The sequence below is a fragment of the Arachis stenosperma genome, chromosome 3 (genome assembly GCF_014773155.1).
Source record: "Arachis stenosperma cultivar V10309 chromosome 3, arast.V10309.gnm1.PFL2, whole genome shotgun sequence".
Classification (NCBI taxonomy): domain Eukaryota; kingdom Viridiplantae; phylum Streptophyta; class Magnoliopsida; order Fabales; family Fabaceae; genus Arachis; species Arachis stenosperma.
This window is the reverse complement of record NC_080379.1, coordinates 7,842,852-7,914,940: the sequence shown is the minus strand read 5'-3', so window position 1 is coordinate 7,914,940 and position 72,089 is coordinate 7,842,852. Positions and strand designations below refer to the sequence as shown.

General features: G+C 34.4%; 2 protein-coding genes and 1 pseudogene across 2 annotated transcripts; 2 read left to right on the top strand and 1 right to left on the bottom strand.

Annotated features, from left to right (window-relative positions):
- Positions 1–45,065: 45,065 nt before the first annotated feature.
- Positions 45,066–49,907, top strand: LOC130966988 (lysine histidine transporter-like 8). The gene is made up of 5 exons (XM_057891809.1): positions 45,066–45,626; positions 46,656–46,789; positions 48,139–48,572; positions 49,152–49,283; positions 49,392–49,907. Exons 1-5 carry the CDS (start codon positions 45,262–45,264, stop codon positions 49,875–49,877), a joined length of 1,551 nt encoding a protein of 516 aa, XP_057747792.1. The 5' UTR covers positions 45,066–45,261; the 3' UTR covers positions 49,878–49,907.
- A 16,814-nt stretch (positions 49,908–66,721) lies between these two features.
- On the bottom strand, positions 66,722–69,698 carry LOC130965441 (uncharacterized). The gene is made up of 6 exons (XM_057890203.1): positions 69,689–69,698; positions 68,917–69,043; positions 68,687–68,706; positions 68,145–68,270; positions 67,375–67,501; positions 66,722–66,728 (listed from the first exon to the last, which is right to left on the bottom strand). The coding sequence occupies exons 1-6, from the start codon at positions 69,696–69,698 to the stop codon at positions 66,722–66,724; spliced, it is 417 nt and encodes a 138-aa protein (XP_057746186.1).
- Positions 69,699–69,794: 96 nt separating this feature from the next.
- Positions 69,795–72,046, top strand: LOC130965440 (sucrose transport protein SUC5-like; annotated as a pseudogene).
- Positions 72,047–72,089: the final 43 nt, after the last annotated feature.

The following is a 72,089-nucleotide window of genomic DNA, read 5'->3' as shown; positions in this document are numbered from 1 at the left end:
CTGCATGCTCTGCAAATTGCTGAAGGAACAAGAGAAGCAGGGGCGTGAACTCCAAGTTTGAAACGCCAAAAGCTCTCCTCTCAAGCTGAGGAGCATCCACTTCTCAAAATCAAGGTTTTTGAGTCCTAACTCTGTGAAAACCTCTATCATTAGGAGCCTATTTTTGCGTTTTTTTTATGTTTTCTATTTTTATTTTTTTTTAGTCTTATCTTATATCTATTTTTAAGTCTTGTTCTTAATTCATAATTAATAAATTTAGAATTCATGTCTTAAAGCTATGAATGTCCTATGAATCCATCACCTCTCTTAAATGAAAATGCTTTAATCACAAAAGAACAAGAAGTACAGGATTTCGAATTTATCCTTGAAACTAGTTTGAATTAGTTTGATGTGGTGACAATGATTTTTGTTTTCCGAATGAATGCTTGAACAGTGCATATGTCTTTGAATTTGTTGATTTGAGAATGTAAAATTGTTGGCTCTTGAAAGAATGAGGGAAAAGAGAACTGTTATTGAGGATCTGAAAAAATCATCAATTTGATTCTTGAAGCAAGAAAAGCGTGAATACAAAAAAAAATTTCGAAAAAAAGAGAAAAAAAAGAAAGAAATAAAGTTGTGAACCAAGGCAAAAAGAGTGTGCTTAGAACCCTGGACACCTCTAATTGGGATTCTAGCAAAGCTGAGTCACAATCTGAAAAGGTTCACCCAATTATGTGTCTGTGGCATGTATGTATCCGTGGTAATACTGGAAGACAGAGTGCTTTGGGCCACACAGCCAAGACTCATACACTAGCTATGTTCAAGAATCATTATACTTAACTAGGAGAATCAATAACACTATCTGAGTTCTGAGTTCTTATAGATGCCAATCATACTGAACTTCAAAGGATAGAGTGAGATGCCAAACTGTTCGGAAGCAAAAAGCTACTAGTCCCGCTCATCTAATTGGAACTATTTTCTTTGATATTTGGAGTCTATAGTATATTCTCTTCTTTTTATTCTATTTTGATTTTCAGTTGCTTGGGGACAAGCACAATTTAAGTTTGGTGTTGTGATGACGGATAATTTGTACGCTTTTTGGCATTGTTTTTAGTATGTTTTTAGTAGTTTGAGTTGAGTTTTTAGTATATTTTTATTAGTTTTTAGTTAAAATTCACTTTTCGGACTTTACTATGAGTTTTGTGTGTTTTTTTGTAATTTCAGGTATTTTCTGGCTGAAATTGAGGGCCCTGAGCAAAAATCTGATTCAGAGACTGAAAAGGACTGCGATGCTGTTGGATTCTGACCTCCCTGCACTCGAAGTAGATTTTCTGGAGCTACAGAAGCCCAATTGGCGCGCTCTTAACGGCATTGGAAAGTAGACATCCTGGGCTTTCCAGCAATGTATAATAGTCCATACTTTGCCCGAGATTTGATGGCCCAAACCGGCGTGGCAAATCAGCCTCAGAATTTCCAGCGTTTAACGCCGGAACTGGCATAAAACTTGGAGTTAAACGCCCAACTGGCATGAAAGCTGGCTTTTAACTCCAGAAAAGGTCTCTACACATGAAAGCTTCAATGCTCAGCCCAAGCACACACCAAGTGGGCCCGGAAGTGGATTTTTTCTGTCATTTACTCATTTCTGTAAAACCGTAGGTTACTAGTTTACTATTAATAGGATCTTTTGACATTGGATCTCTACCTCATGACACTTTACACGTTTCTTTGTATACCTTCCACGGCATGAGTCTCTAAACCCCATGGTTGGGGTGAGGAGCTGCTGTGTCTTGATGGATTAATGCAATTACTACTGTTTCTTATTCAATCATGCTTGCTTCCGTTCTAAGATATCACTTGTTCTTAACTCGGATGAATGTGAGATCCGTGACACTCATCATATTCTCAACTATGAACGCGTGCCTGACAACCACCTCCGTTCTACTTTAGATTGAGTAGATATCTCTTGGATTCCTTTAATCAGAATCTTCGTGTATAAGCTAGAATTGATGGCGGCATTCAAGAGAATCCGGAATGTCTAAACCTTGTCTGTGGTATTCTGAGTAGGATTCAATGATTGAATGACTGTGACGAGCTTCAAACTCCTGAAGGCGGGGCGTTAGTGACAGACGCAAAAGAATCACTGGATTCTATTCCGGCCTGATTGAGAACCGACAGATGGATAGCCGTGCCGTGACAGGGTGCGTTGAACATTTCCACTGAGAGGATGGAGGTAGCCACTGACAACGGTGAACCCTACATACAGCTTGCCATGGAAGGAGCCTTGCGTGTTTGATGAAGAAGACAGTAGGAAAGCAGAGATTCAGAAGATGGAGCATCTCCAAAACCTCAACCTATTCTCCATTACTGCATAACAAGTACTTATTTCATGTTCTTTTGCTTTTCACAATCAACCCTGATAATTTCTAATATCCTGACTAAGATTTACAAGATAACCATAGCTTGCTTCAAGCCGACAATCTCCGTGGGATCGACCCTTGCTCACGCAAGGTATTACTTGGACGACCCAGTGCACTTGCTGGTTAGTTGTGCGGGATTGCAAAAAGTGTGATTGCAATTTTGTGCACCAAGTTTTTGGCGCCGTTGCCGGGGATTGTTCGAGTTTGGACAACTGACGGCTTATCTTGTTGCTTAGATTAGGACTGTTTATTTTTGTTGATTTAGAGTCTTTTAGTTGAGTCTAGCTTCATATTTTAAGTTTGGTGTCATTTTCATGCTTTTGCTTTTCTTTTAATTTTCGATTTTGCATGTCCTTAGTCCCTTTTTGATTCATAAAAATTCTAAGTTTGGTGTCATTTTGTGTTTTTTCCTTAAAAATTTTCGAAAATTAGTGTTTGATTTTCTAAAAATTTTAAGTTTGGTGTCATTTTGTTGTTTTTCTTTTTCCTCTTTTCAAAAATCAAATCTTTTTCATAAAAACTTTTCAATCATATCTTTCTAATTGCTATTTTCAAAATCTTTTTAATTAACTAATTGATTCAGTTCTCAATTTGCTTTGATCTTATTTTCCTTTTGATTTTCGAATTTTTATTTTAATTTCCTTTTGTTTTTATTTTAATTTTCGGTTAATTCAAAAAAAAAAACAAAATTTATCTATTTGTAATCCATATCATTTCCCTTTTATCCATTATGGACCTAAGTGGGATTGATCAGTCCAAAAGGACTCTGGGGTCATATGCTAACCCCATTACAGCTGCATATGGGAGTAGCATCTGTACACCTCCCATCAAAGCAAGCAGCTTTGAGCTAAACCCTCAACTCATTATCATAGTGCAGCAAAATTGCCAGTATTCCGGTCTTCCACAGGAAGAACTTACTGAGTTTCTGGCACAGTTCTTACAAATTGCTGACACAGTACATGATAAAGAGGTGGATCAGGATGTCTACAGACTATTACTGTTTCCATTTGCTGTAAAAGATCAAGCTAAAAGGTGGTTGAATAACCAACCTACAGCAAGCATAAAGACATGGAAACAGTTATCAGACAAATTCCTGAATCATTTTTACCCTCCAAAGAGGATGACACAGCTAAGACTGGACATCCAAGGCTTTAAACAAGAGGATAATGAATCCCTTTATAATGCCTGGGAGAGGTATAGAGGTATGCTAAGAAAATGCCCCTCTGAAATGTTTTCAGAGTGGGTACAGTTAGACATCTTCTACTATGGGCTTACAGAAAAAGCTCAGATGTCTTTAGACCACTCAGCTGGTGGATCTATACACATGAGGAAGACAATTGAAGAAGCTCAAGAGCTTATAAACACTGTTGCTAGAAATCAATATTTGTACTCTAGCAATGAGTTCTCTCCAAAAGAGGAAGTCATGACAGTAGTCACTGATCCTAATCCTCAAGAACAGATGATTGAGCTTAATCAACAATTGCTCCTGATGACAGAACAGTTAGCAGAATTTAAAGAAATGCTCCATGATACTAAAGTTGCTAACAAGAACATAGAACTGCAGTTGAATCAAGCAAAACAGCAAATATCTAAACAGATAACAGAGGAATGTCAAGCAGTTCAACTGAGGATGGGAAGACACTGAATAACACTGCTCAAAGAGCAAAAGCCAAACAGAACAATTGACAGAGGATAACCAAACCACTGTTCAAATCCCTCTGAGGACAGTAAGAGCCCAGAGAGGAATGCTAGTGGCGTTCAAACGCCAGAAGGGGAAGGAAAGCTGGCGTTAAACGCCCATTCCCTGCCCAGTTCTGGCGTTCAAACGCCAGAAAAGGGAGAGAAGTTGGCGTTTAACGCCCAATCTTCACCCATTCCTGGCGTTCAGACGCCAAGGGAAGATCAGACACCTGAGAGTGCTGACAGTAATCCCTCTAACAAGGCTTCTTCAACCACTTCTGTAAGGAATAAACCTGCAGCATCTAAGGTTGAAGACTATAAAGCCAAGATGCCTTATCCTCAAAAACTCCGCCAAGCGGAACAGGATAAGCAATTTGCCCGCTTTGCAGACTATCTAAGGACTCTTGAAATAAAGATTCCGTTTGCAGAGGCACTTGAGCAAATACCTTCTTATGCTAAGTTCATGAAAGAGATCTTAAGTCAAAGAAGGATTGGAGAGAAACTGAAAAAGTGTTTCTCACTGAAGAATGCAGTGCAGTCATTCTGAAAAGCTTACCAGAAAAGCTTCAAGATCCTGGAAGCTTTATGATACCATGCACATTAGAGGCGCTTGCACCAAGACAGCCCTGTGTGATCTTGGAGCAAGCATCAATCTAATACCTGCATCCACTATCAGAAAGCTTGGGTTGGCTGGAGAAGTCAAACCAACCAGGATATGCCTCCAACTTGCTGATGGCTCCATTAAACATCCATCAGGCATAATAGAGGATATGATTGTCAAGGTTGGGCCATTTGCCTTTCCAACTGACTTTGTGGTGGAAATGGAGGAGCACAAGAGTGCAATTCTCATTCTAGAAGACCATTCCTAGCAACTGGACGGACTCTCATTGATGTACAAAAGGGGAAGTGACCCTAAGAGTCAATGAGGATGAGTTCAGTTGAATGCTGTGAAAGCTATGCAGCATCCAGACACACCAAATGACTGCATGGGCGCTGACATTATTGACTCTTTGGTGGAAAAGATCAATATGACTGAAAGCCTAGAATCAGAGCTTGAAGACATCTTCAAGGATGCTCAGCCTGATCAAGAAGAACCACAGGAAACAAAGGAATTTTCGAAAATTCCTCAGGAGAGGATAAGCCCCCCAAACCTGAACTCAAACCACTACCACCATCCCTGAAATATGCATTTCTGGGAGGGGTGAAACTTTTCCAGTGATTATAAGCTCTGCTTTAAATCCACAGGAAGAGGAAGCACTGATTCAAGTGCTAAGGACACACAAGACAGCTCTTGGGTGGTCCATAAGTGATCTTAAGGGCATTAGCCCAGCCAGATGCATGCACAGATCCTGTTGGAGGATAATGCCAAACCAGTGGTCCAACCACAAAGGAGGCTAAATCCAGCCATGAAGGAGGTGGTGCAGAAAGAGGTCACTAAATTACTAGAGGCTGGGATTATTTATCCTATTTCTGATAGCCCCTGGGTGAGCCCTGTCCAAGTTGTCCCCAAAAAGGGAGGCATGACAGTGATTCATAATGAAAAAAATGAACTGGTTCCTACAAGAATAGTCACAGGGTGGCGTATGTGTATTGACTACAGAAGGCTCAATACAGCCACCAGAAAGGATCATTTTCCTTTACCATTCATAGACCAAATGCTAGAGAGACTAGCTGGTCATGATTATTACTGCTTTTTGGATGGCTATTCAGGTTACAACCAAATTGCAGTAGATCCTCAGGACCAAGAGAAAACAGCATTTACTTGCCCTTCTGGCGTGTTTGCCTACAGGAGGATGCCTTTTGGTCTGTGCAATGCACCTGCAACTTTTCAGAGGTGCATGCTTTCTATCTTCTCAGATATGGTAGAGAAATTTCTGGAAGTCTTCATGGATGACTTTTCAGTATACGGAGACTCATTCAGCTCCTGTCTTAACCACCTATCACTTGTCCTGAAAAGGTGCCAAGAAACTAACCTGGTTTTAAACTGGGAGAAATGTCACTTTATGGTGACTGAGGGAATTGTCCTTGGGCACAAAATTTCAAGCAGGGGAATAGAGGTGGATAAGGCAAAGGTAGAGGTAATTGAAAAATTACCACCACCTGCCAATGTTAAGGCAATCAGAAGCTTTCTGGGGCATGCAGGATTCTACAGAAGGTTCATAAAGGATTTTTCGAAAATTGCAAAACCTTTGAGTAACCTGCTAGCTGCTGACACGCCATTTGTGTTTGACACACAATATCAGCAGGCGTTTGAAACCCTGAAAGCTAAGCTGGTCACAGCACCAGTCATCTCTGCACCAGATTGGGCATTGCCATTTGAATTAATGTGTGATGCCAGTGACCATGCCATTGGTGCAGTGTTGGGACAGAGGCATAACAAGCTTCTGCACGTCATTTATTATGCCAGCTGTGTTCTAAATGACGCACAGAAGAATTACACAACCACAGAAAAAGAGTTACTTACAGTGGTCTTTGCCATTGACAAGTTTAGGTCCTACCTAGTGGGATCCAAAGTGATTGTGTACACTGACCATGCTGCTCTTAAATACTTACTCACAAAGCAGGATTCAAAACCCAGGCTGATAAGATGGGTGTTGCTTCTGCAAGAGTTCGATATAGAAATAAGAGACAGAAAAGGGACAGAGAACCAGGTAGCTGATCATCTGTCCCGAATAGAACCAGTAGCTGGGGCGTCCCTCCCTTCTACTGAGATCTCTGAGACTCTCCCAGATGAGCAACTCTTTGCCATTCAGGAAGCTCCATGGTTTGCAGATATTGCAAACTATAAAGCTGTGAGGTTCATACCCCAGGAGTACAGCAGAGTGCAAAGAAAGAAACTAATTTCAGATGCCAAGTACTACCTATGGGATGAGCCATATCTCTTTAAGAGATGTGCAGACGGAATGATCCGTAGATGTGTACCCAGAGAAGAAGCACAAAGGATCCTATGGCATTGCCATGGATCACAGTATGGAGGACATTTTGGAAGTGAGCGAACAGCCACTAAAGTCCTCCAATGTGGCTTCTACTGGCCTACTCTCTATAAAGACTCCCGAGAGTTTGTGCGTAACTGTGACAGTTGCCAAAGAGCTGGTAACTTGCCTTACGGATATGCCATGCCTCAACAAGGGATATTAGAGATAGAATTGTTTGATGTATGGGGAATTGACTTCATGGGTCCATTCCCACCATCATACTCAAACACTTACATTCTGGTGGCAGTGGACTATGTATCTAAGTGGGTAGAAGCAATTGCTACACCCACTAATGATACCAAGACCGTGCTGAAATTCATCCAGAAACACATCTTCAGCAGGTTTGGTGTCCCCAGAGTACTAATCAGTGACGGGGGCACTCATTTCTGCAATAAACAGCTATACTCTGCTATGGTCAGATATGGAATTAGCCCCAAGGTGGCGACTCCGTATCATCCACAGACAAATGGGCAAGCTGAAGTCTCTAACAGAGAACTAAAAAGAATCCTAGAACGGACTGTGATAGCCCGAAGAAAGGATTGGGCAAAGAGTTTGGATGATGCTCTGTGGGCGTACAGAACAGCATTCAAGACTCCTATAGGAACCTCTCCATACCAACTGGTGTATGGGAAGGCCTGTCATCTGCCTGTGGAACTGGAACATAAAGCCTACTGGGCAACCAGATTCCTAAACATGGATGCTCAGTTAGCTGGTGAAAAAAGATTGCTCCAGCTAAATGAGCTAGAAGAGTTCAGACTCAATGCCTTTGAAAATGCAAAAATTTATAAGGAAAAGGCAAAGAAATGGCATGACAAGAAGTTGTCAACCAGAGTCTTTGAGCCAGGACAAAAAGTTCTGCTCTTCAACTCTAGGCTCAAATTGTTCTCAGGAAAACTTAAATCCCGGTGGAGGGGTCCGTATGTGATTACAGGAGTGTCACCATATGGATATGTTGAGCTTCAGGATATTGATTCTGACAAAAAGTTCATTGTTAATGGACAAAGAATCAAGCATTATCTTGAAGGCAATTTTGAGCAGGAATGCTCAAAACTGAGACTTGAGTAATTCTCAGTAAAGGTCCAGCTAAGGACAGTAAAGAAGCGCTTGCTGGGAGGCAACCCAGTCATTAGTAGGTTATATGTTTTGTTTTTACAAAGGCAAGTATCAAAAATGAAGGAATTCACAGAGTTACAGAAGGATTCAGCGCAAAAAGCAGAGAAAAAGAGCTTACTGGCGAAAAAACGCCAGTAAGGGGCATTTTGGGCGTTAAACGCCAGAATGGGCACCATTCTGGGCGTTTAACACCAGTATAGGTGCCATTTTGGGCGTTAAACGCCAGAATGGGCACCATTCTGGGCGTTTAACGCCAGGTGTGCAGCATCCTGGGCGTTTAGAAAAACGCCCAGTGATAAAGGAATTCTGGCGTTTAACGCCAGCCAGGGCACCTGGCTGGGCGTTAAACGCCCAAAAGGGGCAACAAATGGGCGTTAAACGCCAGAATGGGTGCCATTCTGGGCGTTTAACGCCAGAAAGGTGGGGGGACCACAATTTTGTTTTCGAACCAAATTTTTTCAAACTTTCCTTTTCTTACCCATACTTTTCTACAAAATCATATCTCAACCCTTCATCATTCACTTTCAAATTTTCAAAAATCTAAAATCATTCTTCAAAATCAATCCCAAATCTTGTTCAAAAACTCACCCTTCTCTCAAATTCTTTCCATATCTTCTCAAATCTTCTTTCAAACTTTTCTTTTTTTTTTTTCGAAATCTCTCCTCCCCACCTAATAAATACACGTTAGGACCCCTAATTGCCCACACCATTCGAATTTGCTTCTCCTCTCTCTCTCTTCCTTCCTTTCTTTTGCTTGAGGACAAGCAAACCTCTAAGTTTGGTGTGCTTTTCCGTGATCACTAAGCCAAGATTCATCAAGATCATGGCTCCTAAGGGAAAACAAACCAATTTAAGAGGAAAGAAAGAGAATAATCTAAAGAATCTTTGGAATCAAGAGAAGTTCTTAACCAAAGAACATGAAGACCATTATCACAAGATAATGGGTCTGAGGTCAGTGATCCCGGAAGTTAAATTTGATCTGAAAGAAGATGAATATCCGGGGATCCAAGAGCAAATTCGAAACAGAGGATGGGAAGTTCTAACCAATCCTGAGATAAAGGTTGGAAGGAACATGGTTCAGGAATTCTACTCAAATCTGTGGTTAACAGATAAGCAGAGAATGACTGGAACTGCTTACCATACCTACAGAACCATGGTCAGAGGGAAAGTTATGTACTTCCATCTGGACAAAATAAGAGAAATCTTTAAAATGCCTCAACTGCAAGATGATCCTGAATCCTTTAATAGGAGAATGGTGAGAGCAGATAAAGGGTTGGATCAAGTTCTAGAGGACATATGCCTCCCTGGAACTAAGTGGATAACCAATTCTAAGGGTGTCCCAAACCAACTCAAGAGGGGAGACCTCAAACCAATTGCAAGAGGTTGGCTAGACTTTATTGGGCGTTCCATACTGCCCACTAGCAACCGTTCTGAGGTCACTATCAAGAGAGAAGTGATGATTCCTTGTATTATGCTTGGAAAAGAAGTGGAGGTTCATCATGTGATTGCTTGTGAGATCTACACAATTGCAAATAAGAATTCCACTGAAGCCAAACTGGCTTACCCAAGCTTGATCTTCTTGCTCTGTAAAGAGGCTGGGGTAAAGATGGGAGTAGATGAATTCATACCCATTGAACACCCAATCACCAAGAAGTCAATGGAAGGACAAATGCAAGACAACTCTATCAAAAGGAGGGCGCAGGAGTTCCTCCCTGAATTTCCTGAAATTGGCTACTGGGCCAGCCTAGAAGCATCTATCACCAAGTTGCAAGAGACTATGGAGCAACTTAAGGAAGAACAGCAGAATCAGAACTGCATGCTCTGCAAATTGCTGAAGGAACAAGAGAAGCAGGGGCGTGAACTCCAAGAGTTGAAACGCCAAAAGCTCTCCTCTCAAGCTGAGGGAGCATCCACTTCTCAAAATCAAGGTTTTTGAGTCCTAACTCTGTGAAAACCTCTATCATTAGGAGCCTATTTTTGCGTTTTTTTTATGTTTTCTATTTTTATTTTTTTTTAGTCTTATCTTATATCTATTTTTAAGTCTTGTTCTTAATTCATAATTAATAAAATTTAGAATTCATGTCTTAAAGCTATGAATGTCCTATGAATCCATCACCTCTCTTAAATGAAAAATGCTTTAATCACAAAAGAACAAGAAGTACAGGATTTCGAAATTTATCCTTGAAACTAGTTGAATTAGTTTGATGTGGTGACAATGATTTTTGTTTTCCGAATGAATGCTTGAACAGTGCATATGTCTTTTGAATTTGTTGATTTGAGAATGTTAAAATTGTTGGCTCTTGAAAGAATGAGGGAAAAAGAGAACTGTTATTGAGGATCTGAAAAATCATCAATTTGATTCTTGAAGCAAGAAAAAGCAGTGAATACAAAAAAAAATTTCGAAAAAAAAAGAGAAAGAAAAAGAAAGAAATAAAGTTGTGAACCAAGGCAAAAAAGAGTGTGCTTAAGAACCCTGGACACCTCTAATTGGGGATTCTAGCAAAGCTGAGTCACAATCTGAAAAGGTTCACCCAATTATGTGTCTGTGGCATGTATGTATCCGGTGGTAATACTGGAAGACAGAGTGCTTTGGGCCACAGCCAAGACTCATACACTAGCTATGTTCAAGAATCATTATACTTAACTAGGAGAATCAATAACACTATCTGAGTTCTGAGTTCTTATAGATGCCAATCATACTGAACTTCAAATGATAGAGTGAGATGCCAAAACTGTTCGGAAGCAAAAAGCTACTAGTCCCGCTCATCTAATTGGAACTATGTTTCTTTGATATTTTGGAGTCTATAGTATATTCTCTTCTTTTTATTCTATTTTGATTTTCAGTTGCTTGGGGACAAGCAACAATTTAAGTTTGGTGTTGTGATGAGCGGATAATTTGTACGCTTTTTGGCATTGTTTTTAGTATGTTTTTAGTAGTTTGAGTTGAGTTTTTAGTATATTTTTATTAGTTTTTAGTTAAAATTCACTTTTCTGGACTTTACTATGAGTTTGTGTGTTTTTTTGTAATTTCAGGTATTTTCTGGCTGAAATTGAGGGCCCTGAGCAAAAATCTGATTCAGAGACTGAAAAGGACTGCAGATGCTGTTGGATTCTGACCTCCCTGCACTCGAAGTAGATTTTCTGGAGCTACAGAAGCCCAATTGGCGCGCTCTTAACGGCATTGGAAAGTAGACATCCTGGGCTTTCCAGCAATGTATAATAGTCCATACTTTGCCCGAGATTTGATGGCCCAAACCGGCGTGGCAAATCAGCCTCAGAATTTCCAGCGTTTAACGCCGGAACTGGCATAAAACTTGGAGTTAAACGCCCAAACTGGCATGAAAGCTGGCGTTTAACTCCAGAAAAGGTCTCTACACATGAAAGCTTCAATGCTCAGCCCAAGCACACACCAAGTGGCCCCGGAAGTGGATTTTTCTGTCATTTACTCATTTCTGTAAAACCGTAGGTTACTAGTTTACTATTAATAGGATCTTTTGACATTGGATCTCTACCTCATGACACTTTACACGTTTCTTTGTATACCTTCCACGGCATGAGTCTCTAAACCCCATGGTTGGGGGTGAGGAGCTCTGCTGTGTCTTGATGGATTAATGCAATTACTACTGTTTCTTATTCAATCATGCTTGCTTCCGTTCTAAGATATCACTTGTTCTTAACTCGGATGAATGTGATGATCCGTGACACTCATCATATTCTCAACTATGAACGCGTGCCTGACAACCACCTCCGTTCTACTTTAGATTGAGTAGATATCTCTTGGATTCTTTAATCAGAATCTTCGTGGTATAAGCTAGAATTGATGGCGGCATTCAAGAGAATCCGGAAGGTCTAAACCTTGTCTGTGGTATTCTGAGTAGGATTCAATGATTGAATGACTGTGACGAGCTTCAAACTCCTGAAGGCGGGGCGTTAGTGACAGACGCAAAAGAATCACTGGATTCTATTCCGGCCTGATTGAGAACCGACAGATGGATAGCCGTGCCGTGACAGGGTGCGTTGAACATTTCCACTGAGAGGATGGGAGGTAGCCACTGACAACGGTGAAACCCTACATACAGCTTGCCATGGAAGGAGCCTTGCGTGTTTGATGAAGAAGACAGTAGGAAAGCAGAGATTCAGAAGATGGAGCATCTCCAAAACCTCAACCTATTCTCCATTACTGCATAACAAGTACTTATTTCATGTTCTTTTGCTTTTCACAATCAACCCTGATAATTTCTAATATCCTGACTAAGATTTACAAGATAACCATAGCTTGCTTCAAGCCGACAATCTCCGTGGGATCGACCCTTGCTCACGCAAGGTATTACTTGGACGACCCAGTGCACTTGCTGGTTAGTTGTGCGGGATTGCAAAAAGTGTGATTGCAATTTCGTGCACCAATTGACATGAATGACTTGAAATGCATTTGAAATTAGTTAGTTGTTGTGATTATTCTGAGCTGTGATTGCATTTAGATGATGTTGTGAACAATGATTTAGTTTAATTTATTAAATTGAAATATGCCGAGTTAATTATTGAAAAGCTCTCGTATGGATAATTGATGAATTGAGTTTGGATTGTTGCTGTGAATGTAATTGTGTTTGTTGTTATGAGAGACTAATTGATAGAAATAAGCTTGGTTTGAGATTGTGAAATTTGGATTAAGTTTGATGATGTTTTAGTGTTTCAATTGGAGTATTGAATTCAGGTTATGTCTGTGAATGTTTTTGGGCTTTGTTGTGAGTGTTTGAAGCAGTAATTGATATTGGTTTTTCTGATTTTGATGGAATTGTTGAAAAGTTCTGACTTTATACTGAATTAATTGAGTTGTGTGGCTGAAATTATGATTGGAATGATTGAGATTTTTGAGTAGAACTTTGGTTGAATTCGTTGATTTTGTGAAATTGAATTATAAATTGTTTGATGAGAGATTATTGTGATTTATGTATTTTGATGGATCAAATTGAAATTGTTGTTGTTGAGTTGGTTTACTATAATGGACTTAGTTAGTGATTAATTGAAGTTGAGCTTAAGGAATAATTGGAAGACTGAATCTTGAAATGTTGAACTAATTGTTGAAAATCTGATTTTTGAAATTAAAAGATGACTTTGGAAGTAAATCAGTTATTCAACGATAATCGAAATGATATGAGAGTAAAGGCTGAGTAAACTATAATAAAAGTTGTTGATGGGATTCAATTTTGAGAAGTTTGAATTAACTATAGAACTAGTTATGATTTTTCAAAGTTAAAATGTAAAACTTAATTTTCTGCATTGCTTTTAAATGAAATCGGAGACTTTGAAAATCTATAACTAAGCCGATCTGGTCTGCGGGTGAGGGAATGCGAACAGAAGGGAAGACGGGGAGCCACCGCCGCTGCTGGCTAAACCCCCCAGTGCTCCATATCACCTCTGCCGTCTGGAACTGGCTTCACCATAGCTGAAAGGCTGGGCTTGGAACGTGCTTCCGTCGTCATCACTTCTCGCAATCAGGTCCTTTTCCTTTTCTCTTCCTCTTTGCCTCCAATTAATTATATTCATTACTCAATTTCCTTGTTTCTACAGCAAAATGTTGAAGAGGCTGCAGAGAAACTTAGGGCTAAAGGAATTGAAATTTTGGCCATTGTTTGCCATGTCTCCAACGATCAACAGAGAAAGGATTTGATTCAAAAAATCGCACAGGTCACCCTTTTCTATTCATTTTTATCAAATGCATTATCCTTTATTAAAATTTGTTTGAATGCTGTGAATATGCTGTTGAACATTACATAAGTGTGGAAATATAGATGTGATTGTGTCAAACACAGCTGCAAATCCTTCTCAATAGTGCCTGTTTTGGGGTAAATAATTTGATTATGGTGTTAAGATCTGAACTTCTGATTCTAAAGTTAATTGTTTATGGCTTCAGTCCTTGAATTCATTTAATGTTATCATAGTTTCAATTGGTGTAATATGTTGTTGGAAATGACATAAATACCTTTCAAATAGTTACTTGTGTTTATAGTGATTACATTGTGTGTGCATTTGTTGTTGAATAATTTCTCACATTAAGTTGTTATTGCTGCTCTATACTTGCTGTTGGTTGCTGCTGATTTTTTCCCCTCGTTGCTTGCTTGTTAAATGATTCTTAAATTCAATGAGAAAGGAAATGCTGCTGAGTTATTGTTGTTTGTGTTGGAATAGATGATGGTTGCTGAACTGAGATTGGTTTTATTGATAAATCTGTTGTTGAAATCGTTTAGTTTGGCTTGATTGATTTTCTGTTGAATTAATGGATAAACTGCTGTGCCCCTACTGCTTGCAAGTGTAATGGTTATTGACTTCAATGAATAGAATGCTACCTGAATCCATTACCTTTGTTCATTTTACTGTTTTGGGTGCTGTATGATGGGTCATTGTTTGCTGTTCTGTTGAGTGCTGCTCTATTTCTTGCTAGTTGGATTGGTTTTAATTGTATCCTCATGTTTTCTTGCTGGAATTTGCTTATTTACTTGCTTCTTATGAATTCATTATGATTTTTTGTGTTTTTAACTGTCAAAGAATTCATATGAAATTTGAATTGATTGATTGAAATTGTGAACTAGGCAAATTTACTGCTGAAATGCTGCCGGAATTTATCTTAATCTATTTTCAATATTCATCTTTGATTCAATTAATTGATTGAGTTGGTATTTAATTGCTTTTGATTTTCAACTATTGCTAAGCTCAATTGAATCATTATCCAGCTAAGTGCTTCACTGTTTTGGTTGTTGGAAGTTGGAAGCTTCAGGTTTTGTTATTCACTATTTGGTTGTTGTCCTATTTGGTTGATCAATTAAACTGCATTGTGTTGTTTGAGCAAACAACTTCTATTTGACGAATTTCTGTGTCAAAATAGACCCTTGTTTGCTACATGATTTCTGATTGCCTTAAGATATTTCTTTGCAAGTTGTGGTCATGCCTCTAACATTCTTTGCCCTTTTTTTTCATACTAAATTACTCCTATGCATTGAATAGTTCAAGTGAATTTTCAAATTGAACACGAACTTGAAATTCTTTTAAAAAGAGATCCTCTTTTGCATGCTCTCACAAGGTTGAAGATTTCTTTCTACTAATGTGGCTAATTTGATTTATTTTATTCATGCCTAATTTACCTTAAGTCACATAGGGCATGAATTTTTCAAGTCTTGTCTCAACCTTGTGACTTTTATGCTTCATTGGAATTTGGTGTTTGAATGTTCTTTGGCTTACATGTTTCTTTATGTTTCTAACTTAGTCAACACCAAATTGTTTTAATTTATGCCACTTACTTGTGATTGATATTTACTTGATTATGTGCTCTACACATACATGTGTATCACTTATTTTGGCATTTTGAATTGTTGAGAAGTGAATACAAACTTGCTTGTTTTGAAAATTTAGAAACTTTTTGAACTTAAGGAACTTTTGAGTATGCACCTAACTTTTTGTTTCGGTTTTTCTTATTTACAGAGTGCTAAAATGGTGACCACATGCTACCTTGAGGGTTCAAGAATATTTTGATTCATAGAGACACTAATCTATGTTAGAACTTTTAACTTTTGGTTGAACTTGAGCAAGACATATAACTTGTAGAACTAATCAATGTACTCACTAATGTTATTTTGTTTTAAAACAATGTTAGATAAATAAGGCATGTTTGAATTATGTATGTTTTTACATATTATATAAATGTAGACTTGCTTAATAAAATCGTTAATATATTAGTTAATTAAAAAAATAATTTAGTAAATTATGCATGTAATTTGTAATAAAAAAAGTTGTTATAAAATAATTAATTTGCTTTCGTAACAAAAGAAAAAAATGTTATAAAATCATGTTACATTTTGTAACAAAATTTTTTGATAGGAAAAAAATTGACTGTCACGAAAAATACTTTCAAGATCAAAATTTGTTACCACTTTTGTAACGGCTTCTGGTTTTTTGTATCAGAAAAAATTGTTACAAAATATGATATTGAATTGTAACAGTTCCATTTTTCGTTACAAAAACTTTTTGTAACGGGACTTACTGCAATGGACCCTTTTTTTGTTACAAAAAACTTTTGTTTCAAAATTTCGACGTTTTGTAACAATATTTTTTGTTACAAATGCGCCTTTTTCTTGTAGTGCGAGGAAAACTCGTGTCTCAGATAATTCAAATTCATAAACCATATGAATAATTCATTTAACATTCATCAGTATCTAAGTCATTCTCAATATCATCATCATTCGTCAATCCATATCTCATTTCCAAATTCATTCAAAAATCACATTTCAAAGTTAATCCTCATCATCCCTCTTTCCATTCCGTTCATCAACAACCCCAATTCAAAATATAATTCTTTCTTTTCTAAATAAATCAATCTTAAAACATATAATGTTTAAAACCAAATCTTTTCAAATAATTACTTCAAACGAAACTTCCAATTTTATAAAATTTTGACAGCATCTCCTCTAAAATATGGACTCTGCCAATCTTTTCGGGTCCCATCCAAACATTCCTAAAATCCTTTCTCAACCATTTTCAAATCTCAATTATTTTCCAAAATTCAACCAGTTCTAACATCAAGTTATTTTCAAATCCAACTATTTCCAATAATAAATCTTTTTCAAAATTAAACCAGCTCAAATATTGAATCATTTATAAAATCAAACTAATTCAAAATTAAACCGCTTCCAAAATTAATTCATTTTCATATCTCAAACGATTTCCAAAGCCGATTCATTTATATTATCAAATTAACTTCAAAACCAAGGAAACCACTCAGAATCCATGAATTCGTCGGAACTCAACCCTACAATACCAACAACTCAGAATCCATGACAACTTATATCGGAATATTGATTTCAAAGGTTCCAGAAACAAAAACGCTTACCAAGAAGGCAGAGGCTGAGCGGTGGCTTCCGACAGCAAGAACGGCGGCGGTTCACGATGGTGACATAGCTCTGGCGGCGAGACAGCGGCGGAGGGTGTCTCCCTTTCGCATCACGTTCTGACCCTTCACCCATAGCTCAGTTTGGTGATGGAGCAGATCTACGGCGCAAAGATGGCATGGCGGTGACGGCTTGACTCACGGCGGTGCGGGCAACATGAGTTCGCAGCAGTAGCTTCCTCGACGGCCAGCTCTCCAGCACAACAGCAACAATGCGAGGGGCTTCCCCCTCTCTCCTCGCGTTCGTCTCTCTCTCTCTCTCTTATCCATCATTGGCGACAACTACGGCGACTGGCGACGAGATGAGACTGAGCGATGGCGGCTGGGCGCGGTGGATCCCTTCCCTCGACTGCGACGTGGGTAACGGCAATGGCTTCCCTTCTCTTCTTCCCTTGCTTTTGTCCTCCTTTATCTCTTCGGCTGAGCTTCCCCACACAGCTCCTTCTCTCCTTTGATGGTGACACAACGGCGCGGCGGTAGTGATGCCCGCCGACGCCGTCTTTCTCTCTTCCCTCTTTCCCCTTTCTCTTTCTTCTGCAATGCCCTCTACTCTCTTCTCTTTTTTTTTCTTCTGTTAGTGGGTATGTAAGGAGGGGTGAGTGGCAGTTTGCTTGGCGGCTAGGGTTATGTTTTGGGAATTTAGGGTTTTGATAAAATTAGGTATAAGGATAATTTGGTAATTTTAATAAAATTAAGAGTAATAGAGTAATTGAAAACTAATTTTGAAAACAAATTTTGAATCCAATAGTAATATCTATAAAATTATCATTTAATTATCAATTTACAATTTATTTTCAACTCAATACTCTAATTCAATAATTGAAGATAATCAGATTAATTTCCTCTAAATTATAAAATAGAGCTAAAAATTTAATTATTCAAATTAAAGCATATAAATACTCATTATTATTAAATTACTAAAATTTTAAATTATAAATAAAAAAATATCCAATTAGTATAAAAGTCTCAGAAAATATATTCTTGAATAAATAAATAAAATAAATTATAAATAATTTAATTATCTAATTTTTAAAAATTTGGAGTGTTACAACTTTCTTCATCTTCTATTTTTATTTTATTTTATATTTTTCTTTGTGTATTTTATTATTATAGTTTATAATTATTATACATTATTAATTATGTGTATAAATTTTTTGAAGTGAAGAACATAACACACTCTAGTTAATTTTTGATCAAATTTCTATTTTTCAGTCTTTTGTAATTTAAATTTAGCCTCTGAATTGACTCAAATTTGACCCTTCGATTTGAGTCAATACCGACCCTCCAATTTGTGACAACCTTAAATTGGATGGTCCGATTTATAACTAGCCGTTTTTTTACATTCTACACTTTTGAATAACACACAATAAACCAATAACCAATAAACATGGATAACACCACCGTTTTCTCAATATGAAAATTAAAATGCGTCACATCACTATACTTGTTATAAAATGGTTAGTGGCCCAAATAATCACAAATCGCAAGCTAGTTCCCCGGTTCTTCTTTTTTATTTATGCTTTTTATTTTAAATTTTAAATTTTAAATACAGCTGTTGCTATCATCAAAACCAAGGTTCTGAAAATCGGATCGGACTGTTCGACTCAATCAAGTTATCAAGAACCGATCAATTAGCTGGTCCGGTCAATGCCTAAAACAGGCTTGCAAAAATTCGATGAAAAAATCGGTCGAACTGATAGTTAATTGGTGAACCGGATAAACTGGCCGTTTATTTTGAAGTCTGGTTCTCCCATTCAACACCAAACGGCATCATTTTGGTTTAATTAAAAAAAAACAAAACCAAAATGCGTAGCCCCAAAATGCCCCCAATCCCCTTTCCTTTCTCTCTCACTCTCAGAACTCACCAAAATTCCTAGTTCAAAGGTGGCATCTTTGGAGAGCAGCAGAAGAATGAGCGGAGCACTTGTGGGAGCACAACAGCAGCGGAGGAAGGAGGCGGTGGAGCTGTGTCTGAGGTTGATGTGCATGGATTTCGAGCTTCTCTGCTTCTCTCTTATCTCTTCTCTCTCACTCTCAGTCTCACCAAAATGACAAAATGTCCCAATTTATCTCACTCTCAGTCTTAGACGCCGCCACTATTCTCTGTCCTCCCCATCGTCGGCCGCCTCTTTCTCGTCGTCAAAAATACCTCTGTCTCTGAGACATTTGTCTCTCTGTCTGTGTCGAGCACCACTCTGTGTGAAGTGCAAACATACCCGTGCCGCCGTGGACTCTTCGCCGTTGCCGTGAGTTCTTCAATATTCGTCGTCCCTCAACATCTTTATGGTCTTCTTTATTTTCACTGATTTCTTTCCTTTTTCACTTTAGCTTTTTATTTGTTTCCTCTGTTGTGTGTGGAACGAGTCACTGATTATTTATTAATTTTATTTATTTTGATTTCTGAGTTGCTTCACTTGTTTGTTGCTGATTTTTTTTATTCTCAGTTGATGGTGTTACGATGGATTGCTTCACTACATTGTTTATCTTAAAATTTTTTCTGGTTTTGAGTTGTTTATGACTTTATGCTATGATTCTGATTTTGAATTGTTTAGGAATTTATGTTGATTTTTTTGATTTGGTGATTCTGCTTCTTGTTCTTTCTGATTTTGAGGAGTTGACGTGTTGTGGTGGAGTATGAAATTTTTGAAAATTCTAAGATGAATATGCTATTTTTCTAAATTTTGATTTGTCATTTTTGTCTATTTTAATTTTTGTTAGTTATAAAATTTGATATTTGAAGTAATTTGTTAATTTTTAATTATAGATAATTTATTATATAAAATTATAAAATTTTAAATTTTATTAACCAAAAAATTATTAAATTTAAATATTTAAAATTATATATTAAATTTTTAATAATTTTATTATATATTTAATTAAACCGGTTGAATTCCAGTTGAATCTCAATTGAACTTTTAAATCATTGAACCAGTCACTCTATCAATTTATTGACCGATTCGGTTCTCGCAACCTTGGTCAAAACTCACCACTATGTCCCCAAGGCACTGTTGGTACACCCCTTTTTTTTCTCGTGTTTGATTTTATTCATATTTTATTTATATCTTCTTTCGGTTTTTTTTTTTTCCTTTTTTAAATTTATCTGATCATTGTTAGAATCTAGCTTTTAACCGGAACTAACCGAGAGTTAAATTGATTCATAAAATGATGTTAATTTTAGTATAATTAAGATAAAATAAATTTAATATTTTTAACTATATTATATAATAAAAATTAAATAATAAACATTAAATTTTTAAATGTTAAATTAAATATACAATACAATTTTAAAAATAAAGTTGTATATATTAAATAATTACTATTTAAATTTTTTGTCAATTTTCGAGTATTAGTATTATTTTGGCATCTATTCATATTTCCTCTTTTAGATATTCCCACACATACACGTTAGGAGTTATTAGAATTGAGAAGTGTGATACAGCTTTTGAGATACTTCTCACCTATTTTCTTCCGAAAACCTTCTTTCTAGACGACCTTAAACCCCCGACATGCATGCTTATACCGTCAACTTTAAGTTAGGTAAATGCATTTATTTATGTTATAAACTATAGTTTTGTTTTTGACGTGCTTAAAATATATCATTGCTACGTGCATCATGTGATTTCAACTAGAACATTAAAAAATAATGATAATTTTAGTAAATTATATCAAAGTTTAACCTAAGGTCATGCTTTCGTAAAGAAATATTATATTGACCAGTCTATGGTTATAAGCTTATTATATATGTTCAAAGTGATCATGGGTCCAATGTAACGATTTCTTTTGATTTGTTTTTGTATCACATGGCAGATCTTTTTGAAATTCAATTCAAACTTTACGAACAGGAAGCTTCTCTCGGAAAAACACGCACCACTAGTGATGCTCGCGTTTTTCTATTCTTCGTTGAATTTCTTCTTCAATTATTTATTTATTTATTGTCGCTTGTTTATATTGTCAAAATCAACACCATATAGAACTATTGAAGACTGAAGACTAAAAGTGTACGTATGATTGTTACTATTTAATGAAGTTTAATTTCGAGTTTCACTGTTACAAAATAAGAAGAAAAGAAATTAGTGTTGAAATTAAAGTAATTTTATCTTTGTTTAATTTTAACAACCAAGAAATATCCATACCAAATAATTAATAATCAAATATCAAGAGACAAAATTTAATTTCTATTTGTAGGCAAAATACGAAGATGAAGCAACCAGGACAAATTAAAGTATTAAACACAATGTAGTTAGTTACTTGTCATACTAGTGTTATGCAGGTTTTTATGTTTTGCAATCAAAGATAGTCATTTAACAAAATAAAAGTAAAATCATAATTCAAGATCTAACATTTAGGTGCAGAATCAACTCCTCTTGTAAATACCAGTTTAAAAAATGCATAAAAAAAAAAATCTTCAGTTTGGCATGAAGAAAAAAAACAAAAATGAAGATGTTATATATATATAAATAATGTTCTACATCTAAGTAAAAAATGCATCCAAATTATCCAAGCAATATTGGCCAGACGCGCTCCACTTCTTCCGACCCATTTGTCATACATGCGCTACAAATAAAAGAAGAAAAGAATGTCTATGTAAAAAACCAAACAAACTCAAGAGAGATTTTTGTTTGAAGGAAAGTATTAGATGTATAGTTATTTATATTACATTCTTCTATATATCATCTTAAACTTTTAGAATAAGTAGTATCGTGACAGAAGATAATAAACTTAATAGAATTATAAAATATACATATAAATAATCGAATGCGAACTTGCGAAGGATTCACGTAAAAAAGAAGAAATTAACAAATTAAATAAAATGAAAAGACTTTGTAAAAAGTAAAGTATAAAATCAAAAGAAAATAAAAAGATACTCAGGAAGGATTTATATAGAAAAAAAAAATTAACAAACTAAATAAAATAAAAAGACTTTGTAAAAAGTAAAGTAAAGTATAGAATCAAAAGAAAATGAAAAGATAATAAAAGGAATCTCTATTAAAAAATCTAACTTAAACAATATCAATCGCACAAAATCGCTGGTATTTATAGGAGAAATTTAGGTGCAGTTAACTTTACGTAAAATTGATAATTGAGAATTGTTAGATGAAAATTTAGTCAAATCAATCAAATCGTTTAATGGCTCTCAACTATTAACTTAACGTAAAATTGACTATACCAGAGTTTTCACTGTATATATGTGTGACAGTATAAGAGTATTTTTGCCACTATTTATATACAAACTTGTCCAATAACCCTTTGACACGTAGGACTTTACAGTTATTTCTATAATAACTGGTCGTGGCAAGAAATACATCACTCTTGCTGCTTTTCGAATCCTTTTTTCAACCACACTTTTCAGCTGGATAATGGTTCTCCATCGATTTAACTCTTCGATAATTGTTTTCACGCAAAACTCCCTGACAAATCAATCCATTTCCGATCGGCTCTTTTTCTTCGATCTTGATACGTTTGTTGTCGAATAACAATTAGTGATAAATTGATTAGGGTTAAGTATTTTTTTTCTTTTCTAAAATTTGAGATCAAAATCAAAATCGTTCACGATTTTTTTTTATTAAAATCATCCTCAATATTATAAAACGTTATAAAATCGTTCTTTTGTCTATAAATAATATTTTTCGGATAATTTTATTCTTAAACAAAAATAAAAAAATCCTCCTCATTCTCACTCCTAACACCCCCTCCATCATCAGTCATCACAACTACCACCACCACACTATTCTTCATCCATCCATCAATCTAAACTCATCACAACACCACCCCCTTCATCCAAACAACACCAACACTAGCAATAGCAACTCAATTTTAAAGTGAAAATAGAGAAAAAAATTGGCAGCAACAATTCAATGACAACAACTTAAAAGTTATGTTTTTTTATTTCATCTCTATAAAATTACCAGCAATGCTATAACACAGTACATTGTTTATAAATTTACCATTTAAATTGTAATTCAGACATACACGTGTTATTAGAGATAATGTAGACCATTAATTGAAAATAGAGAAGCAAAGAAGGGAGGTGTGTGCAGCCACAGGCTCAAACTTTATTCTAATTTAAAGATTTCAGAACAAAAAATAATAAAAACACTTATGTATATATTCTTCAAAAATAAAAATGAAAAATTAGAAGAACAAAATAAGAACATCGAACAAGAATAGAGAGCAAGGGAAGAAAATAGGAACAGAAAATTTGAGGCGGCGAAGAGTGTGTCTGAGTTGGTCTGTTGAGGACGATAAAGACAGTGGAGTAGGAGATCCAACTCGAGATTCAACTTCAAAATGAGATCTTTGGACTTGACACTAGAATAGGAGACCCAAATCGGTAGCTTCAACTGAAATAGTCAGAATTTATTTAAGAGTACAAGCTATATCTAGTGTCTACAAATGAATGCTGCTAAATATCTTATTAATACTCGTTCTTTTCATTTTACAAATTTTTTTAACTGATTTCATATTTAAAATGATTTCACATACTTATTTAATAATTGAAAATATTTGATAATAAAAAAAATTAGTTTAAAATAATTTTAATAATTAATAAATATTAAATAAAATAATTTTAAATTATTTTAAATTATTTTTTTTTGTTATCAAATATTTTTAATTATTAAATAGGTATGTGGAATCATTTCAAATATGAATTCAGTTAAAAAACTTTATAAAATGAAAAGAACGAGCATCAATGAGATATTTGGCAGCATTCATTTGTAAATGCTATAGCTAGATGTAGCTTGTACCCTATTTTTAAGTCATATAGTACTATTATTATAAAATTGTAGCATCTTAATGAAGTTTTGCAACATTTTTGGTTACCTTAAATATATAACATTATAAATGTAACCATGAAAATTCACTTTCGCTCCCCAAATTCATACCTAACTGCTTTATTACCATTCCTCTCATTCATAAATTTTAAGACAGGAATTTGCAGAACACATGTTTAGATCTGTTTAAAGAAAAAGGGAATTATATTTCGAACAACAACATATTTAATTTTATGATGATTTTCAGTAAACGTAAGATTATTGGACACTGATCATTTTCGGATAAGAATGGAAAAAATTACATATTATTGGTACGTTGTTGGTTCATACTAGTAAGTTAACGTTACATTATATTTTTGGACAATAATAATGAATAATCAACCACCAAATGAATTGCTATATATATTAAATACATGTGTTGTTTTAATACACACTTATATACATATGCATATCCAAAGTTGTCCTCCCACCGTGTTAGTTAGTCATTTAATTATTCATGATTTATAAAAGAAGAACAAAATAAATGAAGGCTAAGAATGTATTAATCATAAATTTTGGAAAAGAGTAATTTTGTAAGATTCCTGTCTAGAAATTAAACACAAGCTAATAAATGATTTTGATTAAAAACTCTTTATTTGAGTTTTTAACGAATGTTATTTAAAAATTATACAAAAATATATGAAAAATAACCTTTTTTCAGTTTTTAATTTTAAAGAAAAGATTTGTTTTAAATCAACCTCATCAGACGAACAGTCTTTGCACATACCTAAAGGCAAATTGAAAAAAAAAAAAACTAAAGTATATTCAGATCATAAAATAGTATATTAGAACTAGATTCTTAAAGAATCTTATCATATGGATTTATTTTTTTTTCTTTTAAAAATAAATACTAAGTAATTCCTTTAGAAAATTTTATAATAGACTTACAGGTATTTGAGAAAAATAACAAATAAATTTTTAGAACATTTTAATACTTGACTTATAGATCCTTGAAAAATTATAATGTTAAATATGATTCATTTATCAGTCAAAAAATATATAAATTACTTTACAATTTTTCAAGAATTTAATTAACATTTTTTGTATCATTTTTATACATCTATAAATTCGTGATAAAAATTTTTAAAACCTTATGTGATAATTTTTTTTAGAGAAAAAGACAGATAGGCCTGACTTTTTAAATTTTTGGCAAATACATCTCTGACAAAATTTAAATACAAAAAAGTCTTTGACTTTAATAAACGGAGGACAATTTAGTCCTTCCGTCTATTTGCCTCTCATACACCAAATGAAACTGGCTGACGTGGCTGAAACGGTGTCCAGGTGTCTGTTACAGTGCCACACTGAAAGGGGAATAAAGTTCGAAGGACAAATAGATCTTTGAGAATTTAGTTCATTATACTTCTATTATGCTTCTATTATGAGAATTTAGTTTATAAAATTATGCTTGTATTTTGAAATCTAGTTAACTTGTTGTATTCTGCAATTTAAATTATTTGTATTAAAATTGCAGAAATTGAGCTTGTTCTGTTTCTACTTTTTTTCTTAAATTACATTAGTTCAGTTTTAGTGCATTTGTGTATTAGATTAGAATTTGTTAAATTGCATTAGTTCAGTTTTCAACATACCAATGGCATTAGTTAGCATGAGTTCACTTATGCATCAAGTTAGCATTAGTTCATTTGTGCATCATTCATGTATTAAATTAACATTATTAGTGCATTTGTGTATTATATTAGAACTAGTATTTTTATCCATAATAACATTATGAGAATAATTTTTTTTTAAATTATAGTTTACTTTGTTCTAACAGTATAAACTATGCATGGTACAAAAGATTTATAAAATCAAACTACTTTTACAAAAAAATCGTAAGTTGACAAAAGTTTCTGACTAAGAAGATCAAAATATCTGCAGATAAAAAATTAAATAATAAGACTTTTAGTATTTGTCAAATAGACAAAAAGACTAAATTGTCATCCGTTTGTTAAAGTCGGAAACTTTTTTGTATTTAAATTTTGTCAAAAATATATTTATAAAAAATTTAAAAAATGAGGGACTTATTTGTCTTTTTCCTTTTTTTTTTTAAGAACTTACGAATTAATAACAAAATTTTTCATGCATAGACTTATTTTTGGTTTAAAATAAATAAATAAACACTATACTCCTATACAATAGCTATAGCAAAATGAAATAATATATTGGAACTGGTGCCGAGACATAACTTTTTTTTTTTACAAGGTGACGAGACATATAACTTAATTATTATTTTAGGAAGACCAATATAAAACTTAATTATTCCGAAAATACTCCTATAAAGAACATTAATAAATTTAAACATAATATATATATATATATATATATATATATATATATTAAGTCAGGAAAGCGAGAGTAATCAAGTATTGATGAATATGAGGTGAAAGGCTACTTAATTAGTAGTATTAATAAACAATTATGCAACTAACTAGTTAATTAAGCTGCTAAATGCTAATATATTATACCGTCACAATCAAATTACAATTTAGTCCAGTAGTCCACCATCCTCGTCTGCCAAAGTCAAATACACTGTCGTAGATGACATCAGTGAGGTATAAAAATAAAATTAAAATTAAAAATTAAATACATGTTTTCAAAAAATATATTATGACAATGAAATATTAATTTTTAGACATAATTTATAGTATAAAAACAGATAATAAATTAGTTATTAGTATAAAATACTTTCTCAATTTAAATGAATAAAAAAATAAAAGATAATACAATCAATATTAATATATCAATATATTTGTATATTATGTGTTATTACTTGTGTTGGTATCTATGTCAATCTATATTTAAAAGAATAAAAATAAATAAAAATTTATTCAAAGTTTATTATATATTTAATTTTTGTCACATACATCAATAAAAATCAAGGTGGCACAGTGGAAAGAGGAGGTGTCATATCTTTACCCATTCGAGTTCGAATCTTTCTCGCTGCATTTTTGGAGTTGCGAAGAGGGTGCACCCAGGCGGGTTTAATGCAATCTGAGTGCGATTTTTGGAGTTGCGAAGAGGGTGCTACTACGATGGTTCAGCAGCGAGCAGGTGCACCGTGGACCCGGGCGGGTTTAATGCAATCTGAGTGCGAACCGGCAGATTTTTCGGCCGGAATCGGCCGGTCCGGACTGGTTCTGATAACTATATAATAAAGGCTCACACCTCCGCATACAGTTTCACACTTCTCTTCACCAAAGGCTCACACCTCCACTCACCACCACCACCTCCTTCCCAATCATTCACAACCTCATTTTCAATCATTCACAGTTTCACACTTCTCTTATATTGTCACCAAAGGCTCACACCTCTGCTCACCACCTCCTTTCCAATCATTCACAGTTTCACACTTCTCTTCATTCACAGTTTCACACTTCTCTTCACCAAAGGTTCACATCTCCGCTCACCACCTCCTTTCCAATCATTCACAGTTTCACACTTCTCTTATATTGTCACCAAAGGCTCACACCTCCGCTCACCAATCATTCACACTTCGAGTAATTATAATGAAGAATTGCAAGTGTTTCGAAAGTCTTCCCGGTAAAAGTGGTCCGGAGGAGCTAGAGGAGAGTTGATACTTGTTGATACTTACTACCTTAAGGTTTTGAGTTGGACGTGGTGCCTTCTTATCTTATATTCTCTCACTTGATATTTACTACCCATTAACTAAATACCTTAAGGTTTTGAGTTAGATGTGGTGTCTTCTCATCTTATATTCTCTCACTTGATTCTTTCCCGAAATCTCTTCGGTGATCGAGAGCTCCTCACGGTGGCCTAACAAAGTGGTATCAGAGCTAGTATTCAAGGTGAAGCATCAAAAGTCTTGCCGGCAAAGGTGGTCCGGAGGAGCTAGAGGAGAGTTGATGCTTGTTGATACTTACTACCTTAAGGTTTTGAGTTGGATGTGGTGTTTTCTCATCTTATGTTCCCTCACTTGATTCCTCTTCGAAATCTCCCCGGTGGTCGAGAGCTATCCACGGTTGGCCCTACAAGTAGTATAAGATTTTGAGTTGAATGCGATATTTGTGAATTGTGTGTTACGGTGTAGAGTACAGGGAAAGGGGTGTGGGAGTTTTTATAATAGAAGATGGAGGAAGAAGGGTATGTTAATTAATTTAAGATCCTTTAGACAAATTAATTTGAGTTATAAATAACATAAACAAGGTTAGATTATTTAAAAAATGATCTACACTTTTATAGAATAATTAGTTAGAAATTAGGAAAATGTTATTTTATTTCTATATTTGATAAAGCCTATTATGCTATAAATATATTGTTTAGATATTTATTATGGTGAAATATATCATAAAGGTATCATAATCAAATTATGCTCTAAATATGCTCACACCTCCGCATACCTTCACCCTTATTTCCAATCATTCACAGTTTCACACTTCTCTTCACCAAAGGCTCACACCTCCACTCATCACCTCCTTTCCAATCATTCACAGTTTCACACTTCTCTTATATTGTCACCAAAGGCTCACACCTCCGCTCACCACCTCCTTTCCAATCATTCACAGTTTCACACTTCTCTTCATTCACAGTTTCACACTTCTATTCACCAAAGGCTCACACCTCCGCTCATCACTTCCTTTCCAATCATTCATAGTTTCACACTTCTCTTTTATTGTCACCAAAGGCTCACACCTCCGCTCACCAATCATTCACACTTCGAGTAATTATAATGAAGAATTGCAAGTGTTTCGAAAGTCTTCACGGCAAAAGTGGTTCGGAGGAGCTAGAGGAGAGTTGATACTTGTTGATACTTACTACCTTAAGGTTTTGAGTTGGACGTGGTGCCTTCTCATCTTATATTCTCTCACTTGATATTTACTACCCATTAACTCAATACCTTAAGGTTTTGAGTTAGATGTGGTGTCTTCTCATCTTATATTCTCTCACTTGATTCTTTTCTGAAATCTCCTCGGTGATCGAGAGCTCCTCACGGTGGCCTAACAAAGTGGTATCAGAGCTAGTATTCAAGGTGAAGCATCAAAAGTTTTGCCGGCAAAGTTGGTCCGGAGGAGCTAGAGGAGAGTTGATGCTTGTTGATACTTACTACCTTAAGGTTTTGAGTTGGATGTGGTGTTTTCTCATCTTATGTTCTCTCACTTGATTCCTCCTCGAAATCTCTCCGGTGGTCGAGAGCTCTCCACGGTTGGTCCCACAAGTAGTATAAGATTTTGAGTTGGATGCGATGTTTGTGAATTGTGTGTTACGGTGTGGAGTATAGGAAAAGGGGTGTGGGAGTTTTTATAATGGAAGAGGGAGGAAGAAGGGTATGTTAATTAATTTAAGATCCTTTAGACAAATTATTTTGAGTTATAAATAACATAAAAAAGATTAGATTATTTTAAAAATGATCTACACTTTTATAGAATAATTAGTTAGAAATTAGAAAAATGTTATTTTATTTCTATATTTGATAAAGCCTATTATGCTCTAAATACATTGTTTAGGTATTTATTATGGTGAAATATATCATACAGGTATCATAATCAAATTATGCTCTAAATATGCTCACACCTCCGCATACCTTCACCCTCCTTTCTAATCATTCACAGTTTCACACTTCTCTTCACCAAAGGCTCACACCTCCACTCACCACCTCCTTTCTAATCATTCACAGTTTCACACTTCTCTTATATTGTCACCAAAGGCTCACACCTCCGCTCACCACCTCCTTTCCAATCATTCACATTTTCACACTTCTCTTCACCAAAGGCTCACACCTCTGCTCACCACCTCCTTTCTAATCATTCACAGTTTCACACTTCTCTTATATTGTCACCAAAGGCTCACACCTCCAATCACCAATCATTCACACTTCGAGTAATTATAATGAAGAATTGCAAGTGTTTCGAAAGTCTTTCCGACAAAAGTGGTCCGGAGGAGCTAGAGGAGAGTTGATACTTGTTGATACTTACTACCTTAAGGTTTTGAGTTGGATGTGGTGCCTTCTCATCTTATATTCTCTCACTTGATATTTACTACCCATTAACTCAATACCTTAAGGTTTTGAGTTGGATGTGGTGTCTTCTCATCTTATATTCTCTCACTTGATTCTTTCCCGAAATTTTTTCGGTGATCGAGAGCTCCTCACGGTGGCCTAACAAAGTGGTATCAGAGCAAGTATTCAAGGTGAAGCATCAAAAGTCTTGCCGGCAAAGGTGGTCGGAGGAGCTAGAGGAGAGTTGATGCTTGTTGATACTTACTACCTTAAGGTTTTGAGTTGGATGTGGTGTTTTTTCATCTTATGTTTTCTCACTTGATTCCTCTTCGAAATCTCCTCGGTGGTCGAGAGCTCTCCACGGTTGGCCCCACAAGTAGTATAAGATTTTGAGTTAGATGCGGTGTTTGTGAATTGTGTGTTACGGTGTGGAGTACAGGGAAAGGGGTGTGGGAGTTTTTATAATAGAAGATGGAGGAAGAAGGGTATGTTAATTAATTTAAGATCCTTTAGACAAATTAATTTGAGTTATAAATAACATAAACAAGGTTAGATTATTTAAAAAATGATCTACACTTTTATAGAATAATTAGTTAGAAATTAGGAAAATGTTATTTTATTTCTATATTTGATAAAGCCTATTATGCTCTAAATATATTGTTTAGATATTTATTATGGTGAAATATATCATAAAGGTATCATAATCAAATTATGCTCTAAATATGCTCACACCTCCGCATACCTTCACCCTTATTTCCAATCATTCACAGTTTCACACTTCTCTTCACCAAAGGCTCACACCTCCACTCATCACCTCCTTTCCAATCATTCACAGTTTCACACTTCTCTTATATTGTCACCAAAGGCTCACACCTCCGCTCACCACCTCCTTTCCAATCATTCACAGTTTCACACTTCTCTTCATTCACAGTTTCACACTTCTATTCACCAAAGGCTCACACCTCCGCTCATCACTTCCTTTCCAATCATTCACAGTTTCACACTTCTCTTTTATTGTCACCAAAGGCTCACACCTCCGCTCACCAATCATTCACACTTCGAGTAATTATAATGAAGAATTGCAAGTGTTTCGAAAGTCCTCACGGCAAAAGTGGTTCGGAGGAGCTAGAGGAGAGTTGATACTTGTTGATACTTACTACCTTAAGGTTTTGAGTTGGACGTGGTGCCTTCTCATCTTATATTCTCTCACTTGATATTTACTACCCATTAACTCAATACCTTAAGGTTTTGAGTTAGATGTGGTGTCTTCTCATCTTATATTCTCTCACTTGATTCTTTTCTGAAATCTCCTCGGTGATCGAGAGCTCCTCACGGTGGCCTAACAAAGTGGTATCAGAGCTAGTATTCAAGGTGAAGCATCAAAAGTTTTGCCGGCAAAGTTGGTCCGGAGGAGCTAGAGGAGAGTTGATGCTTGTTGATACTTACTACCTTAAGGTTTTGAGTTGGATGTGGTGTTTTCTCATCTTATGTTCTCTCACTTGATTCCTCCTCGAAATCTCTCCGGTGGTCGAGAGCTCTCCACGGTTGGTCCCACAAGTAGTATAAGATTTTGAGTTGGATGTGATGTTTGTGAATTGTGTGTTACGGTGTGGAGTATAGGAAAAGGGGTGTGGGAGTTTTTATAATGGAAGAGGGAGGAAGAAGGGTATGTTAATTAATTTAAGATCCTTTAGACAAATTATTTTGAGTTATAAATAACATAAAAAGATTAGATTATTTTAAAAATGATCTACACTTTTATAGAATAATTAGTTAGAAATTAGAAAAATGTTATTTTATTTCTATATTTGATAAAGCCTATTATGCTCTAAATACATTGTTTAGGTATTTATTATGGTGAAATATATCATACAGGTATCATAATCAAATTATGCTCTAAATATGCTCACACCTCCGCATACCTTCACCCTCCTTTCTAATCATTCACAGTTTCACACTTCTCTTCACCAAAGGCTCACACCTCCACTCACCACCTCCTTTCTAATCATTCACAGTTTCACACTTCTCTTATATTGTCACCAAAGGCTCACACCTCCGCTCACCACCTCCTTTCCAATCATTCACAGTTTCACACTTCTCTTCACCAAAGGCTCACACCTCTGCTCACCACCTCCTTTCTAATCATTCACAGTTTCACACTTCTCTTATATTGTCACCAAAGGCTCACACCTCCACTCACCAATCATTCACACTTCGAGTAATTATAATGAAGAATTGCAAGTGTTTCGAAAGTCTTTCCGACAAAAGTGGTCCGGAGGAGCTAGAGGAGAGTTGATACTTGTTGATACTTACTACCTTAAGGTTTTGAGTTGGATGTGGTGCCTTCTCATCTTATATTCTCTCACTTGATATTTACTACCCATTAACTCAATACCTTAAGGTTTTGAGTTGGATGTGGTGTCTTCTCATCTTATATTCTCTCACTTGATTCTTTCCCGAAATTTTTTCGGTGATCGAGAGCTCCTCACGGTGGCCTAACAAAGTGGTATCAGAGCAAGTATTCAAGGTGAAGCATCAAAAGTCTTGCCGGCAAAGGTGGTCGGAGGAGCTAGAGGAGAGTTGATGCTTGTTGATACTTACTACCTTAAGGTTTTGAGTTGGATGTGGTGTTTTTTCATCTTATGTTTTCTCACTTGATTCCTCTTCGAAATCTCCTCGGTGGTCGAGAGCTCTCCACGGTTGGCCCCACAAGTAGTATAAGATTTTGAGTTGGATGCGGTGTTTGTGAATTGTGTGTTACGGTGTGGAGTACAGGGAAAGGGGTGTGGGAGTTTTTATAATAGAAGATGGAGGAAGAAGGGTATGTTAATTAATTTAAGATCCTTTAGACAAATTAATTTGAGTTATAAATAACATAAACAAGGTTAGATTATTTAAAAAATGATCTACACTTTTATAGAATAATTAGTTAGAAATTAGGAAAATGTTATTTTATTTCTATATTTGATAAAGCCTATTATGCTCTAAATATATTGTTTAGATATTTATTATGGTGAAATATATCATAAAGGTATCATAATCAAATTATGCTCTAAATATGCTCACACCTCCGCATACCTTCACCCTTATTTCCAATCATTCACAGTTTCACACTTCTCTTCACCAAAGGCTCACACCTCCACTCATCACCTCCTTTCCAATCATTCACAGTTTCACACTTCTCTTATATTGTCACCAAAGGCTCACACCTCCGCTCACCACCTCCTTTCCAATCATTCACAGTTTCACACTTCTCTTCATTCACAGTTTCACACTTCTATTCACCAAAGGCTCACACCTCCGCTCATCACTTCCTTTCCAATCATTCACAGTTTCACACTTCTCTTTTATTGTCACCAAAGGCTCACACCTCCGCTCACCAATCATTCACACTTCGAGTAATTATAATGAAGAATTGCAAGTGTTTCGAAAGTCCTCACGGCAAAAGTGGTTCGGAGGAGCTAGAGGAGAGTTGATACTTGTTGATACTTACTACCTTAAGGTTTTGAGTTTGACGTGGTGCCTTCTCATCTTATATTCTCTCACTTGATATTTACTACCCATTAACTCAATACCTTAAGGTTTTGAGTTAGATGTGGTGTCTTCTCATCTTATATTCTCTCACTTGATTCTTTTCTGAAATCTCCTCGGTGATCGAGAGCTCCTCACGGTGGCCTAACAAAGTGGTATCAGAGCTAGTATTCAAGGTGAAGCATCAAAAGTTTTGCCGGCAAAGTTGGTCCGGAGGAGCTAGAGGAGAGTTGATGCTTGTTGATACTTACTACCTTAAGGTTTTGAGTTGGATGTGGTGTTTTCTCATCTTATGTTCTCTCACTTGATTCCTCCTCGAAATCTCTCCGGTGGTCGAGAGCTCTCCACGGTTGGTCCCACAAGTAGTATAAGATTTTGAGTTGGATGCGATGTTTGTGAATTGTGTGTTACGGTGTGGAGTATAGGAAAAGGGGTGTGGGAGTTTTTATAATGGAAGAGGGAGGAAGAAGGGTATGTTAATTAATTTAAGATCCTTTAGACAAATTATTTTGAGTTATAAATAACATAAAAAAGATTAGATTATTTTAAAAATGATCTACACTTTTATAGAATAATTAGTTAGAAATTAGAAAAATGTTATTTTATTTCTATATTTGATAAAGCCTATTATGCTCTAAATACATTGTTTAGGTATTTATTATGGTGAAATATATCATACAGGTATCATAATCAAATTATGCTCTAAATATGCTCACACCTCCGCATACCTTCACCCTCCTTTCTAATCATTCACAGTTTCACACTTCTCTTCACCAAAGGCTCACACCTCCACTCACCACCTCCTTTCTAATCATTCACAGTTTCAGACTTCTCTTATATTGTCACCAAAGGCTCACACCTCCGCTCACCACCTCCTTTCCAATCATTCACAGTTTCACACTTCTCTTCACCAAAGGCTCACACCTCTGCTCACCACCTCCTTTCTAATCATTCACAGTTTCACACTTCTCTTATATTGTCACCAAAGGCTCACACCTCCACTCACCAATCATTCACACTTCGAGTAATTATAATGAAGAATTGCAAGTGTTTCGAAAGTCTTTCCGACAAAAGTGGTCCGGAGGAGCTAGAGGAGAGTTGATACTTGTTGATACTTACTACCTTAAGGTTTTGAGTTGGATGTGGTGCCTTCTCATCTTATATTCTCTCACTTGATATTTACTACCCATTAACTCAATACCTTAAGGTTTTGAGTTGGATGTGGTGTCTTCTCATCTTATATTCTCTCACTTGATTCTTTCCCGAAATTTTTTCGGTGATCGAGAGCTCCTCACGGTGGCCTAACAAAGTGGTATCAGAGCAAGTATTCAAGGTGAAGCATCAAAAGTCTTGCCGGCAAAGGTGGTCGGAGGAGCTAGAGGAGAGTTGATGCTTGTTGATACTTACTACCTTAAGGTTTTGAGTTGGATGTGGTGTTTTTTCATCTTATGTTTTCTCACTTGATTCCTCTTCGAAATCTCCTCGGTGGTCGAGAGCTCTCCACGGTTGGCCCCACAAGTAGTATAAGATTTTGAGTTGGATGCGGTGTTTGTGAATTGTGTGTTACGGTGTGGAGTACAGGGAAAGGGGTGTGGGAGTTTTTATAATAGAAGATGGAGGAAGAAGGGTATGTTAATTAATTTAAGATCCTTTAGACAAATTAATTTGAGTTATAAATAACATAAACAAGGTTAGATTATTTAAAAAATGATCTACACTTTTATAGAATAATTAGTTAGAAATTAGGAAAATGTTATTTTATTTCTATATTTGATAAAGCCTATTATGCTCTAAATATATTGTTTAGATATTTATTATGGTGAAATATATCATAAAGGTATCATAATCAAATTATGCTCTAAATATGCTCACACCTCCGCATACCTTCACCCTTATTTCCAATCATTCACAGTTTCACACTTCTCTTCACCAAAGGCTCACACCTCCACTCATCACCTCCTTTCCAATCATTCACAGTTTCACACTTCTCTTATATTGTCACCAAAGGCTCACACCTCCGCTCACCACCTCCTTTCCAATCATTCACAGTTTCACACTTCTCTTCATTCACAGTTTCACACTTCTATTCACCAAAGGCTCACACCTCCGCTCATCACTTCCTTTCCAATCATTCACAGTTTCACACTTCTCTTTTATTGTCACCAAAGGCTCACACCTCTGCTCACCAATCATTCACACTTCGAGTAATTATAATGAAGAATTGCAAGTGTTTCGAAAGTCCTCACGGCAAAAGTGGTTCGGAGGAGCTAGAGGAGAGTTGATACTTGTTGATACTTACTACCTTAAGGTTTTGAGTTGGACGTGGTGCCTTCTCATCTTATATTCTCTCACTTGATATTTACTACCCATTAACTCAATACCTTAAGGTTTTGAGTTAGATGTGGTGTCTTCTCATCTTATATTCTCTCACTTGATTCTTTTCTGAAATCTCCTCGGTGATCGAGAGCTCCTCACGGTGGCCTAACAAAGTGGTATCAGAGCTAGTATTCAAGGTGAAGCATCAAAAGTCTTGCCGGCAAAGTTGGTCCGGAGGAGCTAGAGGAGAGTTAATGCTTGTTGATACTTACTACCTTAAGGTTTTGAGTTGGATGTGGTGTTTTCTCATCTTATGTTCTCTCACTTGATTCCTCCTCGAAATCTCTCCGGTGGTCGAGAGCTCTCCACGGTTGGCCCCACAAGTAGTATAAGATTTTGAGTTGGATGCGGTGTTTGTGAATTATGTGTTACGGTTTGGAGTACAGGGAAATGGGTGTGGGAGTTTTTATAATAGAAGAGGGAGGAAGAAGGGTATGTTAATTAATTTAAGATCCTTTAGAAAAATTAATTTGAGTTATAAATAACATTAACAAGGTTAGATTATTTTAAAAATGATCTACACTTTTATAGAATAATTAGTTAGAAATTAGGAAAATGTTATTTTATTTCTATATTTGATAAAGCCTATTATGCTCTAAATATATTGTTTAGGTATTTATTATGGTGAAATATATCATACAGGTATCATAATCATCACCGTCGAAACACGTTGTCACCGTCGCTATCGCTACATTTGGCTCTTCTCTTTTCTGTTCTACCATTACCGATCGATCACCTCCGCTGCCTGCACCGCCGCCAATTTTGTGCATAGATGGTTGAAGTGTGAGGTTGGGTTGTTCTGTACAGATTGACCTTCTATTAGATTCAATTTGACGTGTTCTAATTTTGAAACTGAATGCAAGTGATACCGTGTGCTGTGTTGGCCTTGCTTATTAATCCATCAACTTCTCATCATTTATTGAATATGATTTTCTGGCCATTCCGTGTATATCTGGAAGCAGTTTCAGTATTACCTCAACTACGGGTCATGCAGAACACTAAGGTATTATTTCTTAACTACAAGAATTATCATTCAAAATTTTATGTTTGGGATCTGATCTGGTTATTTTCCTTTCTAACTTTATTCCATTTTAACCTCCAGATTATTGAGCCACTCACTACTCATTGGGTGTTGCAAGATTCCTTAGTTGTGCTCATTGGGTTCTTCAGGTATGATATGTTCTTAAAAATTACGAGTTATATTGGTCAAGAATTTGATTCATTTACAAATTTGGTTATGGCTTGTTTGCTGGCATATCAGAGTGATACCTATCGCTGTGATGATTACAAATCGAAATGGTTCGATATCTACTGATTTTGGAGCAAAACCTACTCCTCTAGGGAGACCCGTTAACTCAATACCTTAAGGTTTTGAGTTGGATGTGCTGTCTTCTCATCTTATATTCTCTCACTTGATTCTTTTCCGAAATCTCCTCGGTGATCGAGAGCTCCTCACGGTGGCCTAACAAAGTGGTATCAGAGCCGGTATTCAAGGTGAAGCATCGAAACTCTTGCCGGCAAAGGTGGTCCGGTGGAGCTAGAGGAGAGTTGATACTTGTTGATACTTACTACCTTAAGGTTTTGAGTTGGAGGTGGTGTATTCTCATCTTATGTTCTCTCATTTGATTTCTCTCCGAAATCTCTCTGGTAGTAGAGAGCTCTCTACGGTTGGCCCCACAAGTGGTATAAGGTTTTGAGTTGGATGCGGTGTTTGTGAATTGTATGTTACGGTGTGGAGTTCAGGGAAAGGGGTGTGGGAGTTTTTATAATAGAAGAGGGAGGGAGAAGGGTATGTTAATTAATTTAAGATCTTTTAGACAAATTAATTTGAGTTATAAATAACATAAACAAGGTTAGATTATTTAAAAAATGATCTACACTTTTATAGAATAATTAGTTAGAAATTAGAAAAATGTTATCTTATTTCTATATTTGATAAAGTCTATTATGCTCTAAATATATTGTTTAGGTATTTATTATGGTGAAATATATCATACATGTATCATAATCATCACTGTCAAAACACGCTGTCACCGTCGTTATCACTACATTTGGCTCTTCTCTTTTCTGCTCTGCCATTGCCGACCGATCACCTCTGCTGCTTGCACCGCCACCGGTTTTGTGCATAGATGGTTGAAGTGTGAGGTTGGATTGTTCTGTACAGATTGGCCTTCTATTAGATTCAATTTGACGTGTTCTAATTTTGAAACTGAATGCAGGTGATACCTTGTGCTGTGTTGGCCTTTCTTATTCATCCATCAACTTCTCATCATTTATTGAACAGGATTTTCTAGACATTCTGTGTATATCTGGAAGCAGTTTTTGTATTACCTCAACTGTGGATCATGCAGAACACCAAGGTATTATTACTTAACTACAAGAATTATAATTCTAAATTTTATGTTTGGGATCTGATCTGGTTATTTTCCTTTCTAACCTTTTTCAATTTTAACCTCCAGATTGTTGAGCCACTCACGGCTCATTGGGTGTTGCAAGATTCCTTAGCGGTGCTCATTGGGTTCTTCAGGTATGATATGTTCTTAAAAATTACTAGTTATATTGGTCAAGAATTTGATTAATTTGCAAGTTTTGTTATGGCTTGTTTGCTGGCATATCAGAGTGATACCTATTGCTGTGATGATTACAAATTGAAATGGTTCGATATCTAGTGATTTTGGAGCGAAACCTACTCCTATAGAGAGACCCATTAAATCAATACCTTAAGGTTTTGAGTTGGATGTGTTGTCTTCTCATCTTATATTCTCTCACTTGATTCTTTCTCGAAATCTCCTTGGTGGTCAGGAGCTCCTCACGGTGGCCCAACAAAGTGGTATCAGAGCCGGTATTTAAGGTAAAGTATCGAAAGTCTTCCCGGAAAAAGTGGTCCGGAGGAGCTAGAGGAGAGTTGATGCTTGTTGATACTTACTACCTTAAGGTTTTGAGTTGGACGTGGTGCCTTCTCATCTTATATTCTCTCACTTGATACTTACTACCCATTAACTCAATACCTTAAGGTTTTGAGTTGGATGTGGTGTCTTCTCATCTTATATTCTCTCACTTGATTCTTTCCTGAAATCTCCTTGGTGATCGAGAGCTCCTCACGGTGGTCTAACAAAGTGGTATCAGTGCTAGTATTCAAGGTGAAGCATCGAAAGTCTTGCCGGTAAAGGTGGTCCGGAGGAGTTAGAGGAGAGTTGATGCTTGTTGATACTTACTACCTTAAAGTTTTGAGTTGGATGTAGTGTCTTTTCATCTTATGTTCTCTCACTTGATTCCTCCTCGAAATCTCTCCGGTGGTCGAGAGCTCTCCACGGTTGGCCCCACAAGTAGTATAAGGTTTTGAGTTGGATGCGGTGTTTGTGAATTGTGTGTTACAGTGTGGAGTGCAGGAAAAGGAGTGTGGGAGTTTTTATAATAGAAGAGGGAGGGAGAAGGGTATGTTAATTAATTTAAGATCCTTTAGACAAATTAATTTGAGTTATAAATAACATAAATAAGGTTAGATTATTTAAAAAATGATCTACACTTTTATAGAATAATTAGTTAGAAATTAGAAAAATATTATTTTATTTCTATATTTGATAAAGCCTATTATGCTCTAAATATATTATTTAGGTATTTATTATGGTGAAATATATCATACAGGTATCATAATCATCACCGTCGAAACACGCTGTCACCGTCCCTATCGCTACATTTGGCTCTTCTTTTTTCTGCTCTGCCATTGCAGACCGATTACCTCCGCTGCTTGCACCGCTGCCGGTTTTGTGCATAGATGGTTGAAATGTGAGGTTGGGTTGTTCTGTACAGATTGTCCTTCTATTAGATTCAATTTGACGTGTTCTAATTTTGAAACTGATTGCAGGTGATACCTGTGTTGTGTTTGCCTTGCTTATTCATCCATCAACTTCTCATTATTTATTGAACATGATTTTCTGGACATTCCGTGTATATATGGAAGCAGTTTCGGTATTACCTCAACTGCGGATCATGCAGAACACCAAGGTATTATTACTTAACTACAAGAATTATCATTCTAAATTTTATGTTTGGGATCTGATCTGGTTATTTTCCTTTCTAACCTTTTTCAATTTTAACCTCCAGATTGTTGAGCCACTCACTGCTCATTGTGTGTTGCGAGATTCCTTAGCTGTGCTCATTGGGTTCTTCAGGTATGATATGTTCTTAAGAATTACTAGTTATATTGGTCAAGCATTTGATTCATTTGCAAATTTGGTTATGGCTTGTTTCCTGGCATATCAGAGTGATACCTATCGCTGTGATGATTACAAATCGAAATGGTTCGATATCTAGTGATTTTGGAGCGAAACCTACTCCTCTAGATAAACTCATTAACTCAATACTTTAAGGTTTTGAGTTGGATGTGCTATCTTCTCATCTTATATTATCTCACTTGATTCTTTTCCGAAATCTCCTCGGTGGTCGAGAGCTCCTCACGGTAGCCCAACAAAGTGGTACCAGAGCCGGTATTCAAGGTGAAGCATCGAAAGTCTTCCCGGCAAAGGTGGTCCGGAGGAGCTAGAGGAGAGTTGATGCTTGTTGATACTTACTACCTTAAGGTTTTGAGTTGGATGTGGTGTCTTCTCATCTTATGTTCTCTCACTTGATTCCTCCCTGAAATCTCTCTGGTAGTCGAGAGCTCTCTATGGTTGGCCCCACAAGTGGTATAAGGTTTTGAGTTGGATGTGGTGGCTTCTCATCTTATATTCTCTCACTTGATTCTTCTCCGAAATCTCCCTGATGATCGAGAACTCCTCACGGTGGCCCAACAAAGTGGTATCAGAGCCGATGGTTAATCGGTCTGGTGGTTTTAAGGGGTATTCAAGGTGAAGTATCGAAAGTCTTTCCGGCAAAGGTGGTCCGAGCGGCATGTCCCGCGGTGTGGTGCGGCGGTGTGATGGACGAATACTCATATGTGGTGGAGGAGTTAGAGGGGAATTGATGCTTGATGTGGAGACTGGAGACTCACATTTGAGGAGAAGATTGTCATTGTTGCAAATGTGAGGAGTGCATAAAGTTAGTCTCACATCAAAGAAAGCAAGAAAGAGTGAAGAGTTTATAAGATGAGAAATTCATTAAATTAATACCTTAAGATTTTGAGTTGAATGTAGTGTCTTCTCCTCTTAGATCATCATGGTGGCCCAACATATAGTACTTTTAATATAATATTGTAACATCTTAATGAAGTTTTAGCAACATTTTTGGTTACCTTAAATATATAACATAAATGTAAGCATGAAAATTCACTTTCGCTCCCCAAATTCATACCTAACTGCTTTATTACTATTCCTCTCATTCATAAATTTTAAGACCGGAATTTGCAGAACACATGTTTACATCTGTTTAAAGAAAAAAGGGAATTATACTTCGAACAGCGAACAACATATTTAATTTTATGATGATTTTCAGTAAACGTAAGATTATTGGACACTGATCATTTTCGGATAAGAATGGGAAAAATTACATATTATTTGGTATGTGGTTGGTTCATACTAGTAAGTTAACGTTACATTATATTTTTGGACAATAATAATGAATGAATAATCAACCACCAAATGAATTGCTATATATTTATGTTATGTATACATATTAAATACATGTGTTGTTTTTATACACACTTATGCATATGCATATCCAAAGTTGATCCTCCCACCATGTTAGTTAGTCATTTAATTATTCATGATTTATAAAAGAAGAACAAAATAAATGAAGGCTAAGAATGTATTTATTATAACGGAAATATTTGGTAACCAAAGAAAATCAGTCAAAAACAGTCATAACTTGTCTTATTTAGCATTCATTAATTGTTGCGACAATTAATTAATGCTAAATAAAACAAGTTCTGATTGTTTTTTTTTTTGTCTACCTAAAATTTTGAAAAATAGTAAGTTTGTAAGATTCCTGTGTAGAAACTAAACACAAGCTAATAAATGATTTTGATTAAAAACTCTTTATTGGAGTTTTTAACGAATGTTATTTAAAATTTATACAAATATATGAAAAATAACCTTTTTTCAGTTTTTTATTTTAAAGAAAAGATTTGTTTTAAATAAAGCTCATCAGACGAACAGTCTTTGCACATATCCTAAAGGCAAAGTGGGAAAAAAAAAACTAAAGTATATTCCGATCATGAAATAGTATATTAGAACTAGATTATTCTTAAAGAATCTTATCATATGGATTTATTGTTTTTTTTTTAATAAATACTAAGTAATTCCTTTAAAAAATTTTATATTTGAGAAAAATAATAAATAAATTTTTAGAAAATTCTAATACTTGACTTATAGGTCCTTGAAAATTTATAATGTTAAATATGATTCATTTATCAGTCAAAAAATATATAAATTACTTTACAATTTTTCAAGAATTTAATTAACATTTTTTGTATCATTTTTATACACCTATAAATTCGTCATAATTTTTTTTTTAAATCTTATGTGATAATTTTTTTTAAGAACTTACGAATTAATAACCAAATTTTTCATGGATTGACTCTTTTTTGGTTTAAAATAAATAAATAAACACTATACTCCTATACAATAGCTATAGCAAAATGAAATAATATATATTGGAACTGGTGCCGAGACATAACTTTTTTTTTTTTACAAGGTGACGAGACATATAACTTAGTTATTATTCTAGGAAGACCAATATAAGACCATGACTCAAAACTTAAATTATTCCGAATATACTCCTATAAAGAATCCCATTAAGTCAGGAAAGCGAGAGTAAATCAAATATTGATGAATTTGATGTGAAAGGCTACTTAATTAGTAGTAGTAATAAACAATTATGCAATAACTAACTAGTTAATTAAGCTGCTAAATGCTAATATTTGTATACCGTCACAGTCAAATTACAATTTAGTCTACCACCCTCGTATGCCAAAGTCAAATACACTGTCGTAGATGACATCAGTGAGGTGACGTCATTCTGAAAGTGCAATCCACGCATTTCCGATTTGATTAGAATAAAAGTCTCATTCACATAACAACCCATTGGAAAAAATTTAAGGGTGCTTGCGGGTCCAATATTATGAACCGCAGAGATTTATTTAACTAATATTAAAGGTCTAGATTGAGTTGACAAATATACGGTGTGCACATAGGTGGTGTAGTGCACGAAGAGCATGCGCCCCATTTGTTCCTCTATCCCTTTTTCAGGTAGCGAAAATGGCCGTTTTGTACATCATCGGTTTTTGACTTTTTTTTTTTTAATCATCATTGAGTATGCTCAACCATTACTTAACGGGTATGGATTTTTCTTTATATCAAGATATATGATAATTTTTTTAATTACATACCATACAAAGGTATTTGTATTCTCTAATTTATCTAAAATAAAAGTTTTTCAAGATTAATTTAAAGATATTATTCATAATTTAATTTAATTTTATCACGTATCTTATTATTGATTCTTTACTTAATTTGTATTAAACCATTTTTTTTATTAGTCCATAACAATAAAAATATAAAATACAATATTTTTTTATTTTTTATTTTTATTTTTTCATATTTTTATTATAATATTAGAACAATAGTATTTTTTTTGAATAAGATAGCTTATTTTAGTTTTAATGAGAAAATTGAGTTTTTTTTTTTTTATCATAAGTACTTTTTTTTTATGCATTTCTCCTTCTCTTTTGCCTATGCATTAATATTTTTTCACGTCACTGATTAGCTCATCCTCTCCTTTCTATCTTTCTGAATCTAATGAGTCATGGTATTTTTATTGAAGAAGATAAGTGTTTTTTCTTCTAATGAAATCATTATACTTTTTATACTTTTTTTTTGTGTCATTTTTTCTTGTCTTTTGTTACTATTTTGATACTTTTTTTTCACCTTATCGATTAACCTATCATCTCCACCTTGTGTCTTTTCGAGTCTAATAAATCAAATATTACTGCATTCGCTACTTATCTATTCTCATAGAAAAAACATATATTTTTCGTCACCTTCCGATAGTTCGTCACCCTTTGACATTTTACCATCTCTTTGCAATTTGTAATCTTTTCGGCAGTTTTAGGGTAGTTTTTCATCCTTCTAACAATTCCGTTTACACTTCTTTTCAACAATTCTGTCAGCACTTTCTTCTGACAATTTCACCTTTTTCAGAGTTTTATTATGGTATTATCCATAACTAAAACTGTCAATCCTAATTGTCAACATTCTTCTTCTTCCTCAATGTTGTGCTTATATTGTGGCTGCGATGATCACACCGTTGATGTGCGTTACATTAAGTATGGCTACTCGCGCGGGCTACCTGCGCCACCTAATAAGTAGGACGACAAAATTTGATGACAAGGATCTTTCTTTCATTAAATTATCATCGATTTTTAATTTAACTATAAACTTTACTTGGAGAAAACTATGTGAGTGCTCACCTTATTATTTAACGGTTATGAATTTTTCTTTATAACAAAATAATATGTAATAATTTTTTAACTATTTACTGTACAAAAGTATTTGTATTATCTAAAATAAAAATAGTTAAAGATTAATTTAAAAATATCACTCAAAATTTAATTAAATTTTATCACATATCTTATTTTTTATTATTTTTACTTAACTTGTTCTTTCAAACTAAAAAAAAAGTATTGAAGGCCAATAATTTTATTTTATATTGACCAATAATATTTTTAATCAATAATTTAATCTCTTTAGTCTATCGTTTTAACAATATATTGTTAGTCTATACTCTATACTTTTAAATATAATTGATTAACTGCTGATGATAAACAATAAATTCTATTCGTATTCTAGCATTATTCAAACAACAATAGTAACAAAAGTATTTATTTGATAACACCTGAGGAAATGAAAATGATCAAGGCAAGTCACCTAGTTTTATGTTGTAAATTTGTTGTGAAAATGACTACTTATAACTAAAGATGCTTTATCTTTAGAAAAAAAAAATATTCGGGTTAGATTTTTGTTCATCTAGAAGACTACTGGAACTAACGATTAACGAGAATCAGTTTGGGACAATTTTAAATATATAGTTAATGGTGGTTGATTATTAGATTAATCAAGGACAAAAAATAAAAAATAAGTTTTGTAATAAGTTGGAACTGAATCTCCTAAGTGCCAGCAATACTGTACTAGGCATATCTCACCCAAGTTGGTGGAACAAATTGCAACACGACAAATTAAGAGCCCTATATTGGTCATTTCAACTACCGCAGCTGGAACAGCAGTGTACCAGTCACATGAGAATATTTTCTCTTATATAAAGGGAGAGTCGAATCTCCCTTTCATCATTCGGTATAAGTCTTCATCTTTAAACTTCCAAGTACCTTCAATGTTCCTTCTCCCTAACTCTCTTATTCAATAGTCTCGTTAATTTCAACTATATAATCAAGGAATTGTATTATATTTCTTCCTCTCGTTTTGTTCAATTCCGTTCCACCAATAATCTCTGCATATTTTAATTTTTTCTCCTTGAATTCAGTTACTAAAATAAAATAATAATGGCGGAGGAGGAGGTGAAGGAAAGAAATTTCAGATCGGGAAGCAACTCCGATGCGATTCTGAAACCGCCATTGCCTCCTCATCAAGCTTCTACTTTGTTGATACACATTGATAATATCAATGAACATCAAAATCAACATCATCGTCGTCACTCTTCTTCTTCTTCCCAAATTTACCCTACTAATTCGGAATTCGAGGATGAACCTTCCTCTGGCCTTTCACAGCAGCAGGGTCCGAAAGATGAGTGGCTTCCAATCACGGAATCAAGAAATGGAAATGCATACTTTGCAGCGTTTCATATTCTCAATTCAAATATTGGATTTCAGGCTCTCATGCTTCCCGTTGCATTCGCCACTCTTGGTTGGTACGTAATCTAATTAAATTCATTATTAATTTGAATAAAAATAATCTCATCCAAGAAATTTTATTTGTTTATGGATGAAGTAGCTTAAATCTAACAAATCTCACCTAACTTCCCTTGGTCGTCGTTCTATTAATAATTTACTGCTTGGAGTTAGATATGTGCATGTGTATGAAATATGATATATTATATGTCAGATTAATATAATTTTAATTCTCCGTATAATAATACGATATTATTATTATTATTATTGACTAGTATTACAAAGTACAAAAGGTTTTTATACAGAAAGAGTAGCTAGTATAGGTAGTAGAGTGAGATACGAAAACCATGACAATGATGCATGTGATACACGCACGTACATGTGTATGTGAATGTGATAGGAAAAAGAGAACAAAAAGAGGTAGCGCAAAATAAAAAGTCATAGGCCCAAATTAAAGCAAAAGCAATGCATCTGGAAAAAAGATGAAATATCTTCAAGAAAAAATTAAATATAGAGAAGTCTTTGACAGACTTTTATAACTACTACTCACACAATCTAGTAGTTGATTGATCAAACAATAATGACTATAATTTATTATCATGATGTATACTTAAAAAACTAATCACTAAATTAGTTATTTATATAAAATAAATATTTAAAATATATAAAATAATATATATTATTTTTATTTAATATATTGATTCATTTAATTATTTTTTTAAGTCTTTTTTAATGTATATCTGTATGACTATTTGACGAGAGAAATAATAATAATAATATAGCTAAAAATATCATATACAATAATGCAAATGGCTGATCGTTTGGTCTACATCTTTCACTTTCTATATATGTGGAATATAATTCACCAGAATTTATCATCATTACTCTTCTATATATATAGTTCTATATATATACTTACATAATTTATATAACACATGCATACATTTCCAGTACAGTATACTATTATTGTTATTGGACAAATTCCACAATAATGGAATAATAATTTGCGGAATATAAATTAATGAATAATGAAATGGAAATAATTGCAGGGCATGGGGTAGTGTATGTTTGTCTCTGGCATTTATTTGGCAGCTATACACCATATTTCTCCTTGTTGAGCTTCATGAATCAGTTCCTGGAAATCGGCACAGCAGATTCCTCGTTCTCGCTATGGCTGCTTTTGGTATAGCAATAACACAAACTTCCACTTTTATTATTCTACTAATTAAGCTAAGTTTGTTTCGAAAAGAAGAAATATGCTATTTCAACACGCTAATAAGATGATGGTCTTAATTAAGTAAAATTAATTATTTATGATAAAATAATATTTTTCTTTTGTTTTAAATTTTACAACCCACTTTAGCCATATATACAGTAGGAAGGCACTTTTTATCATTTGCTTGGATTATACTCTTATATATTTTGAAAGATTTTGTTAACAAATATCTTAATACCATAATTAAAAAATTATTATTTTCTTTAAATTAGTACATATTATATTAAATATATAATTTTTTAATATGCTTTTAAACTAATATCATTCCGAAACTCATCAACCAACATATTTCTAATTTTAATATGATGAATTCTAGAATCTTACCAAGACCAAATTAAGTAGTGGTATGATAGTGGATGTATTCCATTATATTTTTTTTCCACCTTAACTACATATATACTATATATTTTGTTCTCGCATACATCATCTGCTAGTAAAAATATTCTGAACGTGTTCCATTATTAATTTTCTTTTTCCAATGTAAAATTTGAAAATACTTGTTTTGAAAGTGCTATCTCATCAATTATAGGATGGCATGCACCAAAATTTTCTATATATGCCAGCCACTACACATGATACATCACTTCTACTTTCACTTAGCTTATTGATATATGGTCTATTTTATATATAGTTTTTTGCCCATTTTTTAACAGAGCCCCACTGGGTCATCTAGAAATTAAACACCTCATTACCTTTATATATAGCACATATAAATATTTTCAACTTGATTTGATGCCAACATTTGGAGAAGATAACATACTTTAACTCATGTTGAAGTAGCTTTTAACAGCACTACACCTATTATATTATTCCAAGAAATCAATTTTCACATATTGAATAAAATAATTTTACATAAATTTTTAATTATTTTATAAAAATACAACAATTCATATTATTCTTTTCTATTAATTTAAATTTTTAAGACGAGAGGTTTTATAATATAATATCAGAATTACGACTTCTTATCAGTTTAAATTTTTAAGAGAATTGATATCATAACATGTTTATTACTACATATAACTAATTTTAAAATTTATCATTTAAAAGATAATCTAAATATATAAATTTAATTAAATAATTATATAAAATTTTTTATACAATCAGTATTATTAAAATTAAACTCCTAATTTAATTAAAACTTATTTATAATATTTATAACATGTGCTGTACTTTTAATAATTATAATTTTTTTGGCATGTTCTTTAAAAGAGTGGATTTTTCTAACACAAACCTAACCTATGTTATATAAATGTTAGGTAAGAAACTAGGGAAGGTGGCAGCACTATTTCCGGTGAGTTATCTCTCCGGAGGAACGTGCGTAATCTTAATTATCACCGGTGGTGGAACCCTAGACCTACTATTCAAGACACTTTGTGAAAAGGATAATTGTACTCTCCACTCACTAACTGGAGTTCAGTGGTATTTGATCTTTACTTGCATAGCCATTCTCATAGCTCAGTTGCCAAACCTCAATTCAATGGCTGCTGTTTCCGCCGTCGGCTCTGTCGCCGCCATCGCCTATTGCACACTCTTTTGGGCCATCTCCGTCAAGACGGGTAAGCCCAATGATGACGTGTCCTATAGTACAACGATGCATGGAAGTAACGTGGCTAAGGCTAATGACGTTATGAATTCCATTGGAATCATTTTGCTTGCTTTCCGGGGCCATAATCTTATACTCGAAATACAGGTGTGTCATTAATTATATTCGAGCTTATAATTAGAAAAAAAATACACCAAAAAAATGAGTTTATAATTATTCACATAAAAATATAGTTATAAAAAATAATAGTTAAGTTTATGATTTTGAAAATTAGATCAAACCAATTTATTTATACAGGTTCATAAAAAATTAGTTACTAGACCGATTCACGGATTCAGTTTAAGATAAAAATTAATTTATAATGAACTAGAAAAAAACAGAAAATTGTTAAAAAATTAATAAATCCGTTAAATCAGTCCAATTTTATAATGGTAAATCGGTTTAATAAAAAAAATTAAATAAAAATATATTTTATACAAAATATATTATTTTATTATATTTAAATCAACACCTATTAAACCTTAGTTAAACTTTTAAATTCTTAAACTTCTAATTCCTTTAATTTAACATTCAGTTCGGTTTTCAAAATTTTGACTAAGATTTCATAAATAAATTTATAATATTTGTTTAAACTACTTAACATGACATGTCTCTGTATTCTCACATTTGGGTAGAGACTCTATAATCAAATTAGATTGACATTTATGTATCTGGTTAATTACACAGGGAACGCTTCCATCAGATTTGAAAGAGAAATCCAACGTAAAAATGCGTAGAGGAGTGATCATTTCGTACGCAATAATTGCCATGTGCGTTTATCCCTTGGCTCTTCCCGGATTTTGGGCTTACGGAAAACAGGCAAGAATTTTAACTTAACTAATAATTTGCATCTATATATGTATATATATTCATTCATTACCACTATTAGTTTGACAAACTTAATGTATGTATGTTCCTTTGTTGCAGATTGAAAAAGACGGGCTATTAACTTCGTTTGTACACATGCACGCGCATCAAGTAACGAAGTTCACAATAGGAGCAATGTACTTTTTGGTAATTCTACATTGCCTGAGTAGCTACCAAGTATATGCGATGCCATTTTTCGACAACATTGAATTCAAAATCACAGCCAGAAAGAACAACAAGTGTCCGAGGTGGGTCAGAATATGCATTCGTCTTTTTTTTGGAGGATTAACTTTCTTTGTAGCCGTGGCGTTCCCCTTCCTACCATCACTGTCACTTCTTCTTGGTGGAATCGCATTCGTGCCAGTGTCTTATGCATACCCATGTTTCATGTGGGTGGCCATTAAAAAACCTCGTACAAGAAGCTTCGCTTGGTGCTTCAATGTTGTTCTTGGTTGCTTAGGAATGTTTATTGCTGCTCTTTTGATAGCTTCTGCTTTGAAGACTCTAATTGATAAACGTCTCGATGCCAATTTCTTCAAACCGTAATTAATAACATGAATCAATTTAATTAATTAATTAATTAAACTAGCAGAATTAAGTTAAGTCATTGAAGGTTAATTTTTAATTAATTAATAACCAAAATATAGCTTGTCCATTGTTATTATTCACTGGTTTCTCAAATGAAAGAAGAATCGCTTTATAGAATAGACTTTAGATCATTTTTTATGTCCGTATGTACACAAAAATGCAATTCTAACTTCTGAGTATGTAAATATATTAAAGTTTGAATAGCTGTTTGTAGTGCTATTCAATCTATTAGAATGTCAAAATTATTTTGAAATGGAGTTATATATGATACATCATTCTCCTGTTTAGTGGGCTATGCACAACTCGTGAAGTAATATTTTTATTTTTATATATAGATATATATGTTTTCTATGATACAAAACAAAAGATTAAACATAGTTTAACGAATAAAAAAATTGTGTATAAATATTCTTTATAAGTTCGATTTTTATTTTAGCCATTTTAAAATTATTTGTGAAGGTGTGATAAACACATACAGTTCGATCAACTCGATTCGAACCAATTCGCTCTTACTCATTATGGTCAAATTTAATAATTGTGGTAATATATACATATAAATATGAAAAGTAACAAGTTTTTTTTAAATAGTGTTAACAAGAGTGTATCCTCGTTATATATAGTTTTAAATTTCGATATGCAATAATGTAAAATATTTATATTATTATCCAATTAAATGTTTAAAATTATGAGTTACTCTGTTAATATAAAATTTAGTTATATTAACTTTTTTTTGGACTTGAGTTATATTTTATTAACTTGGATGGGTTGAAAATTAAATTTCTCGCATCTCATCCAACACCCGCCATATTCTACTCTTTCCCCCTTTTTTTTTAGGACTTACTCCACTTTGTCATCTCTACTTCTCTAATATCTAGAGTATGCTTTCCAACAAAAACTTGAAATCCGTGATAAGAATCAGCCCAAACTATTACACCAACTAAAATCTAGAGTTATTCATTAAATTTCGACTCCAAAAAATGACATGAATAGGGGTACTGAGAAGCCTCTCTTTGAACTTAACACAGCAATTCAAGAGTTTTTGCTAAACACTAAGAAGAAAATTGATAGAAGATTGACTAAGGGATGCAATGTTATTGTTGTCAAAGAGGTGTGGTGTGTGATACTCATATATTACAATCCAATACAAGTTCAATGCTTTAATTATAAAATGAAAAAGAATCTAATAAATTAATTTCAACAAAACCCTTATCAAGGAATTTTATATTATGCATCACAAGTTTATTATCATGCTAGAAGAACAAGCTGACCTCCAACAAAATAAATATTATAAGAAATCATGCTAGAAGGACCTCAAGATTCTATGCCAAAGCTGCAACATAAAGGACTGTACAATATTCTAAACCAACCTTTTGACATAGTAGTAAAAGAAATCTGCTAGGAAGAAGGTCTGGAAAATTTCTGATATAAGAACCATTGGTGGCCATAAACCATACCCCAAGGCAACCAACAAAAATGTCCACGGGTATCTAACACCTGTTACAAGAAATGGAATGTTAGTATCCTGTGAACTATACCAGTAAGAAATGTGCTAATAATGGCAGCAATACTCTATTGTCTAACCTACTATTCTATAACTGTATTTTTGGGACTTACTCCACTTTGTCCTCTCTACTTCTCTAATATCTAGAGTAGGCTTTCCAGCAAAAACTTGAAATCCGTGATAAGAATCAAGCCCAAACTATTACACCAACTAAAATCTAGAGTTATTCATGAAATTTCGACTCCAAAAAATGACATGAATAGGGGGTACTGAGAAGCCTCTCTTTGAACTTAACACAGCAATTCAAGAGTTTCTGCTAAACACTAAGAAGAAAATTGATAGAAGATTGACTGAGGGATGCAATGTTATTGTTGTCATAGAGGTGTGGTGTGTGATACACATATATCACAATCCAATACAAGTTCAATGCTTTAATGATAAAATGAAAAAAAAATCTAATAAATTAATTTCAACAAAACCCTTATCAAGGAATTTTATATTATGCATCACAAGTTTATTATCATGCTAGAAGAACAAGCTGACCTCCAACAAAATAAATATTATAAGAAGTCATGCTAGAAGGACCTCAAGATTCTATGCCAAAGCTGCAACATAAAGGACTGTACAATATTCTAAACCAACCTTTTGACATAGTAGTAAAAGAAATCTGCTAGGAAGAAGGTCTGGACAATTTCTGATATAAGAACCATCGGTGGCCATAAATCATAGCCTAAGGCAACCAACAAAAATGTCCACGGGTATCTAACACCTGTTACAAGAAATAGAATGTTAGTATCCTGTGAACTATACTAGTAAGAAATGTGCTAATAATGGCAGCAATACTCTATTGTCTAACCTACTATTCTATAACTGTATTTTTGGGACTTACTCCACTTTGTCCTCTCTACTTCTCTAATATCTAGAGTAGGCTTTCCAGCAAAAACTTGAAATCCGTGATAAGAATCAAGCCCAAACTATTACACCAACTAAAATCTAGAGTTATTCATGAAATTTCGACTCCAAAAAATGACATGAATAGGGGGTACTGAGAAGCCTCTCTTTGAACTTAACACAGCAATTCAAGAGTTTCTGCTAAACACTAAGAAGAAAATTGATAGAAGATTGACTGAGGGATGCAATGTTATTGTTGTCATAGAGGTGTGGTGTGTGATACACATATATCACAATCCAATACAAGTTCAATGCTTTAATGATAAAATGAAAAAAAATCTAATAAATTAATTTCAACAAAACCCTTATCAAGGAATTTTATATTATGCATCACAAGTTTATTATCATGCTAGAAGAACAAGCTGACCTCCAACAAAATAAATATTATAAGAAGTCATGCTAGAAGGACCTCAAGATTCTATGCCAAAGCTGCAACATAAAGGACTGTACAATATTCTAAACCAACCTTTTGACATAGTAGTAAAAGAAATCTGCTAGGAAGAAGGTCTGGACAATTTCTGATATAAGAACCATCGGTGGCCATAAACCATACCCCAAGGAAACCAACAAAAATGTCCACGTGTATCTAACACCTGTTACAAGAAATAAAATGTTAGTATCCTGTGAACTATACCAGTAAGAAATGTGCTAATAATGGCAGCAATACTCTATTATCAAAACCTACTATTCTATAACTGTATTTTTGGGACTTACTCCACTTTGCCCTCTCTACTTCTCTAATATCTAGAGTAGGCTTTCCAGCAAAAACATGAAATCCGTGATAAGAATCAAGCCCAAACTATTACACCAACTAAAATCTAGAGTTATTCATGAAATTTCGACTCCAAAAATTGATATGAATAGGGGGTACTGAGAAGCCTCTCTTTGAATGCTTTAATGATAAAATGAAAAAAAATCTAATAAATTAATTTCAACAAAACCCTTATCAAGGAATTTTATATTATGCATCACAAGTTTATTATCATGCTAGAAGAACAACCTGACCTCCAACAAAATAAATATTATAAGAAGTCATGCTAGAAGGACCTCAAGATTCTATGCCAAAGCTGCAACATAAAGGACTGTACAATATTCTAAACCAACCTTTTGACATAGTAGTAAAAGAAATCTCCTAGGAAGAAGGTCTGGACAATTTCTGATATAAGAACCATCGGTGGCCATAAACCATACCCCAAGGCAACCAACAAAAATGTCCACGGGTATCTAACACCTGTTACAAGAAATAGAATGTTAGTATCCTGTGAACTATACCAGTAAGAAATGTGATAATAATGGCAGCAATACTCTATTGTCTAACCTACTATTCTATAACTGTATTTTTGGGACTTACTCCACTTTGTCCTCTCTACTCCTCTAATATCTAGAGTAGGCTTTCCAGCAAAAACTTGAAATCCGTGATAAGAATCAAGCCTAAACTATTACACCAACTAAAATCTAGAGTTATTCATGAAATTTCGACTCCAAAAAATGACATGAATAGGGGGTACTGAGAAGCCTCTCTTTGAATGCTTTAATGATAAAATGAAAAAAAATCTAATATATTAATTTCAACAAAACCCTTATCAAGGAATTTTATATTATGCATCACAAGTTTATTATCATGCTAGAAGAACAAGCTGACCTCCAATAAAATAAATATTATAAGAAGTCATGCTAGAAGGACCTCAAGATTCTATGCCAAAGCTGCAACATGAAGGACAGTACAATATTCTAAACCAACCTTTTGACATAGTAGTAAAAGAAATCTGCTAGGAAGAAGGTCTGGACAATTTCTGATATAAGAACCATCGGTGGCCATAAATCATACCCCAAGGCAACCAACAAAAATATCCACGGGTATCTAACACCTGTTACAAGAAATAGAATGTTAGTATCCTGTGAACTATACCAGTAAGAAATGTGCTAATAATGGCAGCAATACTCTATTGTCTAACCTACTATTCTATAACTGTATTTTTGGGACTTACTCCACTTTGTCCTCTCTACTTCTCTAATATCTAGAGTAGGCTTTCCAGCAAAAACTTGAAATCTGTGATAAGAATCAAGCCCAAACTATTACACCAACTAAAAGCTAGAGTTATTCATGAAATTTCGACTCCAAAAAATGACATGAATAGGGGGTACTGAGAAGCCTCTCTTTGAACTTAACACAGCAATTCAAGAGTTTCTGCTAAACACTAAGAAGAAAATTGATAGAAGATTCTTATTGTTGTCATAGAGGTGTGGTGTGAGATACTTATATATCACAATCCAATACAAGTTCAATGCTTTAATGATAAAATGAAAAAAAATCTAATTAATTAATTTCAACAAAACCCTTATCAAGGAATTTTATATTATGCATCACAAGTTTATTATCATGCTAGAAGAACAAGCTGACCTCCAACAAAATAAATATTATAAGAAGTCATGCTAGAAGGACCTCAAGATTCTATGCCAAAGCTGCAACATAAAGGACTGTACAATATTCTAAACCAACCTTTTGACATAGTAGTAAAAGAAATCTGCTAGGAAGAAGGTCTGGACAATTTCTGATATAAGAACCATCGGTGGCCATAAACCATACCCCAAGGCAACCAACAAAAATGTCCACGGGTATCTAACACCTGTTACAAGAAATAGAATGTTAGTATCCTGTGAACTATACCAGTAAGAAATGTGCTAATAATGGCAGCAATACTCTATTGTCTAACCTACTATTCTATAACTGTATTTTTGGGACTTACTCCACTTTGTCCTCTCTACTTCTCTAATATCTAGAGCAGGCTTTCCAGCAAAAACTTGAAATCCGTGATAAGAATCAAGCCCAAACTGTTACACCAACTAAAATCTAGAGTTATTCATGAAATTTCGACTCCAAAAAATGACATGAATAGGGGGTACTGAGAAGCCTCTCTTTGAATGCTTTAATGATAAAATGAAAAAAAAATCTAATAAATTAATTTCAACAAAACCCTTATCAAGGAATTTTATATTATGCATCACAAGTTTATTATCATGCTAGAAGAACAAGTTGACCTCCAATAAAATAAATATTATAAGAAGTCATGCTAGAAGGACCTCAAGATTCTATGCCAAAGCTGCAACATAAAGGACTGTACAATATTCTAAACCAACCTTTTGACATAGTAGTAAAAGAAATCTGCTAGGAAGAAGGTCTGGACAATTTCTGATATAAGAACCATCGGTGGCCATAAACCATAACCCAAGGCAACCAACAAAAATGTCCACGGGTATCTAACACCTGTTACAAGAAATAGAATGTTAGTATCCTGTGAACTATACCAGTAAGAAATGTGCTAATAATGGCAGCAATACTCTATTGTCTAACCTACTATTCTATAACTGTATTTTTGGGACTTACTCCACTTTGTCCTCTCTACTTCTCTAATATCTAGAGTAGGCTTTCCAGCAAAAACTTGAAATCCGTGATAAGAATCAAGCCCAAACTATTACACCAACTAAAATCTAGAGTTATTCATGAAATTTCGACTCCAAAAAATGACATTAATAAGGGGTACTGAGAAGCCTCTCTTTGAACTTAACACAGCAATTCAAGAGTTTCTGCTAAACACTAAGAAGAAAGTCGATAGAAGATTGTTATTGTTGTCATAGAAGTGTGGTGTGTGATACTCATATATCACAATCCAATACAAGTTCAATGCTTTAATGATAAAATGAAAAAAAAATCTAATAAATTAATTTCAACAAAACCCTTATCAAGGAATTTTATATTATGCATCACAAGTTTATTTTCATGCTAGAAGAACAAGCTGACCTCCAACAAAATAAATATTATAAGAAGTCATGCTAGAAGGACCTCAAGATTCTATGCCAAAGCTGCAACATAAAGGACTGTACAATATTCTAAACCAACCTTTTGACATAGTAGTAAAAAAAATCTGCTAGGAAGAAGGTCTGGACAATTTCTGATATAAGAACCATCGGTGGCCATAAACCATACCCCAAGGCAACCAACAACAATGTCCACGGGTATCTAACACCTGTTACAAGAAATAGAATGTTAGTATCCTGTGAACTATACCAGTAAGAAATGTGCTAATAATGGCAGCAATACTCTATTGTCTAACCTACTATTCTATAACTGTATTTTTGGGACTTACTCCACTTTGTCCTCTCTACTTCTCTAATATCTAGAGCAGGCTTTGCAGCAAAAACTTGAAATCCGTGATAAGAATCAAGCCCAAACTATTACACCAACTAAAATCTAGAGTTATTCATGAAATTTCGACTCCAAAAAATGACATGAATAGGGGGTACTGAGAAGCCTTTCTTTGAACTTAACACAGCAATTCAAGAGTTTCTGCTAAACACTAAGAAGAAAATTGATAGAAGATTGTTATTGTTGTCATAGAGGTGTGGTGTGTGATACACATATATCACAATCCAATACAAGTTCAATGCTTTAATGATAAAATGAAAAAAAAATCTAATAAATTAATTTCAACAAAACCCTTATCAAGGAATTTTATATTATGCATCACAAGCTGACCTCCAACAAAATAAATATTATAAGAAGTCATGCTAGAAGGACCTCAAGATTCTATGCCAAAGCTGCAACATAAAGGACTGTACAATATTCTAAACCAACCTTTTGACATAGTAGTAAAAGAAATCTACTAGGAAGAAGGTCTGGACAATTTCTGATATAAGAACCATCGGTGGCCATAAACCATACCCCAAGGCAACCAACAAAAATGTCCACGAGTATCTAACACCTGTTACAAGAAATAGAATGTTAGTATCCTGTGAACTATACCAGTAAAAAATGTGCTAATAATGGCAGCAATACTCTATTGTCTAACCTACTATTCTATAACTGTATTTTTGGGACTTATTCCACTTTGTCCTCTCTACTTCTCTAATATCTAGAGCAGGCTTTCCAGCAAAAACTTGAAATTCGTGATAAGAATCAAGCCCAAACTATTACACCAACTAAAATCTAGAGTTATTCATGAAATTTCGACTCCAAAAAATGACATGAATAGGGGGTACTGAGAAGCCTTTCTTTGAACTTAACACAGCAATTCAAGAGTTTCTGCTAAACACTAAGAAGAAAATTGATAGAAGATTGTTATTGTTGTCATAGAGGTGTGGTGTGTGATACTCATATATCACAATCCAATACAAGTTCAATGCTTTAATGATAAAATGAAAAAAAATCTAATAAATTAATTTCAACAAAACCCTTATCAAGGAATTTTATATTATGCATCACAAGCTGACCTCCAACAAAATAAATATTATAAGAAGTCATGCTAGAAGGACCTCAAGATTCTATGCCAAAGCTGCAACATAAAAGACTGTACAATATTCTAAACCAACCTTTTGACATAGTAGTAAAAGAAATCTACTAGGAAGAAGGTCTGGACAATTTCTGATATAAGAACCATCGGTGGCCATAAACCATACCCCAAGGCAACCAACAAAAATGTCCACGAGTATCTAACACCTGTTACAAGAAATAGAATGTTAGTATCCTGTGAACTATACCAGTAAGAAATGTGCTAATAATGGCAGCAATACTCTATTGTCTAACCTACTATTCTATAACTGTATTTTTGGGACTTACTCCACTTTGTCCTCTCTTCTTCTCTAATATCTAGAGTAGGCTTTCCAGCAAAAACTTGAAATTCGTGATAAGAATCAATCCCAAACTATTACACCAACTAAAATCTAGAGTTATTCATGAAATTTCGACTCCAAAAAATGACATGAATAAGGGGTACTGAGAAGCCTCTCTTTGAACTTAACACAGCAATTCAAGAGTTTCTGCTAAACACTAAGAAGAAAATTGATAGAAGATTGTTATTGTTGTCATAGAGGTGTGGTGTGTGATACTCATATATCACAATCCAATACAAGTTGAATGCTTTAATGATAAAATGAAAAAAAAAATCTAATAAATTAATTTCAACAAAACCCTTATCAAGGAATTTTATATTATGCATCACAAGTTTATTATCATGCTAGAAGAACAAGCTGACCTCCAACAAAATAAATATTATAAGAAGTCATGCTAGAAGGACCTCAAGATTCTATGCCAAAGCTGCAACATAAAGGACTGTACAATATTCTAAACCAACCTTTTGACATAGTAGTAAAAGAAATCTGCTAGGAAGAAGGTCTGGACAATTTCTGATATAAGAACCATCGGTGGCCATAAATCATAGCCCAAGGCAACCAACAAAAATGTCCACGGGTATCTAACACCTGTTACAAGAAATAGAATGTTAGTATCCTGTGAACTATACTAGTAAGAAATGTGCTAATAATGGCAGCAATACTCTATTGTCTAACCTACTATTCTATAACTGTATTTTTGGGACTTACTCCACTTTGTCCTCTCTACTTCTCTAATATCTAGAGTAGGCTTTCCAGCAAAAACTTGAAATCCGTGATAAGAATCAAGCCCAAACTATTACACCAACTAAAATCTAGAGTTATTCATGAAATTTCGACTCCAAAAAATGACATGAATAGGGGGTACTGAGAAGCCTCTCTTTGAACTTAACACAGCAATTCAAGAGTTTCTGCTAAACACTAAGAAGAAAATTGATAGAAGATTGACTGAGGGATGCAATGTTATTGTTGTCATAGAGGTGTGGTGTGTGATACACATATATCACAATCCAATACAAGTTCAATGCTTTAATGATAAAATGAAAAAAAAATCTAATAAATTAATTTCAACAAAACCCTTATCAAGGAATTTTATATTATGCATCACAAGTTTATTATCATGCTAGAAGAACAAGCTGACCTCCAACAAAATAAATATTATAAGAAGTCATGCTAGAAGGACCTCAAGATTCTATGCCAAAGCTGCAACATAAAGGACTGTACAATATTCTAAACCAACCTTTTGACATAGTAGTAAAAGAAATCTGCTAGGAAGAAGGTCTGGACAATTTCTGATATAAGAACCATCGGTGGCCATAAACCATACCCCAAGGAAACCAACAAAAATGTCCACGTGTATCTAACACCTGTTACAAGAAATAAAATGTTAGTATCCTGTGAACTATACCAGTAAGAAATGTGCTAATAATGGCAGCAATACTCTATTATCAAAACCTACTATTCTATAACTGTATTTTTGGGACTTACTCCACTTTGCCCTCTCTACTTCTCTAATATCTAGAGTAGGCTTTCCAGCAAAAACATGAAATCCGTGATAAGAATCAAGCCCAAACTATTACACCAACTAAAATCTAGAGTTATTCATGAAATTTCGACTCCAAAAATTGACATGAATAGGGGGTACTGAGAAGCCTCTCTTTGAATGCTTTAATGATAAAATGAAAAAAAATCTAATAAATTAATTTCAACAAAACCCTTATCAAGGAATTTTATATTATGCATCACAAGTTTATTATCATGCTAGAAGAACAACCTGACCTCCAACAAAATAAATATTATAAGAAGTCATGCTAGAAGGACCTCAAGATTCTATGCCAAAGCTGCAACATAAAGGACTGTACAATATTCTAAACCAACCTTTTGACATAGTAGTAAAAGAAATCTCCTAGGAAGAAGGTCTGGACAATTTCTGATATAAGAACCATCGGTGGCCATAAACCATACCCCAAGGCAACCAACAAAAATGTCCACGGGTATCTAACACCTGTTACAAGAAATAGAATGTTAGTATCCTGTGAACTATACCAGTAAGAAATGTGATAATAATGGCAGCAATACTCTATTGTCTAACCTACTATTCTATAACTGTATTTTTGGGACTTACTCCACTTTGTCCTCTCTACTCCTCTAATATCTAGAGTAGGCTTTCCAGCAAAAACTTGAAATCCGTGATAAGAATCAAGCCTAAACTATTACACCAACTAAAATCTAGAGTTATTCATGAAATTTCGACTCCAAAAAATGACATGAATAGGGGGTACTGAGAAGCCTCTCTTTGAATGCTTTAATGATAAAATGAAAAAAAATCTAATATATTAATTTCAACAAAACCCTTATCAAGGAATTTTATATTATGCATCACAAGTTTATTATCATGCTAGAAGAACAAGCTGACCTCCAATAAAATAAATATTATAAGAAGTCATGCTAGAAGGACCTCAAGATTCTATGCCAAAGCTGCAACATAAAGGACAGTACAATATTCTAAACCAACCTTTTGACATAGTAGTAAAAGAAATCTGCTAGGAAGAAGGTCTGGACAATTTCTGATATAAGAACCATCGGTGGCCATAAATCATACCCCAAGGCAACCAACAAAAATATCCACGGGTATCTAACACCTGTTACAAGAAATAGAATGTTAGTATCCTGTGAACTATACCAGTAAGAAATGTGCTAATAATGGCAGCAATACTCTATTGTCTAACCTACTATTCTATAACTGTATTTTTGGGACTTACTCCACTTTGTCCTCTCTACTTCTCTAATATCTAGAGTAGGCTTTCCAGCAAAAACTTGAAATTCGTGATAAGAATCAAGCCCAAACTATTACACCAACTAAAATCTAGAGTTATTCATGAAATTTCGACTCCAAAAAATGACATTAATAAGGGGTACTGAGAAGCCTCTCTTTGAACTTAACACAGCAATTCAAGAGTTTCTGCTAAACACTAAGAAGAAAGTCGATAGAAGATTGTTATTGTTGTCATAGAAGTGTGGTGTGTGATACTCATATATCACAATCCAATACAAGTTCAATGCTTTAATGATAAAATGAAAAAAAAATCTAATAAATTAATTTCAACAAAACCCTTATCAAGGAATTTTATATTATGCATCACAAGTTTATTTTCATGCTAGAAGAACAAGCTGACCTCCAACAAAATAAATATTATAAGAAGTCATGCTAGAAGGACCTCAAGATTCTATGCCAAAGCTGCAACATAAAGGACTGTACAATATTCTAAACCAACCTTTTGACATAGTAGTAAAAAAAATCTGCTAGGAAGAAGGTCTGGACAATTTCTGATATAAGAACCATCGGTGGCCATAAACCATACCCCAAGGCAACCAACAACAATGTCCACGGGTATCTAACACCTGTTACAAGAAATAGAATGTTAGTATCCTGTGAACTATACCAGTAAGAAATGTGCTAATAATGGCAGCAATACTCTATTGTCTAACCTACTATTCTATAACTGTATTTTTGGGACTTACTCCACTTTGTCCTCTCTACTTCTCTAATATCTAGAGCAGGCTTTGCAGCAAAAACTTGAAATCCGTGATAAGAATCAAGCCCAAACTATTACACCAACTAAAATCTAGAGTTATTCATGAAATTTCGACTCCAAAAAATGACATGAATAGGGGGTACTGAGAAGCCTTTCTTTGAACTTAACACAGCAATTCAAGAGTTTCTGCTAAACACTAAGAAGAAAATTGATAGAAGATTGTTATTGTTGTCATAGAGGTGTGGTGTGTGATACACATATATCACAATCCAATACTAGTTCAATGCTTTAATGATAAAATGAAAAAAAAATCTAATAAATTAATTTCAACAAAACCCTTATCAAGGAATTTTATATTATGCATCACAAGCTGACCTCCAACAAAATAAATATTATAAGAAGTCATGCTAGAAGGACCTCAAGATTCTATGCCAAAGCTGCAACATAAAGGACTGTACAATATTCTAAACCAACCTTTTGACATAGTAGTAAAAGAAATCTACTAGGAAGAAGGTCTGGACAATTTCTGATATAAGAACCATCGGTGGCCATAAACCATACCCCAAGGCAACCAACAAAAATGTCCACGAGTATCTAACACCTGTTACAAGAAATAGAATGTTAGTATCCTGTGAACTATACCAGTAAAAAATGTGCTAATAATGGCAGCAATACTCTATTGTCTAACCTACTATTCTATAACTGTATTTTTGGGACTTATTCCACTTTGTCCTCTCTACTTCTCTAATATCTAGAGCAGGCTTTCCAGCAAAAACTTGAAATTCGTGATAAGAATCAAGCCCAAACTATTACACCAACTAAAATCTAGAGTTATTCATGAAATTTCGACTCCAAAAAATGACATGAATAGGGGGTACTGAGAAGCCTTTCTTTGAACTTAACACAGCAATTCAAGAGTTTCTGCTAAACACTAAGAAGAAAATTGATAGAAGATTGTTATTGTTGTCATAGAGGTGTGGTGTGTGATACTCATATATCACAATCCAATACAAGTTCAATGCTTTAATGATAAAATGAAAAAAAATCTAATAATTAATTTCAACAAAACCCTTATCAAGGAATTTTATATTATGCATCACAAGCTGACCTCCAACAAAATAAATATTATAAGAAGTCATGCTAGAAGGACCTCAAGATTCTATGCCAAAGCTGCAACATAAAGGACTGTACAATATTCTAAACCAACCTTTTGACATAGTAGTAAAAGAAATCTACTAGGAAGAAGGTCTGGACAATTTCTGATATAAGAACCATCGGTGGCCATAAACCATACCCCAAGGCAACCAACAAAAATGTCCACGAGTATCTAACACCTGTTACAAGAAATAGAATGTTAGTATCCTGTGAACTATACCAGTAAGAAATGTGCTAATAATGGCAGCAATACTCTATTGTCTAACCTACTATTCTATAACTGTATTTTTGGGACTTACTCCACTTTGTCCTCTCTTCTTCTCTAATATCTAGAGTAGGCTTTCCAGCAAAAACTTGAAATTCGTGATAAGAATCAATCCCAAACTATTACACCAACTAAAATCTAGAGTTATTCATGAAATTTCGACTCCAAAAAATGACATGAATAAGGGGTACTGAGAAGCCTCTCTTTGAACTTAACACAGCAATTCAAGAGTTTCTGCTAAACACTAAGAAGAAAATTGATAGAAGATTGTTATTGTTGTCATAGAGGTGTGGTGTGTGATACTCATATATCACAATCCAATACAAGTTGAATGCTTTAATGATAAAATGAAAAAAAAAATCTAATAAATTAATTTCAACAAAACCCTTATCAAGGAATTTTATATTATGCATCACAAGTTTATTATCATGCTAGAAGAACAAGCTGACCTCCAACAAAATAAATATTATAAGAAGTCATGCTAGAAGGACCTCAAGATTCTATGCCAAAGCTGCAACATAAAGGACTGTACAATATTCTAAACCAACCTTTTGAAATAGTAGAAAAAGAAATCTGCTAGAAAGAAGGTCTGGACAATTTCTGATGTAAGAACCATCGGTGGCCATAAACCATACCCCAAGGCAACCAACAAAAATGTCCACGGGTATCTAACACCTGTTACAAGAAATAGAATGTTAGTATCCTGTGAACTATACCAGTAAGAAATGTGCTAATAATGGCAGCAATACTCTATTGTCTAACCTACTATTCTATAACTGTATTTTTGGGACTTACTCCACTTTGTCCTCTCTACTTCTCTAATATCTAGAGTAGGCTTTCCAGCAAAAACTTGAAATCCGTGATAAGAATCAAGCCCTAACTATTACACCAACTAAAATCTAGAGTTATTCATAAAATTTCGACTCCAAAAAATGACATGAATAGGGGGTACTGAGAAGCCTCTCTTTGAACTTAACACAGCAATTCAAGAGTTTCTGCTAAACACTAAGAAGAAAGTCGATAGAAGATTGTTATTGTTGTCATAGAAGTGTGGTGTGTGATACTCATATATCACAATCCAATACAAGTTCAATGCTTTAATGATAAAATGAAAAAAAAATCTAATAAATTAATTTCAACAAAACCCTTATCAAGGAATTTTATATTATGCATCACAAGTTTATTATCATGCTAGAAGAACAAGCTGACCTCTAACAAAATAAATATTATAAGAAGTCATGCTAGAAGGACCTCAAGATTCTATGCCAAAGCTGCAACATAAAGGACTGTACAATATTCTAAACCAACCTTTTGACATAGTAGTAAAAGAAATCTGCTAGGAAGAAGGTCTGGACAATTTCTGATATAAGAACCATCGGTGGCCATAAACCATATCCCAAGGCAACCAACAAAAATGTCCACGGGTATCTAACAACTGTTACAAGAAATAGAATGTTAGTATCCTGTGAACTATACCAGTAAGAAATGTGCTAATAATGGCAGCAATACTCTATTGTCTAACCTACAATTCTATAACTGTATTTTTGGAACTTACTCCACTTTGTCCTCTCTACTTCTCTAATATCTAGAGTAGGCTTTCCAGCAAAAACTTGAAATCCGTGATAAGAATCAAGCCCTAACTATTACACCAACTAAAATCTAGAATTATTCATAAAATTTTGACTCCAAAAAATGACATGAATAGGGGGTACTGAGAAGCCTCTCTTTGAACTTAACACAGCAATTCAAGAGTTTCTGCTAAACACTAAGAAGAAAATTGATAGAAGATTGACTGAGGGATGCAATGTTATTGTTGTCATAGAGGTGTGGTGTGTGATACTCATATATCACAATCCAATACAAGTTCAATGCTTTAATGATAAAATGAAAAAAATCTAATAAATTAATTTCAACAAAACCCTTGTCAAGGAATTTTATATTATGCATCACAAGTTTATTATCATGCTAGAAGAACAACCTGACCTCCAACAAAATAAATATTATAAGAAGTCATGCTAGAAGGACCTCAAGATTCTATGCCAAAGCTGCAACATAAAGGACTGTACAATATTCTAAACCAACCTTTTGACATAGTAGTAAAAGAAATCTCCTAGGAAGAAGGTCTGGACAATTTCTGATATAAGAACCATCGGTGGCCATAAACCATACCCCAAGGCAACCAACAAAAATGTCCACGGGTATCTAACACCTGTTACAAGAAATAGAATGTTAGTATCCTGTGAACTATACCAGTAAGAATGTGATAATGGCAGCAATACTCTATTGTCTAACCTACTATTCTATAACTGTATTTTTGGGACTTACTCCACTTTGTCCTCTCTACTTCTCTAATATCTAGAGTAGGCTTTCCAGCAAAAACTTGAAATCCGTGATAAGAATCAAGCCCAAACTATTACACCAACTAAAATCTAGAGTTATTCATGAAATTTCGTCTCCAAAAAATAACATGAATAGGGGGTACTGAGAAGCCTCTCTTTGAACTTAACACAGCAATTCAAGAGTTTCTGCTAAACACTAAGAAGAAAATTGATAGAAGATTGTTATTGTTGTCATAGAGGTGTGGTGTGTGATACTCATATATCACAATCCAATACAAGTTCAATGCTTTAATGATAAAATGAAAAAAAATCTAATAAATTAATTTCAACAAAACCCTTATCAAGGAATTTTATATTATGCATCACAAGTTTATTATCATGCTAGAAGAACAAGCTGACCTCCAACAAAATAAATATTATAAGAAGTCATGCTAGAAGGACCTCAAGATTCTATGCCAAAGCTGCAACATAAAGGACTGTACAATATTCTAAACCAACCTTTTGACATAGTAGTAAAAGAAATTTGCTAGGAAGAAGGTTTGGACAATTTCTGATATAAGAACAATCGGTGGCCATAAACCATACCCCAAGGCAACCAACAAAAATGTCCACGGGTATCTAACACCTGTTACAAGAAATAGAATGTTAGTATCATGTGAACTATACCAGTAAGAAATGTGCTAATAATGGCAGCAATACTCTATTGTCTAACCTACTATTCTATAACTGTATTTTTGGGACTTACTCCACTTTGTCCTCTCTACTTCTCTAATATCTAGAGTAGGCTTTCCAGCAAAAACTTGAAATCCGTGATAAGAATCAATCCCAAACTATTACACCAACTAAAATCTAGAGTTATTCATGAAATTTCAACTCCAAAAAATGACATGAATAGTGGTACTGAGAAGCCTCTCTTTAAACTTAACATAGCAATTCAAGAGTTTCTGCTAAACACTAAGAAGAAAATTGATAGAAGATTGACTGAGGGGTGCAATGTTATTGTTGTCATAGAGGTGTGGTGTGTGATACTCATATATCACAATCCAATACAAGTTCAATGCTTTAATGATAAAATGAAAAAAATCTAATAAATTAATTTCAACAAAACCCTTGTCAAGGAATTTTATATTATGCATCACAAGTTTATTATCATGCTAGAAGAACAAGCTGACCTCCAACAAAATAAATATTATAAGAAGTCATGCTAGAAGGACCTCAAGATTCTATGCCAAAGCTGCAACATAAAGGACTGTACAATATTCTAAACCAACCTTTTGACATAGTAGTAAAAGAAATCTGCTAGGAAGAAGGTCTGGACAATTTCTGATATAAGAACCATCGGTGGCCATAAATCATAGCCCAAGGCAACCAACAAAAATGTCCACGGGTATCTAACACCTGTTACAAGAAATAGAATGTTAGTATCCTGTGAACTATACTAGTAAGAAATGTGCTAATAATGGCAGCAATACTCTATTGTCTAACCTACTATTCTATAACTGTATTTTTGGGACTTACTCCACTTTGTCTTCTCTACTTCTCTAATATCTAGAGTAGGCTTTCCAGCAAAAACTTGAAATCCGTGATAAGAATCAAGCCCAAATTATTACACCAACTAAAATCTAGAATTATTCATAAAATTTCGACTCAAAAAAATGACATGAATAGGGGGTACTGAGAAGCCTCTCTTTGAACTTAACACAGCAATTCAAGAGTTTCTGCTAAACACTAATAAGAAAATTGATAGAAGATTGACTGAGGGATGCAATGTTATTGTTGTCATAGAGGTGTGGTGTGTGATACTCATATATCACAATCCAATACAAGTTCAATGCTTTAATGATAAAATAAAAAAATCTAATAAATTAATTTCAACAAAACCCTTATCAAGGAATTTTATATTATGCATCACAAGTTTATTATCATGCTAGAAGAACAAGCTGTGCTCCAACAAAATAAATATTATAAGAATTCATGCTAGAAGGACCTCAAGATTCTATGCCAAAGCTGCAACATAAAGGACTGTACAATATTCTAAACCAACCTTTTGACATAGTAGTAAAAGAAATCTGCTAGGAAGAAGGTCTGGACAATTTCTGATATAAGAACCATCGGTGGCCATAAATCATAGCCCAAGGCAACCAACAAAAATGTCCACGGGTATCTAACACCTGTTACAAGAAATAGAATGTTAGTATCCTGTGAACTATACTAGTAAGAAATGTGCTAATAATGGCAGCAATACTCTATTGTCTAACCTACTATTCTATAACTGTATTTTTGGGACTTACTCCACTTTGTCTTCTCTACTTCTCTAATATCTAGAGTAGGCTTTCCAGCAAAAACTTGAAATCCGTGATAAGAATCAAGCCCAAATTATTACACCAACTAAAATCTAGAATTATTCATAAAATTTCGACTCAAAAAATGACATGAATAGGGGTACTGAGAAGCCTCTCTTTGAACTTAACACAGCAATTCAAGAGTTTCTGCTAAACACTAATAAGAAAATTGATAGAAGATTGACTGAGGGATGCAATGTTATTGTTGTCAAAGAGGTGTGGTGTGTGATACTCATATATCACAATCCAATACAAGTTCAATGCTTTAATGATAAAATAAAAAAATCTAATAAATTAATTTCAACAAAACCCTTATCAAGGAATTTTATATTATGCATCACAAGTTTATTATCATGCTAGAAGAACAAGCTGTGCTCCAACAAATAAATATTATAAGAATTCATGCTAGAAGGACCTCAAGATTCTATGCCAAAGCTGCAACATAAAGGACTGTACAATATTCTAAACCAACCTTTGACATAGTAGTAAAAGAAATCTGCTAGGAAGAAGGTCTGGACAATTTCTGATATAAGAACCATCGGTGGCCATAAATCATAGCCCAAGGCAACCAACAAAAATGTCCACGGGTATCTAACACCTGTTACAAGAAATAGAATGTTAGTATCCTGTGAACTATACTAGTAAGAAATGTGCTAATAATGGCAGCAATACTCTATTGTCTAACCTACTATTCTATAACTGTATTTTTGGGACTTACTCCACTTTGTCTTCTCTACTTCTCTAATATCTAGAGTAGGCTTTCCAGCAAAAACTTGAAATCCGTGATAAGAATCAAGCCCAAATTATTACACCAACTAAAATCTAGAATTATTCATAAAATTTCGACTCAAAAAAATGACATGAATAGGGGGTACTGAGAAGCCTCTCTTTGAACTTAACACAGCAATTCAAGAGTTTCTGCTAAACACTAATAAGAAAATTGATAGAAGATTGACTGAGGGATGCAATGTTATTGTTGTCATAGAGGTGTGGTGTGTGATACTCATATATCACAATCCAATACAAGTTCAATGCTTTAATGATAAAATAAAAAAATCTAATAAATTAATTTCAACAAAACCCTTATCAAGGAATTTTATATTATGCATCACAAGTTTATTATCATGCTAGAAGAACAAGCTGTGCTCCAACAAAATAAATATTATAAGAATTCATGCTAGAAGGACCTCAAGATTCTATGCCAAAGCTGCAACATAAAGGACTGTACAATATTCTAAACCAACCTTTTGACATAGTAGTAAAAGAAATCTGCTAGGAAGAAGGTCTGGACAATTTCTGATATAAGAACCATCGGTGGCCATAAATCATACCCCAAGGCAACCAACAAAAATGTCCACGGGTATCTAACACCTGTTACAAGAAATAGAATGTTAGTATCCTGTGAACTATACTAGTAAGAAATGTGCTAATAATGGCAGCAATACTCTATTGTCTAACCTACTATTCTATAACTGTATTTTGGGACTTACTCCACTTTGTCTTCTCTACTTCTCTAATATCTAGAGTAGGCTTTCCAGCAAAAACTTGAAATCCGTGATAAGAATCAAGCCCAAATTATTACACCAACTAAAATCTAGAATTATTCATAAAATTTCGACTCAAAAAAATGACATGAATAGGGGGTACTGAGAAGCCTCTCTTTGAACTTAACACAGCAATTCAAGAGTTTCTGCTAAACACTAATAAGAAAATTGATAGAAGATTGACTGAGGGATGCAATGTTATTGTTGTCATAGAGGTGTGGTGTGTGATACTCATATATCACAATCTAATACAAGTTCAATGCTTTAATGATAAAATAAAAAAATCTAATAAATTAATTTCAACAAAACCCTTATCAAGGAATTTTATATTATGCATCACAAGTTTATTATCATGCTAGAAGAACAAGCTGTGCTCCAACAAAATAAATATTATAAGAATTCATGCTAGAAGGACCTCAAGATTCTATGCCAAAGCTGCAACATAAAGGACTGTACAATATTCTAAACCAACCTTTTGACATAGTAGTAAAAGAAATCTGCTAGGAAGAAGGTCTGGACAATTTCTGATATAAGAACCATCGGTGGCCATAAATCATACCTCAAGGCAACCAACAAAAATGTCCACGGGTATCTAACACCTGTTACAAGAAATAGAATGTTAGTATCCTGTGAACTATACCAGTAAGAAATGTGCTAATAATGGAAGCAATACTCTATTGTCTAACCTACTATTCTATAACTGTATTTTTGGGACTTACTCCACTTTGTCTTCTCTACTTCTCTAATATCTAGAGTAGGCTTTCCAGCAAAAACTTGAAATCCGTGATAAGAATCAAGCCCAAATTATTACACCAACTAAAATCTAGAATTATTCATGAAATTTTGACTCAAAAAAATGACATGAATAGGGGGTACTGAGAAGCCTCTCTTTGAACTTAACACAGCAATTCAAGAGTTTCTGCTAAACACTAATAAGAAAATTGATAGAAGATTGACTGAGGGATGCAATGTTATTGTTGTCATAGAGGTGTGGTGTGTGATACTCATATATCACAATCCAATACAAGTTCAATGCTTTAATGATAAAATAAAAAAATCTAATAAATTAATTTCAACAAAACCCTTATCAAGGAATTTTATATTATGCATCACAAGTTTATTATCATACTAGAAGAACAAGCTGACCTCCAACAAAATAAATATTATAAGAAGTCATGCTAGAAGGACCTCAAGATTCTATGCCAAAGCTGCAACATAAAGGACTGTACAATATTCTAAACCAACCTTTTGACATAGTAGTAAAAGAAATCTGCTAGGAAGAAGGTCTGGACAATTTCTGATATAAGAACCATCGGTGGCCATAAACCATACCCCAAGGCAACCAACAAAAATGTCCACGGGTATCTAACACCTGTTACAAGAAATAGAATGTTAGTATCCTGTGAACTATACCAGTAAGAAATGTGCTAATAATGGCAGCAATACTCTATTGTCTAACTTGCTATCTATCAAAATCGATGTAACTTAAATTTAAAAACTCAGCGAAAAAAAATTTGACAGGAAAATCACATACAGACAAAACACAAGTTCTCTAACAGATCTTCCAGAGGAATGACATCAAAATTGTACCATTGAAAATGAAAGAAATAAACTTATAATAATGTTAATTTACACCCTTGGCCAAGAATTCTAGTAAAAAAAAAACATTAATTATTACAGCAATAGTTATAACCAAATTTACAAATGAATTAAATTCTTGACCAATATATTTCACCATAATAAATATCTAAACAATATATTTAGAACATAATAGACTTTATCAAATATAGAAATAAAATAATATTTTTTTAATTTTTAACTAATTATTCTATAAAAGTGTAGATCAATTTTTAAATAATCTAACCTTGTTTATGTTATTTATAACTCAAATTAATTAACATAACCTTCATACTCCCCTCTTCTATTATAAAACTCCCACACCCCTTCCCCTTAACTCCACAACCTAACACACAATTCACAAACACACACTACTTAAATTAAACTCTTTCAAACACAGTAACACACACTACTTACTCTTTCAAAAAAAACAATGGAGTTCCTTTCTCTCAACTTAGAGAACTAGTCTGCACTACCACCAAAGCCGAATCTTCTACGTCAGATCATCGTCGTGGCGTCTATCGCCGCCGGTGTTCAGTTTGGGTGGGCTCTACAGTTATCCTTACTGATGCCGTACGTTCACCTCCTTGGTATCCCACACGCTTCCGCAGCTTACACATCTTATTTTGCGGATCCAAAAGTGGGATGCTCGTGCAGCCCATAGTAGGCTACTATAGTGACCGCTGCACGTCGCGGTTTGGATGCCGGCGGCCTTTCATTGCTGCCGGAGCCTTAGCGGTCGCCATTGCAGTGCTCCTTATAGGCTACGCTGCTGACATGGGACACATGTTTGGTGACTCGCTCGAGAAGAAGGCCCGCCTGCGCGCCATAGCCATCTTCGTGGTCGGGTTCTGGATCCTCGACGTTGCCAACAACATGCTTCAAGCTCCATGCCGGACACTTCTCGCCGACCTCGCCGCCGGAGACCAACGGAAAATGCGGATGGCCAACGCTGGCTTCTCCTTTTTCATGGGGGTGGGAAACGTCCTAGGATACGCCGCCGGTTCCTACAGCGGTCTCCATCACATCTTCCCGTTCACAAGAACGAAAGCTTGCGATGTGTACTGCGCCCACCTGAAAAGCTGCTTCTTCGGTTTCAATCACGCTGTTGCTAACCCTATACGTGAAAGAGGAACCACTCTCGCCGCAGAAATCAACGGCGGCGGCGGACGCCGAGATTAAAGAGAAATCAGAAGGCATGGATAAGCATTAATGAATTATGGTAATAAAATGTATATCTAATTATTCTGTGAGAA

Bases quoted from the DNA above. Each gene is read 5' to 3' on its own strand.
- LOC130966988 (XM_057891809.1), top strand. From the start codon at position 45,262: ATGGCGGAGGAGGAGGTGAAGGAAAGAAATTTCAGATCGGGAAGCAAC. The intron at 46,790-48,138 runs GTATAGCAATAA...TATAAATGTTAG, and splicing joins TCTCGCTATGGCTGCTTTTG to GTAAGAAACTAGGGAAGGTG. The intron at 48,573-49,151 runs GTGTGTCATTAA...TTAATTACACAG, and splicing joins ATCTTATACTCGAAATACAG to GGAACGCTTCCATCAGATTT.
- LOC130965441 (XM_057890203.1), bottom strand. The intron at 68,707-68,916 runs GTTGGTTTAGAA...TTATCATTAAAG, and splicing joins TTTTACTACTATGTCAAAAG to CATTGAACTTGTATTGGATT. The intron at 68,271-68,686 runs GTGATATATGAG...TTCTTGTAACAG, and splicing joins CATTGAACTTGTATTGGATT to GTGTTAGATACCCGTGGACA.